Here is a 72,089-nt window from a genome sequence, read left to right on the forward strand (position 1 = left end):
TAGTTAAGATAAAACCTATGGACTTAGGTTGGTTTAATAGCCATATTGTAAATCCTTTAATAAGGTGACATTCCAAGTGAATGTTCCAAAGTCCTTTAACCAGGCCCATTCCTAACAGTTTAGTGAAATCCTCTAACAAGGTCACATTTAAGAATGTGTTGTAGCCTTTAATAGGGCAGACCATCAGAAATGGTTAAAATCAATTGTGCAATTATTTTGTGGGTATCATCCCCACCCCAGTTTTACCTTCTTATTCTTGGAGGGTTTCTGGGTTATCAAATTCTTAGTGTTATGGTGTGATGCATGTTTACTTTCCTTAGTTGTTTCAATATTTAAATTGCATGCATGATAAGTTTAGTAATGCACCATTAGGGATTTGTAGAAAAAAGAGAAAAAGTTTTATTATAGCATTTGGACCTTGAATAACTGATTCACCCCCCCTCTCAGTTATTCTAAAAAATTATAACACATTCTTGCTAAAACCAAACCATGTGGACCATAAAAAAAAGGAGTTGAATGCACTTAGACCTTGGGAGGACCTTGTACACTTCACATAACTTTGATAACTGTCATAAGGTCCAAGATATCACCCTCTAAAATTCTTTTTTTGGTTTGACTTAGTACATATTCGGGACATCTAGGTACATAATACAAAAAAGAATTCTTGATTCTCAATGAGAAAAAAAAGATATCCCCTAGGATTTACCAAGCTAACTATACCTAATAGAGCTAACAAATGGTTCTATGATGAATGGATTGAAAGATGCTCCATTTGGAAAATTTATGGAGTGCAAGATTGCAAAATTTTGCATCAACTAAAACATGTTCAGCAAAACCAAATCACATGGACCATTAAAAATTGGAGCTACATATAGTTAGACCATGGGAAGAACCTACTTACATACTTCACAAAACTTTGATAACTATCATGAGGTCCAAGATATCATCCTTCAAAAAATTTTATTTGGTTTGACATAGTGCATCTTAGGGACACCTATGTATAGAATGTGTGAAAGAATTCCTTATGCTCAAAAATAAAATGAGACATCCCTTAGCACTTACTCGACCAACTAGACCTATCGAAGCTGAGGGAATGTTCCCAGAATGAATGGATTGAAAGATGCTACCTTTTTTGCTACCAAATATTACAAAATTTTGTATCAATTGAGAAAACCAAACCATTTAGACCATCATAAAAAGTAGCTACACACGGTTATACTTTTGAAACACCTTAATTTCACACTTTATGGAGCTTTGATAACCATCACAAGGTCCAAGATATTGCCCTTCAAAAATTGTTGTTTGGTTTGTCTTATCTCTTAGACACCTACGTATGGAATATGAAAAATAATTCCTAATGATCAATGATAAAAATGAGATATCCCCTAGTGTTTACCCAACCAACTAAACCTAACAGAGAAGATAAAATGGTCCCACAACAAATGGATTAAAAGATGATCCATTTACCAACTTTTTGATGTATAAGAATATAAGATTTTTTCTTCTTGCAACTATTTGATCTTTAAAATATTTTAAAGGAAAATGTTTTGAAAAAAATTATAACCATTTTTAGACATTCTTCTAATAATTCCTCTTTTATTTTCCCTTATTATGCTGATTGGTTCCATTTTCTAAGGATTTTCAATACACTAGTATTGGGTTTTTTCATAATAGCTTGACCTATTCCTTGAATGGTTGTTTGAAAATCAATGAATGGAGATATTTTAATATCTATCATTATATATTCCTTCAATTAGGATGATAATACAATAATTTACAAGGTTCTGGGGCTTGGTGACAAGTTTTGCATGTACTTAATTTATATTTATGTTGTTTGTCCTAGTAGGTAAAAATTTGGAATTAATGACAAAATCAACACTTGGCTGCCTAAAACCTCTTCAATTACCTTATTTGATGCACATCTACTAAAAAAAACCATTTTTATCATTGAGTGAATATCATTAGGTATTTTTCCATATTGGAGCCATAAGGAATATCTTCCTATCAGTGCAATGAATGTGTTTCAAAAACATTCCCAATTGAATGCCTATCATAAAATCACAATAACATTCATCTCTATGTATTAATGATATGAATGTTTATTTACAGCTTATCTTTGTTTAAGGCACCAGTAGGAAAGACATAAAGAGATAAAACCTCTAGTCTTGTCAAAAATATTGTATGAAATTTATAAACATTGTTAATCACATAATTTTGTAATTACATCTAATTTAATGAACCTTCTAGATCTTCTCTTCCCTTTATTGTCTCGAGTATTTCCTCGTGGTCATATTTGATCAAGTAGAAATTTGACATGATGACAAGGATCGAATAATAAAGATTCTTATTCTCTATTTACTAATCCTTAAATAACCACAAGTTATAGTTCTTCATACCATATTATCCAAGCCATATACCAATTACCACCACTACACCTATAAGGTATTCTAAACCTTGAAAATTTGTAAATGAGTGATCCAATTTCTATTTTTCCTACACACAATGAGATAAATAATAAATTTATCCATTTTTTGTTGCCTTCAAGTGTAAGTGTGAAAAACACATGACCTAAAATTATTGAATCATGAAGTGCTAATTAAATTTATCAAATAGTTAGCTAAAAGTAACAAAGTTACAAATTAAATTTACATTAATATATATTACCTGATTGAACCAGATTAGACAAGCAGTCAAATTCAATCAATGATTCCATCTCTACGATTTCTAGTGCTCATGGTGAATGATAAGTGTCAAGTGGAATCAAAACTTGTAATTACCACTCATCCATTCATTTAGTCAACTCACATTCATCCCAATATTCATTTTTTCATGATGAAAAAAAGCTTGCCATTTTTTTATGTGTGGATATGCCATAAGCCTGTATTAGAGCTTCTAAGTGCATGTATCCACTCAATATTATTAGTGTACAATGATACTTAGATGGTTCAATTTTATTATTATCTATCAACCAAAAAAATCTTCAAACAATAGACCCACCTTCCTTACCATGACCCATTGTAGTGTTACACCAATCGATGATACATTTTGCATATGAAAATGTTTCTATGTCTTTATACTTTAATTCTTCAGAAGTTAAGGATCTTTTGATACATATGTGTCAACCATTGTTCTCTTCCTTTCCATGACCAACCTTTGTAAAATTCCATATATACAGGATACTAGTTAACCTATCCATCCTACTCAACCAATAAGATATTTATGCATTCTTGAATTGAGATTGACAATTGTTAGACCAAATGACATGTTGTTGATGTAATATGCCCATGTTAGCTAAATTTCCATAAAATAGTTGAAAGCAGCCATGTACAGACTTTTTAGAATGTAATTGATCAAAACTAATGTAAAATTGGTACTCCCTCAATATCTTCTTGTCCTCCTCTATACTTTTAAGTGAATGGATGAATTTTATATGAACAAATATGGAAACCTATTGAGAAGTGTAATAGTTTAATTGCACCTCATTTTGTAGTTGTAATGTGTTTTTCTTTGTGAAGTCCACAAATGAAACAATGGTTACCAGCGTAAATGTATCCTTGCATAACTTGAATTGTAAATCCAACCATCACACCCTATGTGTATGCCTTGTATACTCATTAATAAATATTTCACAAAATATATTCATGAACTCATAGAATAGAATATTTTCAATCAATAAATCACATCTTTTACCATATTTCCTATCTTTTAGACCATACGTCATGGTCTTATATTTTCCAAAATCTACTATTTTATTTCCAATTGCATGTGTAATATAAATATGTTAAAAATTTGATAAATGTTGCAAACAACCACAAATCAAACATATAACATTCAAGCATGACAACTTGTAAAATAATTATCTATCAATCTTTCACATATAATGGTAGAAATGAATTATCTTGAAGATATAGGTGGCTGATTTATATTAAACTCTTGCATAAAAAAGTTAGAATGCATTAAAAACATTAAAATGGTTAGAAAATTCAATATGAACCCTACAAAAACAAGTTGTGCATGTGTGATTTATCTTCACATAAAAAGGTTTACCCATTTCAAAATATCTTTGACTAATTTTAATTTGAGGATACATACCAATAAATTTTTTAAAGAATTGTGTGTTGGTTGAATCCAAAAAATGTTCCACATGTGGATCATGGTTTTTACAACCAATCCTCCTTCTTACCACATCTCTTTGATTAGGAAAAGACATGCTTTATTCTTCCAAACATCTTCAATCAATGGTTTTAAAGCTTTAGTAATTTCTCTATCTTTCCATCATAGTTTACCACTAAATCTCCATAACTCTTTTTTGTTGTCTCTTGCACTCTTTCTCTCCTTTTGATGGCTTTCATTAGAGTATCTCTATCTATTTTCATTATTTTTCTTGTGCTTCTAATAGGTCAATCTTGTTGGAGTTCTTATTGGCAAGGAACACACTAGGTTTCTTTAAACCTATTCCCACAGTGCATAAGACAAAGACCAGGCCTAAGGAATAGCTAAAACCTATATTTAGTTGGGTTTATCTTAGCTCTAGACCAACTTCAGTAGAATCACTAGGACTCCCTTCACTTTAGGCTCTCCATGGCCAAGGTGGGAAAATCTCAGGGATTGATATGAATACTTCTATGATATTCTTCTCTTCAAAACTATCCCTTATAGCAGAAAGTGGTCAATGTTCTTCTATGGTTCACCAATAACTTCCTTATCACAGTAGATAACTATAATGAAGAAGTATTGCAAACAAGCAATAGCTAGCAGATTTAGTTCCTCATTACTTAAAATGGTAAATTTATTCTCTAAATTTTGTGTGTTCAACAACTATATGAATCATCAACTTACAACTAAAAGTTAATGACTAGTGTGTTGTCCATTATTATGTAGAGTCAAAATCAACAACTCAAACCTATTTAATTAACTTGTAATTAAAGCTATCGATAGTGATATCTAAGTTAAATTCTTACCATATCTTTCTAATGAAACCTAAACCACATCACTCATAGAAAAAAATTACTTAATTCTTTGAATTAATAGCAATCAATAAGAGATACAACATTCATTCAAATTGAATTAAACTAAAAGAAACTTGTTCATTTCAATCTCAAGATCATAGATATATAAGGAAGGAGAAAAAACTCAAAAACACAAATTTATAGGATTTCCTTTTTGTATCGATTTCCCTTTGAAAAATGAATATAATACTAATAAAAACTCAAAGTATAACTCAAAACTTGAAAATTTATACTTGGTATTGACTGTATTCTTAGGTATACAAAACTAATTACATTCATATATTTACCAAGACTTGGATGGGCTATAAAAAGGCATAAAACATGAAAATTTTATAGACTACTAACCACTACTTCACATCTTGGGAATCCTTATATAGAGGATTGCAACAAACTTCAGATGGAAGGGCAAGTACTAAAAACTATCTAGTCAAAAATAAAAGGAAAAAAATCTTTGAGGGATTTCATTAATACAATCTTTGTAGTTGGAAAGTAGAGAGGAAAGTGGGTGCACAAAGTAGATGACATTTATGGCAAGAGTGTTTAACTATTTTTTCCTCCCCCAACTCATGTCTTCTTGTAGTAGCCTCTTTGTTGTCTCTATCTAATCATCCTCCGAGGATGGTAGAGCTTTAATATCTACTATTAATTCCCATATGACCATATCTGAGTCTATCTTAGGCCAAGTAGCATCTCTATCTATGTTTGAATCCTCTATTGATTTATTATACTTAGAATTAGTAGTGTCCTTTACATCTCTTGAGACTTTTTTCAATTTTGATTCTATCCTAAAGAGAAAATCAATTAGATCATAGACAACACTTATATCTATCTCATTATTACAATAGGCTGAAAACCTTGGATGTCTCAAAATATTGTCAAATGAAGAAGAGCATTCTTTCTATTCCTTAAAATTTCCATTACTATCTATAATACAAGGAATAAAATTTGGTATCTCTATAGCAATTATTTCCATTTTCCCTTTGTTCAATTGCAACTTCCTTGTGAAAAAACCCATGCAACTCCCTTACCTTATTTATCATTTTTCTAGTATTAATGATTACCATCTTGGTAAATCCTTTTTATAGGTTAGTAGAGGGACCAAATTATCAAAAAATTTAGCATAGGGCCCTCGAGTTGTGAATAGAGGGGATAAAAGGCCTAATGTCTATGAGCACTTGTATTCAACTCCTTGCAGGCTAATGTAACTACAGTGCATAATTTCTAAAAGAATTTGTAGGGTACCAATTTTGTGCATAAGGAAATTTTGAATTGTCTTTATTTCCACTTCCTTAGCACCATCCCATTCATCAATATTCATATGTTAGGCTTCTCCAACCAGTCATGTGATGAGAACAACCACTATCTATGATCCATGTATCATTTTTGCTCATATGAGAAATGAGTGCCATTTTCTCATCATTATCAGATTCATCTTTCACAGCAATGTAGAAAATTTCATCTTCTTCTTCATCATTAGAATCATCAAAATCTTTAGCCATAAAACATGTTTTCTTACTTTTATCCTTGAATGATTTGAAATCTTTTTTGCCATTCTATTTGTGATCTGTCTTTTCATCTTTATTCTGCTTGTTTGGACACCTAGCAACAATATGACCAACTTCTTCACATGAAAAATAGATTAGGGGTACTTTACCTTTGTATTTTCCTCTACCTCTAGAATATTTTCTTGCTAGAAGGGCTTCAATTACTTCAAGATCACTATCTGAACTTTGGTTTGATTCATCTTCACTTTCTGACTTTGATTTCTTTTTGCCTTTCTCCTTGAGTGAAAGTTTGGCTTCAAATGTTGATTCAATGTTTTTGGAAGCTGGAACATAGTTATCAAAGTTGTCTAGTTCAAATACAGTCAATCTTCCAACTATAGCCTCTAGATTTATCTTGTGATTTGCTTCACATCTTCTTTCTTGAATTGCAGAAACTCTGATTGCATAAATGGGAAGTAGAGTTCTGAGAACTTTACTTATAACTGTCTCTTCACTGATATCTTCTCCAAAAGATTTGATTTCACTAACACATGCTTTAACTCTTTCATCATATTTTGCAATGTTTTCATCCTCTCTCATCCTCATTTGATCAAATTGTCCTCTCAGACTTTCTGCTTTGGCTCTTCTAACATTATCATCTCCTCCATAGATCTCTTTCAGTTTTTCCCACATTTCAAAGGTAGATTTGCAGTCCTTGATATCATCAAATTCTTCATAACTCAGAGCAGATGCTATATCTATCATCATAATGTTGTGAGTCTTCTTTTTAGCAATATCATTGACAGATAGTGTAACTGTTGGTTCTGCATATTTTTCATCAAGGTATTTTAGTCATGTATCTCCAATAGAAGCTAGATGAAGTCTCATCAACCCTTGCCATGCTGAGAAGTTATTCCTGTTAAGCCTTGGAATTTCCCTTTTGTAACACATCCTGATCTTTGGCTTAGATCCTTGAAATCTTTCTTGCAAGCACCAAAGGCTCTAATACCAATTGTTGAAAATAGAGATGGAGTAACTGAGAGGGGAGGGGTGAATCAGTTACCACAAAAATAAATCCACAGATCCTTGGATGTCTTAAAATAAAGTTGTTGCTAACACTCGGTATCCACACAAATAAATGCAAAAAGTTAATAGATGTTCTATTAACTTATTAAGCATTTAAAGTGGTTAACATGCATGCATAAAGAAATTGAACACATGAAACACCAAATTTAACGTGGAAATCCAATTTGGAAAAAACCACCAAGTAACTAGTTACCAATTTTCACTCTTCTGAAGTGAGCCCTATTAGGAGCCAACCCTGTTAAAAATTACAAAACACACTATTAGGTGTGACCCTGTTAGAGGATTTAATCACCTTATTAGAAGTGGCCTTGTCAGAGGTCTTTAAAACAATTCAACTGAATTGTCACCTTATTAGAGGATTTACAAAATGGCTATCAAACCAACTCTGTTAAGAGGTTTTGAATCACTATTACAATGATTAGAAAGCAACAATGAAGTGATCTAAAATATATTTAACTTATCTTTGCTGAATATAGATATCTGTTCTACTTCACTAGATCCTCACTAATCGAACACAACTTTGCAGCTTCATAAGGATATCTAATCATTCCTCAACATTCACTCATATATCCACTCATTCATACATTCACACTCTTATGCATCCACACTCTTACATCTTATGAATTCACAACTTGACCTTTCATATATACCTTTCAGATTGTCAAGTCAGCTCAATTACAAGTTACAACAATTGAAAAACATTAAATCAGTCGGCTCCACAAGACAATTAAACTTAATTCTTTAGAAAAATAAAATTCTTTGTTGCCCAACCCAGCTCGGTGACCATTGCTCCAGAATGGTATCCCCAGTGTTAACCAAGTGAAGCTTGGTAAACATTGCAAAACTTGCAACTTTCTTTGGAGATCAAGTTAACTCGGTAAACACTAACCTTCCTTCATTTATCGAGTGAGCTCGCTAAAAGCTAACCTTCCTTCTCTTACCAAGTGAGCTCGATAAAAGCTAACTTTCTCTTTGATGATCGAGTGAACTCGGTAGACATTGAACTCGATAAACATTGACTTTCCCTTTGTTAACCTTGGGAGCTTGGTTAACATTAACTTTCTGCTACAAGATCCTTTGATGCTCGAGTGAGCTCGGTAAGAGCTAACTTACTATGTAATGTTCAGGAACGTTTGGTAAATACTGTAAATTGCTTTGCTAACACTCTGAGCTTAGTAGACTCTGTCTGATGGCTAATATGACATTTGTGTAACATCAAAGACAATACACAATTAACAATTGTATCCAACACTTATATCTATCTCATTATTACAATAGGCCAAAAACCTTCGATGTCTCAAAATATATTCAAATGAAGAGGACCATTCTTTCTATTCCTTAAAATTTCCATGACTATCTATAATACTAGGAATAAAATTCAATATCCCTATAGAAATTATTTTCATTTTCACTTTATTCCATTGCAACTCCCTTACCTTATTTATCATTTTTCTAGGATTAATGATTACCATCTTGGTAAATCCTTTTTCTAGGGTGGTAGAGGGACAAAATTATCAAAAAATTGAGCATAGGGCCCCCAAGTTGTGAATAGAGGGGATAAAAGGTCTAATGTTTCTGAGCACTTGTATTTAACTTCTTCAAGGCTAATGTAACTATAGTGCATAATTTGTGAAAGAATCTAAAGGGCACCAATTTTTTGCATAAGGAAATTCTAAATTGTCTTTATTTCCACTTCCTTAGCACAATCCAATTCATTAATATCCATATGTTAGGCTTCTCCAATAATTGCAATGTCAGCTTTAGTTTAAGTGTCATGATATTTTAACTCTATAACAGGTCTATTCACAACCCTTAGGCTCCTTATTTCTTCCTCCATGTTAGCTATCTTATTTTCTAGGACATAATTCCTCTTTAAATCCTCTTCATATCTTTGTCTAGCATCAATGGATATGCTATAATTTGTATATAGTTGTTCTTGCAATGTATTGATCTTGTTCTTCCCCATTAATGATGTTGTATTCATCAAATTGTGGATTTGGTCACTAGATATAGTGGAAACATTCCAAAAATTTACATTTCCCTAGGTGGAATCCTTTATCTTCATGAGATTTGGTTTATCATCATCTAGAGCCATTCTCCATACTCACATTTTCTTACTATATTAAAACTAGCCCTCTATAGCTCACTAGTGATATTAGTCTCTTTAAAAGAGACTAATTTTTCTTATTCCCAACTAGGAAAAAGTAGCATTCTACTTCTCATTACTAATGTTATTTCTTCCTCAATTGTGAGATTCTCACTATTTGGATCATAATCCTATAACCTTTGAACTAATTTTTTAATTTTCTTAGGTGAATCTCCATGTTGAAACTATAAGGCAAGTTTCTTCTATTTCACTTTATTAAGGAATGACTTAAATTCATCAAAATTTACAAACTTGTCATCCTTTGTGAATTACTCTACCTAAATTATTCTCTCATCCAACATTTGAATCTACAATTCAGTCATGTTGGGGATCCTTTCATGATCACTTACTTTTTTTGTTAGAAAATTGTGTATAATTGTATCAAAGAACTTTGATCCTCGAGGAATAATTTGCAATGCCTTTCCTCTAACCTTATAAGGGATATGAATCATCTTTAGCTTCTTCTTTCCCTTGGCCTATGAAGATCTCTCTAGTTTATCATCCTTGATCTCCACCATTATAACATTCTCCTACTAAGGATATGGGGTCTCTTCTCTATCTCTAAACTCTACAGGTACTTGTGTCGTCAATTCATCAAAATTGCCTAGGCACCTATTGTGATGCAAGAGCATCGAGCTTGGATTTTGATGGAGTTATTATTTTCATAGTTATGGATATGTTTGAGATACATTGGGGAATATTTCCTCATTATTACATAGAAATTGGATGGATTGAGTTGAAGTTTGAGCTATTTTTACCTTGGTACTGGAACTATGTTTATTTGGTTTTTTTGGTACCTATTTCAAGCCTTGTAACTAATTTTCCACAATGATTTAGAGGTTTAAAAATTCAATGATTAAATATCACATAGGTTACCATCTATGATCCAAGGCAAAAATTCTAATTCATTATTAGTTGGGAGATATGACAATTCTCCTATAGTAATGATTTTTGGTAGTTTGCAAAATAGGTTGTTGTACATGACTTCCAAGATGGATGCATAGATATTCTTAAGGAATTAGCTTTTGAAAATTTAAGGGGTTGTAGAGGACCTAAATTAATAACTATGGTTCAAAGCACAAGTTATAATTAATTAGAGCTAGGATATATCACAATTTTTCTCTGATATCAATTTTTGGGCATTTAATTGCTATTGTAGGCTGACTTGTGGCATTTAATTTATGTATGGTTATTTAATTTGTGTTCTAGGCCCACTTGTGGCTTATATCAGTATAATTAGTGGTTGTGGTAAAGTATTGTATTCATTCATTCATGGGAGTGAATCATTCTTTAAAGGAGGAGTAAGTGTGGAGTGTAGCTGAAGGCTGAGTTTTCCTAAGTCTATGGATAGAGCACTGAATGTGAGGTAATTTACAATAGGATTGTGATGGAGTTATGAATGAGTGGATAGATTAATAAATGTGAGGTAGTCTACACTTGGATCTTGGATCAATTTTGAAAAGAGCTAGTAGTTGTGGCTTGGAAAAAAAAGGAGATTGCTTTGAGGGATTGTGAGCACAAGTTTAGATTTCATTGGTGGTTTCTTTTAGATTGTTGTTATGTTATAGTTTTGGGCTAGCTAGAATACTATTTAGGTTGGATATTGAGAGGTCTTTTAGAACTATTATTGCAATTTCTTTGTATTTTTCCATAACCAAGAAGGCCTTATAGCCTAGCATATTACATGTAATAGTTATTTTATGAATAAATTATTTTAATTTGGTATCAAACCTTGCATTCTTGTTGCATTGTTGATTCTTTCTATTATGTTTCCATTATTTTTTTATTTACTAGGGGCTAGTACATCTCCTTTGTGGATTTTCCTACCTTTTACTACATCAGATCATATCAAAGTGAAGGTTGTTCCTAAGTGTGTAGAAAGATTGCTGAAGTTTTGGTAGTTTGCACCAAGACTTGGGTTGGAGAAGTAGATCTTACTTAATCTTGATATGATTTCAATTTTCTTTATAGATTCCTAGATCTCTTGGTTGTGAGGTGGTATATCATGGATTTTACTTGTAATTATAGAGGGATTTTAGATGGATCAATGGATGCGAAGATAGAAGACTAATCTTGTTGAGACATGATCATAGAGATTTTGTGGATTGCAGATCCATGATCCTAGACTTGTGATGTGGGTCCTGATTATTCATGTGAGGTGGTAGGTTGTGATCTAACTTACAAATAATTCACTTGTCAAAAGGAGTGTAGGAAGGATTTTTTACAGAGGGTTTACAAAGATCTTGGGAGATGGCTCCAAGAGGATTGGACCCTAAGATGATTACAAATATCCATGATATAATGGAAAGGAGGATTAATGAGACAATAGCTTAGGTGGATGTTATTATGGATGCTACCTTTTCTAAAAGAGTTGATAAAAAGAAGAAAGAAGTTTTATACTACTAGAGTTGTAGTCTACCAATCTAGAAGAGAGTTATTTGGCTAGTTAAGAGACTTTTTTATGAGAGAAGATGGCATAGCAAGATTGAGGTGGAAGAGGTTGGTTCCATTGATCAGTTTATGGAGTCTAATATAGAGCATGTAGAGTAGCTATAGTTTGTTCATAAATATATTCCTAACCTTGTTAATGCTAGGATAAAGGCTGATTTTGATAATTAGTTGGTTGGGTTTGACATAGAAATTGCAAATCACTTGGTCATGGATGATTCAATTATTGTTGGTGATGAGTTGTGTATTGCTAAGAATCTTGTTGTGAGTTTTACATATGTTGATGGAGATCTACATAGTGCTACCAATGTGGATTTTGTTACTACTAGTGTGGATTTTGTTTCTATTGGTGGGGATTCACTAGTTTTTGATGTGGATAAGGGTTTGCTACTAAAGCATTATATTTAGTTTGTTCTTGGATGTGAGCATGTTGATTGGGTAACTGATATGTTTTTGATTTTGATGTTTTAATGGATGAATCATAGATGGTTGATTTTCAAATTTTTTCTATTCGCTTTGATGAAGTGGAAGCCTTTGGTAAAAATGAAGTTGGTTGTAGATCTTTCTTTGGGCATCAAAGTATGGGACATACTTTTCTATTTACCTAGGGAGTTTGATGCAGGAGCATTGAGATTTAATTTACGTGGAGTTATTATTTTCATAGTAGGGATGTGTTGGAGATACATTTGGAAACCTTTCCTCATGATTGCATAGAGATTGGATGGATTGAGTTGAAGTTTGAGTTGTTTTCACCTTGTTGGTGGAATTGTATTTTTCTAGTTTTTGGATGCCTATTGTGAGCTATGTAATTAATTTTTCACAATGAGTTAGAGATTATCCACTTTATGGATTGAAGAGGGCCCAGATTACTATCCAAAATCCAATTCACAAGTTCTAATTCATTATAAGTTGGGAGATATGGAAATTCTCCTACAATATCAATTTTTGGCAGTTTGCATGATAGGTTGTTGTACATGACTTTCAGGATGGATAAATAGATATTCTTAAGGAATCAAGCTTTATGAATTTTAGGGGATATAGAGGACCTAAATTAATACCTATTATTAAAAATTAAAGTTCTAATTAAATTATAGATAGGATATGTCATGATTTTTCTTGGATATCAATTTTTGGGCATTTAATTGCTATTGCAGGCCAACTTGTGACATTTAATTTATGTATGCGTATTTAATTTGTGTTCTAGACCAACTTATAGCTTAGATTGGTATAAATAGGGGTTTTGGTGGAGTATTTTATTCATTCATTCATTGGAGTGAATTATTCTTCAGAGGAGGAGTAAGTGTGGAGAGCATTTGCGGCTTGGAAAACAAGGAGATTTCTTAGAGGGCTTGTGAACACAAGTTTAGATTTCCTTGGTGGTTTCTTCTAGATTGCTATTATGTTAGAAATCTAGGCTAGCTAGGATAGTGTTTTGGTTGGGTCTTGAGAGATCTTGTAGAGCTAGTATTGTGTTTTCTTTGTATTTCTCTATAATTGAGAAGGCCTTTCAGCCCAACATATTGCATGTAACAGTTATTTTATGAATTAATTATTTTAATTTGGTATCAAACCTTGCATTCTTGTTGCATTTTTTCTTCTTGCTATTGTGTTTCTACTATTTAGTTATTTTTTGGGGGCTAGGACATATCTTTTGGGGATTCTCCTAACTTGTATTGCATCAAATGGTATCAGAGTGAAGGTTGCTCCTAAGTGTGTAGAAAAATTACTAAAGTTGTGGCAGTTTGCATAAGGACTTGGGTTGGAGAAGTAGATCTGAGGTGATCTTGATTTGGTGGTGGATTTTATTTCTAGAGTCCTAGATCTCTTGGTTGTGAGGTGGCAGATCATGGTTCTAACTTGTAATTTTAGAGGGCTTGCAAATGGATCAATGGATGTGAAGATGGAAGACTAATCTTGTTGAGACATGATCATAGAGAGTTTGTGGATTGTAGATCCATGGTCCTAGACTTGTGATGTGGTTCTTGATTTTTCATGCAAGGTAGAAAGTTGTGATCTAACTTGAAAAATATTCACTTTTAACAAGGAGCATAGGAAGGATTTTTTGTAGAGGGTTTACAAAGATACTAGGAGATTACTCCAAGAGGATTGTACCCTAAAATGATTGTGAATATCCATGATATAATGGAAAGGAGGATTGATGAGACAATGGCCTAGGTGGATGCTATTGTGGATGCTACCTTTTCTAAAAGAGTTGAGAAACCAAAGAAAGAACTTTTTTTCTATTGGATTTGGACTCTATCAATTTGGAAGAGAGCTATTTGGCTAGTTATGAAACTTCTTCATGAGAGAAGATGGCATAGCAAGGTTGAGGTGGAAGAGGTTGGTTTTGTTGATTAGTTTGTGGAGTCTGATAGAAAACCTAGAAAGTAGCTAGAGGTTTTTTTTGAAGATATTCATAACCTTGTTGATTCTATGATAGAGGTTTATTTTCATGATTGGTTGGTTGGGTTTGACATGGAAATTGTAGAGCACTTGGTCATGGTTGATCCAGTTGTTGTTAGTGATGAGTTATGTTTTGCAGAGAATCTTGTTGTGAGCAATGATATTTTTGGGGTTGTGAGTTTTGAATGTGTTGATGGATATCTACATAGTGCTACTAATGTGGATTTTGTTACTATTTATGTGGATTTTTTTGCTACTAGTTGGGATTCACTAGTTGCTGATGTGGATGAGGGCTTGTTGTTGAAGTATTATGTTCAATTTCTTCTGAGGTGTGAGCATTTCTATTGGGTAGCTGATATGTATTTTATTTTTATGTTTTAGAGGATGAAGTATATATGGTTGATTTTTACATTTTTTCTATTGGCTTTGATGAAAAGGAAGACTTTGGTAAAAATGAAGTTGGTTGTAGATCTTTCTTTGGGCATCAAAGTATGGGACAAACATTTCTATTTACTTGGGGAGTCTAATGTAGGAGAATCAAGCTTGGATTTTGGTTTAGTTATTATTTTAATAGTTATTTATGTGTTGGATATACATTGGGGAACCTTTCCTCATGATTGAATAGAGATTGGATGGATTGAGTTGAAGTTTGAGCTATTTTTACCTTACTAGTGGAACTATATTTTTCTAGTTTTTGGGTTCCTATTGTGAGCCATGTAACTAATTTTCCATAATTAGTTAGAGGATTAAAACTTCATGGATTGAAGAGGGGCTAGATTAATATCTATGATCCAAGATAAAAGTTATAATTCATTACTAGTTGGGAGATATGACAATTCTCATGCAATATCAATTTTTGGCAGTTTGCATGACAAGATGTGCTACGTGACTTTTATGATGGACGAATAGTTCTTAAGGAATAAAACTTTTTGTATTTAAGGGGTTGTAAAGGACCATATTTAATACCTATTGTTCAAATTTCTAGTTTTAATTCAACTGAAGCTAGGAGATATCTCAATTTTTCTTGGATATCAATTTTTGGGCATTTAATTATTGTTGTAGGCTGACTTGTGGCATTTAATTTATGTATGGGTATTTAATTTTTGTTCTAGGCTGACTTGTAGCTTATATTGGTATAAGTAGTGGTTTTGGTGGAGTCTTTTATTCATTAATTCATGGGATTTAATTATTCTTCAAAGGAGGAGTAAGTGTGGAGAGCAGTTGAAGGGCAAGTTTTCCTAGGTCTATGGAAAGAGCACCAAATGTGAGGTGGTTTATAGTAGGATTGTGATGGAGTTATGAATGAATGGATAGAGCACCAAATGTGAGGTATTCTACACTTAGATCTTGGATCTAGTTTGAGAAGAAGTAGTAGCTATAACTTGGAAAACAAGGAAATTGCTTTGAGGGTTTGTGAGCACAAGTTTAGATTTCCTTGGTGGTTTCTTCTAGATTGCTATTATATTACAGATTTGGGCTAGCTAGGATAGTGTTTGGGTTGGATCTTAAGAGATATTGTAGAAATATTATTGTAATTGCTTTGTATTTGGTTGTAACAAGGAAGGCTTTACAACTTGGCACATTGCATGTAATAGTTATTTTATGAATAAATTATTGTAATTTGGTATCAGATCTTTCATTATTACTTCTTGTTGTTGTGTTTCCACTATGTGATTATATAGCTAGGGGATAGGAAATCTTCTTTAGGGATCCTCTTGCCTTGTGCTACATCATATTATACCTATCAAGGTATGGCACATCATGGTGGAAACCCTTGAATGATGGGTCTACATCCCTCATGGATTTTTCTATCTTCATTATCTTACTCTAACTCTGAGTCCTCTCCCTACATACCTCTATTTGTAGAAAATCATGATGTAATCTTCTTCTAAAATTGGTTTTCTACAAGGAAGAGCATACTTCCATCATTTTTTTGAGAGCATTCCTCACCAAATCATTTGGATCATAGGTTCTAGCTAGGGCAGAGGGAAGTTTAAATTTAGATAAACACTGATCTATCTCTTCTATTTCATCCTTCCCTATAAGAAAATCATCTATCTTTGTGTTTTTGGCTACAAAAGAGCCTTTCCTAATAGTAGAGCCTAGATACTCTCTATTCATCATTAGAAATTTCTTGAAGAATTCTAACTGGTCTAATCTTTGAGGAACATGTCCTCCTTTGGGCAAGTAGATGGTCTAATTAACATCCTTACCCTCTTTGGTACTCTCTCATTTATATCCATTAACATATTCATGATTAGAAATACAAAATCATTATAGAAAGCAATAGTATTAGCATAAGGATAAAACCTTTGCTAGAAGTGAGTTCATAATTGCATAGGTAGGGTTTCTCCATTATCCTCAGTGGCCTTGATAAAATTTGGATTGATATGCTCTATATTCTTGAAAAGGATAACCTGCATCAATAGTGAATAATGGAAAAACCTAAAAAAATTTATCTCTCCCTTTTAAGCTACCTCAATTTCTTCATGCATCCTATCAATGATGTATTCCATAAAGTCATAATAGACATTATGATTTGGATCTTGGATATCCAATGCCATGATATGTTCATAACCTAGGGTATTCATAGTGTCATCAAATCCTAGTACCTTTACAATCCTAAAAATGGTATATCTAAAATATTCTTCTTGGGTAACTCCCCCTTTGCCTTCTTTGATTTGGGAATGTGCATCCTCATGAAAGTTCTAGTATAGAAACTCTTGGAAGTCTTGAAGGTCTTGTTCATTTTTCTTTGTGAGTGGTCATCCTAGGTCAAAAATTAACCAAAGTTTTCCCTATCCAATCTGCAAAGAATGCTCATATCCTTTTTGTAGAAGACCTTGGTTGTCGGATTGCAAGACTTGATTAGTGCCTTCACTAAATCAACATCAATTATCACTCTGGAACTATCAATTTTTCCATATTTCTAATCCATGTGTTACAAATTGGTGATTTTTCATATCTATTTTCATAAAAATGCTAGAACAATTCATTTCTATTGGTGTTAGGTATAATGGCATCCCTAAAAAAGGAGTATACTTCTCTAAAGACATGGGCATTCAAAGTTTGAGCACGAGAGGACCCTGAGAGAAAATGCACCTACTCTACATACAAAGTTGCTAACTTGCATACAAAGTTTCCAACTTTGGTTTTTCCTATTCTATGGCCTATTAAGATTATTCCACATAAACCTAAGATATTATCTTTCCCTCTTCCTATGCCATGTTCACTACAACTCAAGATCTTAGAAAAATTTGTCAATACTAGCTCTAAGAAAACTATAAATTCTTGGTGCTCAAACTCTTATTTCTAAGCTTATGAAAACTACTATAACTCAAGAATCTATTGTGCCAGCTTATTGTTGGAGGGAATGCAATAGAGAAAAATTTATGTCTCTTAATGCCATAGTGTGTAAGAAATCTCCAAATCTACAAAAGTGTTGAGAAACAAAATGTATAGCCATCCCTTTAATTCTTTTATGAACTTTTGATAGGACATAACCTCTAAAGCCATAATGAGGCTTCCAACAGTCATGTCTCACTTAACATTTCTTGCTCATGACCCAACAACCAAAACATTTTACTTCTTCCTACTTCTTTATGGTCTATCCTTTATTGCTAGCGACTGACCATGCAACCAAACAATTAAATTTTCTTATCATCCTTTTAACTTTGATCGCATGGTTTCCACATTATGTCAACATCTAAACTTAACATTAGTGACCTTGCAATCACAACAATTTTATGAAGTTGCGACCACACACACAGTTGTCCATTTTAAGTCATCACTCTCACAATTGGGTGATCAACATATTCATATTTTAATTCAATGGTATCACATGGTTGCTATCAAATTCTATTTCATACTTACTAACTATACGACCAAGGAATCAAGCCTTTCAAACTATCCTCACTAGGTCACTACCTACTTTTCTTATTAGTTAGCTAACATCGTGATTATGCACTTTAGCATCTCTTTAACCATTTCATGTAGTCATTGTTAAAAACTTTTACTCTTTACCTTACCTTGCAACCATGCAAACAATAATAATCCTTTTGAATAGTGGGCCATCACCACATCTCACCCTATTTTTACCTTTCTAATATTAAAACAACTTCAAAATTTTATAATGACAAAGAGACAACCCTTGATTATCTTTAATTTGATGGCCCTAGAAAAATTTAGCTTGTAGTCCATGCTGTTACCTTTTACCAATCATAAACTATCTTTATGCCACATTATTTTAACACCAAACTGCCACATCACCAGGCTCAATCCATATGGTGGCATTTCGCACCCCTACAACCTAAACCCATGGTCTTGATCTAACTCTGGTAACTCTGCGATCCATAACAATTTTCCATTTCATGATTCAAACCTAAGGTTAGAAAAAACCTCATGCAAACTAGTGATTAAAGAATGTTTAAAAGCCTTTAAACCTCATCATGTAGTCATGAACAATTATAAAATTTTGTTATCCTTGTGCCTGACCATGCTACCGAAGGAATCTCCTAGTCATTTCCAAAGTTTGACATATTATATTACTGAAATGATTGCAAGATCAAAGCAATCTCAACTGCTTCTCTCAGTTGTAGTCAGGGAAAAACTAAACCACCAACCCACTATAACTCATCGATCAAAGGGAAAAATTTGCTTCACTGGGTTGCACCTTTTATTGTTGTAGTTTGATAACGAGCCTCAACCCTATGACTAATTGTAGTTGCATGGTCACAAAATTAAAATACATGAGCCCCTATTAGAAACAAGAAATTTTATCATAAAGTTCTATTCTTAGAGGTATTTGAAATTTTAAAATTTGAAAGGCATGGGACTAGAAACAAGGGTTTTCCTAGGGTAAAGCATTTTCATGAAAATCTCAAAGGAACCCTAGGGTTCTAGCATAGATAATAAATTCCAAAATAAGGATTTTGCCGAGGGATAAAAACATTCAATAACTAATCTAAAATGCACAATGGTTTAGAACAATTTAATAATATAATTTGGATAAAAGGCCTCTTTGAAAATGAAGGCTAATAGTAGCTCTATCTAGGCATGATGGATAACTTGTATCCATGCAAGAATGCATAATTTTTGGTAGAAGCAAACCACACATAATAGCCTGAGACAAAATCTTCAATACTATATAGAAATATAGACACATACAAAGGTGAAAGTCATATGCATAGGAATTTCACAAATTTACAAGGATATGCAGACCTAAGTATCATTCATGGAAAATAAAATACCTTCAACAGAAGTATTTCTTCAAGAAGTTTTCGTGAACTAGAAATTCAAGAAAGATTCCTAGCAATTTATTAGTGAAGTATGAGTCATCGCCCCAAGTTGAATCAACCAGATATGGACGAAGCCATATAGGATCAAATTTTCCATGTTTTTCCTTATCTTCCATCTATGCATTCCACATTAGGATAAGATCATCTAGTTCAAACTTTCTTTCCATTTCCTTTCTATTATACAAATGATTTATCTTTAATTACAACTTTTTGTTTCTTATAGAGGCTTCTTTTCTTGATTCAGTCAACCCAAATAACTCATCTATCCTTTCCTTCATATCATCAATGATATCTTCATCATACATTTGGATGTAATTATACAAGCCTATGAGGTTTTTCTAAGGTATTCTAGCCTAGATTCCATAAACAAAGTCAAAAGGTGAAACACTTGTTGCCTTCTCCATTGCCACTTTATCAATGTAGAATGAAAAGTGCAATTTTGAATCCCATTCTTTCTTGTTGTCTTCCAAAATTCTCTTTATGACCTTCAACAAGCTCTTTTTTTTGGACTAAACTTGTCCATTTCCTTGTGGGTGATAGGATGATGAAGTTAACCTAGTAATACCATACTTGTCACTGAATTTAATAAATTCTTCAAATCTAAAACACATGACATTGTCAGTCACAATCTATTTAGGACACCCAAAACTTGAAATGATATTATTTAGTATAAAATTATTTACCACTTTACTAGTGGAATTTCTTGTGGGAATGGCCTCCACCCATTTTTTAAAGTAATCAAGTGCCACCAAAATTCAAGAGTAGCCTGTACTAGACTTGTTTGATATTTCACCTATAAAATCCATCTCCCATTGATGAATTAAGGGTTCCTAGACTTCTACTAATTTCAATGGAGTGTTCCCAAAGAACTTTAGCTTTCTTGGAAATCTTTGACAAGGATCACATTTTCTAACTAGGACTTGGGCATCTTTAAACAAACTATGCCACCAAAATCCTACTCTCATAATCTTGTGGATAGTAGTCTTTTCCATATAATTCCCATGGGGGCCACATACTCTAGAATGCATCTCATTTAGCACTCTTTCAAATTCTATTTTATCAATGCATTTCAATAGTATCCCTTCAATGTTTCTCCAACATAGATTACCATTGATAATAATGTACCTAACTAAATGTAACTTTATTTTCCTCCTTTGATTATCTGTCAAGTGAAGTGGAGCCTACATATGTTGTAAGTAGTATATTACATATTTATATCAGTCACATTGATCCATATTACATGTATCAGAACTGAACTCCTTGTCTATAGTATTTATTTGATTAGTATCTAGATTTGATTGGGCCATTAATTTAGCTAATCCTTGACCTCTTACCAATTTGGTAATCTAGATATCTATATTGAATTCTTGCATTTTTTGATCCATCCAAACCTTCTACCAAATACCTCTTGCTGAGAAAAAGTATCATTTACTACGACACTAGGTGTAAAGGCAATAACAATAATGCCCACTAGGTAACACCTAAAAGCCTTGACAACTTTAACAATTTTATATGCTTGTTTCTCATTAATTTCATACTTAAGTTATGTTGGCTAAAGAGACTTGCTAAAAAATTCTATAGGTTGTTCATGTCCATCTTGATTTTTTTGTAATAGGACAATAACAATAGTATGTAAAGATGCAAAGGAGAAAATATGCATGGGATTTCCATAGTTTGGGGTTATAAGGACTAGTGCATTCATAATAGTAGTCTTAATTTATTGGAAAGAAATAGTAGGTTCACCTTCCCAATTGATAGTTGCTCCCATTTTGAGCATTTTGGAAATTCTTTTGCTGATTTTAGCAAAGTTTGTCACAAATATCCTTAAGAAATTTACTTTTCCAAAGAACTATTGTATACCCTTGACATTCTTGGACTTTGGTTTTGTTACTCTCTTAGGGTGAATCTTTACCCCATCTTTAGACACTATATGAACCAACAACTTTTGCATCGGTTACCCAAAAGGTACATTTCTTAAGGAAACATCATATTCTAATGTCTTGATAAAAATATTTTCCAAATGTTTGCAATGGTCTTTAGCTTTTTTGAATATGTAGATAGATCCATCCATGGCCCCCTAAAATGTTGCCCCTGCATTGATTAAAGAAAAGGGAATTCTTACATACACGTAGGTCCCCCAAGGAGTGGTGAAAGCTATCTTGGACTATTCCTTCTCATCAACAAGGACTTGCTTGTATCCTTCAAAACCATCCATCATTGACATCAATTCTGAACCAGTGACTTGCTACAACATGGCTTCCACGTTGGGAATCCCACAATTGTCTTTTAATGAGGCAATGTTCAAGTTTCTAAAATTCAGCCAAAGCCTAATGTCACCATCCTTCTTTCTAACTAGTACCAAGTTAGACACCCATGAAGAATGCGTAGTTGGCTTTATTATCCCCCCATGCCAAATTAGAATATAATTTTCCTCTTTAGTCACAATATACATTTAAAAAGTAGTCCACTAACCTCAAATATGTTACAATGTTGATTAAAATTTGAAATAGTATAAAAAATAGTTGATTATAGTACTTCCAACACCTTGAAATCTATGTTTCTATCATAAAAAAAGAGTAGAATAGTGTCCAAAATAGAGAATGTGGGCCTATCATAATAGTCACATTGTCACATTGCTTTAATTTTTTTGTATTCACATAGTGTGATCAAACTATAGTGCATATGCACTATGTGAATAGACATTTTCCTTTCTTCCTCTCTATCATATCCCCTATAGATCTTCATACCCACTTCTCTTTCCATCCTATCACATTCTCTCTCACTCTCTCTCTCCATCCTATCTTGTACTCTCACTCTTCCTATCTTGTACTCTCTTCCTCTCCATCCTACCCCTGAGTGAGCTTCCTACCCCTTTTATGCATCTTTTTCCCTATCAATCACTCTCTCCATCATATCCTCTCTCCCTCTCTTCTTTTCCATCATATCATCTCTCTCTTGGTACCTCTCTCTCTCTCTCACTTACTCTCTCTCATATCCACTCTTCCTCTTGTTATCCTCAACTCTCTCTCTCTCTACATCTTTTTATACTATTAATTTGTTGCCTCTCTCTTCCTATCACCTTCACTACCTCCTTCCCTCTCTTTTAGCTAATCAAACTATTGTTTACATAGTTTGCATGTGCATTAGCATGTATGCACTATAGCATATACACATTTCATAATGAATTTAAATTCACTAAGCCTTAGGATTGGATTTGAATTGGATATCCAACCCAAATGTTTGGTTATTTCAAACTAGTCTCAGATGTGATTTGTAGCAAGCATATAAAAAAAGCATGATTTTTCTTTTGTGCTCTCCAATAGGTTTCTTCGTGCTTGAATATCGATAAAATCATGTTATATGATGTTGTAGATCTTTGTGTCATCTATGTAACAATATTATTTATTTTGAGTTTAGACTATTTTAATCATTTAAACAATAATTTATTTTCAAGGTCTATTTATTTTCTCTCTAAAACTAATGTCTAGTATTTCAGGTTTAGATTTTAGCTCCATTTGATTTTGCAACAAGTTATTTTTTTATAAACTAGACTCTATTCCACACACTTTCAAAAAAGTTTTGATTTTTTATTAGTTCACAATGAATTTTATGGGGAGCAGACAGATATTTCACATTTTTGAGATGTGTTCGCTAACAAAATTTGTTTAAAATAATATACATTTGAAAATTACCTTTAAAATATGGGATAAACTACATGGTGCTTGCTAACTTCTTACTAGAGCATTTAAAGAATTCCCCCAAAAAATAGAATTTTAGGGGGACCACACTTCGCACTATGTTATGTTTTGATTTTAAAAAGTAGTATGAATTTCTATGGTCCCCTTTTTTAGGGCCTTAAAATCCACATTTAGAAAAAAAAAAAAAAAAGTTTAGAAACTAGATTCAGAGGACTACAACTTTTGTTTTAGTCCTATCTAGATATTCTTTGTGTAACTATCATCAAATTCTCATTCAAGTTTATAAATTGTTGATTTCAACATAAAAGAGGCATCTTATACCCTCTTTTAGTACCAAAACTTTGTGCACTTACCCTCTGGGTGATAGTTTATAGAATATTCTTACAAATCATTGTAATGAAGGCATCCATGTGGGTTTTCATATTGTAATTCTTAATTTTTGTAATTTTGTACATAAGATAATAATAAGAAGCCCATATTTTTTTCTCAAAGTTGTTGTTGTTTCTCTATTTTTGTTTATGTGTTTGTAGTATTAAGGGGAGAACCTTTGAGCAAGTGGTATAAGATTAGGAGTTCATAAATTTGTACACATATAACTAACTATGAGGTAGTTTGTATTGGAAATGTAATCACAATCAAGTGACTGGGGGAATTAGGAACTAATGAAAATTTTCTTTGTTAGAATACTTCATCTCTACTTCTTTAGATTATCTAATCTAAATACATGCATGAACATAAATCAATAAATGAATCAACACCATAACACTTTGACACAAGATATGGTAACCCAAAAACCCTCCAAGTAGAAGGTAAAACTAGGGTGGCGATAAAATCCACAATGTGTCACTACTACAGCAATAAAGTTTGTCTATTAGGGCTTCCAATCGATCACTTCTAGTGATCTACTCTGTTAGGAGTATGAAGAACTATTAGGTCTACCTTGTTAAAGAATTTTAGAATACAATGAAGTATCTATCCAATTAAGAGATTTAGTAGAAGACTGTTAGATCCACCTAGCTAAAGGATTTGACTAATACACCTATTAGGATGAATAAAAAAGATGATCTCTACTTTGGGACTTGATTTTTTGAATTAGATCCTTTAACTAATATGATCACTTGACTATGATGGATGCATCTCTTCTCTATATTTTATACTACCTTGTAGCCTGATGACATAATCTACTCCATATTTTCTCCTTGTCTTCATATATGTCTCATATTACTCTTCTTTCATATTCTATACTTTTTCTTCATATCTCACACTTCAAAAAAATAATTTTCCTTCCTTATATATCCCTCAATCAATAAACTCACATCAAGTCAACTTCCATAATAGATATCTTCATAAAAATCACTATACCTTTAAGTTGTCTCAAGTACTAATGCTAAAGAAATACAATGCATTTGATCATATGCTAATGCTCAAGCAATATACTGAGCTTGGGTGATACTATTTCTCAACTAGGGCTAGATCATCAAATAGCATTATGAAACTCAGGTGATGTAGGAGCTCGGTTCACATAGTGGACTTGACTAACATTATGAACTAGGTTCACACATAAATCTTGTTTCCCACTAATAATACTGAATGAATAAGTTTATACTATGATCTTGATTAGTATAGTATACCTTCAGCTACTTGGTCTATGCTAAGATATTCTCTATGATGGAAAGGACAATTGCAGTATTAAATGACCTTCTTGGATAGCTTAAATAGTGTGTCACTAATTGAGAATATGTGTTTTCATAGGGTCAATAATCTCCCCCTTTGGCATTAGTGGCAAAAACATTTATCTTGAGTAGTTTTATTTATAAAAAAATTCTCTTAATCAAAACATTTCTATCAAACTCCCCCTTTGTATGTGCTTGGTTCTATAACTCAATTTGAATTCAAAACCATAGCTTAGTTAGAACTTATCTAAATTTGTAATTTTTGAAATTATTTTTGTTTGGCTAATCATCTGATCTATATCATATACATATTTCTTTATACATTTCCTCACATACATATTTCTCTATACATTTCCTCATATACATTTCCTCATATACACTTCCCAATATGATGATGAAATAAGACTCACAACCTCCTATATATACTTAATTATGATTAGGTTGAATAGACACAACCCTTCATAACACCTAGGCTGACCTACCTACCTAAATAATAATATAATAATGATAACATGACTTAATTAAGGATTAAAATAGCCAAAAGTTGACTATTCATAACCCTATATATAGTAATATTAAGGGCATAGCATGCCCCCTCTCTTGAAAGAGGCATTTTCCTCAATGCTAACCAAGTGTGGATTCTTTTGATTGAACTCCTCATCCTCCCATGTGACCTCTTCAACTAGTAAATTCTTACATTAGATGAGATATTAAGTTAGGGTTTTTTTCTTCATCTTCTTCATGCATATTTGAATAATGCACTCTGGTTCCAAAATTATTCTTCCTTCTTCATCAAGTTTTGGTAGTACTATTTGAGTAGGAATATTCTACCCAATTACCTTCTTCAAACAAGAAACATGAAAAATTGGATGTATCTTTGTTATTGGTGGTAGCTTGAGCTTCTAGGAAACACTACCAATCTTTTTCATGATTTGGTATGGTACATAATATCTTGGAGACAACTTATTATTATTATTTTGTTGCTTCATTGAGATTTTTTTATAAGGATTCAATCTCAAGAAGACCCACTCCCCAACTTCAAAATTTCTTTCACTATGATGTTGATCCACTTGTTGTTTCATTCAATTTTATGCCATAGCTAAATTCTCCTTGAGTCTTGAAAGTACCTATTGTTGATGAAGCAAGTGATCCTCTACTACTTGAACTCTTGGTGACACCTTTAATGATGATGTGATGGAAGGAGGATGATGTCCATAAAGTGCCAAAAATGGAGACATTTTTGATGAGCTATGAAAAGAAGTATTGTACCACCATTCTATTAGAGGTAGCCAATCTACCCATTGAGATTATTTTTCTAAAGTAAAACAACATAGATATCCTTCCAATTTATTTAACCACCTCAATTTTTCCATTTGATTGTGGATGGTATGAAGAACTATGAGCCAATTGAGTACCCAAACACAAGAACAAATCTTTCCAAAAGTGACTAATAAAGATAGGATCATGATCACTAACAATAACCTTAGGTGAACCATGTAGCTTTTGGATATTCTCCAAGAAAATTTTTTCCACTATACTTGTCATAAAAGGATGTGATAATGCAATAAAAAGTGCATATTTAGTGAGGTGATCAACTACTACCATGATGACATTATGACCTTTAGATTTTGGGAGCCCTGTGATGAAGTCCATAGATACCTCTTACCAATGTTGGCTAGGAATAGATAAAGGCTACAAGAGACCTATTTCTTAATTATTTTCCCCTTATTTCTTTGACAGACCAAACATTTAGCCACAAATTTTTGAACATCACCTTTTAGCCCTTCCCAAAAAAAATCTTGCTTGACCCGATGATATGTCTTCAAAAATCCTAAATGACCACCAATTTGGAACTCATGTAGTTCTTTCAGAATCTTGTGTTTAAGAGTTGTAGAGATACAAGTGCTCCTTATACCAAAGAATATCCCCCTTTAAAAAAAACTTATCTAAGCTAGTAGGATCACTTTTTATTTGCTAGATGAGATTACTTGTTGCAACATAATTTTTCCACTCTTATTTGCCTTATACCAACCAATTTTCTTGTAATATTGAAAGGGTACACAATAAGGCTTCATCTTTTTCATCCTTCCTACAAAGTGCATTGACCACAATATTTTTCTTCCCTTTCTTGTATACAATTTCAAAGTCATATCACAAAATCTTTGTGACCCATTTTTGTTGCTCTTTTGATGATAGTCTTTATTTCAAAAAATATTTTAGGCTGTCATGATCTATCTTAACCTTGAAGTGTCAACCCATTAAATGAGGCCTCCATTTTTTAACTTCATGAAGGATTGCTAACATTTCCTTCTCATAAATAGGTTTGAGTTGATTTTTACCTTTTAATTGATGACTCTCAAAAGAAATTAGTCGACCTTCTTGCATGATAAATACTCCTATCCCATTTCTAGAAGCATCACACTCCATAATTAATTCCTTGAAGTCTAGAGTGGCAAGCACTAGAGTTGTACACATAGCCTTCTTCAATTTCTCAAATGATACATTAGCAGATTTATTATAATGAAAAGAATCCTTCTCTAATAGTGTTGTAAGGGGTGCTACTATATGACCATAATTCTTCACAAATCTTCTATAGTATCCTATCAATCCCAAGAAACCCCTCAACTTCTTAATATTTTTTCGAATAGGTCATTCCATGATAGCCTTAATTTTGTTAGGGTCCACCTTTACTCCTTCATGTGAAACTATGTGTCCCAAATACTCCACCTTCTTAAGACCAAAAGAACACTTGGATGGCTTAGCATAGAGTTGATGATATTTGAGTAATTTTAATGCATGATCTACATCCTAAAAAATTTCTTCCCAAGTCTTGCTATAAATTAATATATCATTAAAAAAACTAACACAAACTTTCTCAAGAACTTCTTAAAAATGGAATTCGTCAAACTTTGGAATGTGGATTGTGAATTGGTAAGACCAAATGGCATCACCAAAAATTTATAATGACCTTCATGAGTTCAAAATGTTGTCTTACAAATATCTTCCTTCTTAATCCAAATTTGGTGATAACTCAATCTAAGATCTAACTTGGTAAAATACATAGCTCCATTTAATTCATCTAGAAGATCATAGATGACTAGAATAGGAAAGTTATCTTTAATGGTTTACTTTTTGAGCACTCTATAATCTAGACACATGCACCAAGTTTCATCCTTCTTATGCACCAACACAACAGGTGAGGAGTAAGCACTTTGGCTATGCTTGAAATTTTTTCTATCTCACTTTTTTGTATGTGTGGGTACCTATAAGGCCTAATATTTGTTTGTTGACTCCCTAGAACTAGTTGTATGGAATGGTCATGATTTCTCTTAGGAGGAAGTCCTTTAGTCATATCTCCAAGAATCACTAAGTGAGGATCAATTATTGCTTGTAAATTTGGATGAGTAAGAGCATTAGATTGAGAGACTTCTAATGAACATAGCTAGGCCACAAATCCATCCACACCTTTGTTAATAATCTTTTACATTTGATGAGAGCTTACCATCTATGGGGATTTTTCCTTCAATCCCCTTTGCTCCACTACCTTTCCTTTTGATTAAAATGGCATAAATAGTTCTTGGAAGTTCATCTCAGTTGTTCCCAATGTAGTAAGCCATCCTACTCCCAAAAGAAGATCTGATATACCCATGGATATCGCATACATTGGGATATCAAGTTGATAATATCCTATGGATAATTTGATGTTACGACACTTTCCTAAACAACTAACTATGCCCCCATCTGCAATCAAAACCTAAAACTCTAGGGCTAGATATATAAAACAATTTATAAGAGTTTCCAATTTTTTGTTGATGAAATTATGAGTACTACCTAAGTCAATCAACACTATTACTTTCTACTTCTTTAAGAAACCCACTACCTTGAGAGTTTGTGTTGCACTAAAACCTAAAAGTGCATGACAAGAAATGATTGTTTGAGAATCATGTGATTCCTCACCTAATTCCCTATCCTCCTCTAATATGGGTTCATCCTCTTCTTCCTCACTTAGACCTTCAATATAGAAAAATTTCCTTTCACTACATTTATGTCCTTGACTATATTTGCTATCACAATTGAAACACAACCCTTTTGCTCTTTTCTCCTCGATTTTTTGTGGAGTTAACCTAGTAGGTTAAGGAAGAGAAGGTGTTGAATATATTTTTTCTCTTGTCACATTAACCGCTTACTTTCTAGGAATCAAGAACTTCTCCTCTACCTTGCATGCCAATATAAAGGACTCATTTATTGAGTTGGAACAATGCATTTGTACCTCATGTTGAATTTGATCCTTGAGACCACCCGAGAATAAATCATTCAAGTTCTCCTCTATAATTGTAACCACTCTTAAGGATAGATTTTGGAATTTTTGAATATAATCCTTAACTGATCCTATTTATTAAAGCTTAGCAAGTTGGCTAAAGAAGTTTTCTATCACACTATTGCTATATTATGCTTGGAGTTCTTTGATAAAAATTGACCATGATATAGTGAGACCCTTTCTTCTCCTATGAGTACAAACCTAATGATACAAAATGAATTGATTGGGTTAAAGATATAAGAAATCCATCATAACCTTTTTTCCATATGGGATTTGATGTACTTCAAAAACATTCTCCATTTTATTTATCCATGTTAGAGGATCCTTGCCATCAAATTTGTGCATATCCACCTCTGGAAAAAAATTTTGAGATCCTGTAGGATTAAAATTTGTGTCATTATTAGTTGACTTGAAGATTTCACCTTGATTGCTTGAGAGCTCCTTCCTTGTTTCATTCATATAGGTGCTTAACGTGCTCCATATATCTAATGTATCTCCTTGTAGTTCCAACATATCCTTCTCAACCTCTTCCTTTTACTTACCAAGTTTGTCATTGGGATTACTATCCTCTATTGCTTACCAATCTTGACCAGAGGATTTCCTCAGTGTGGTAGTTTTCTTTTTGCCTCTTGTTAGAGGCCTTGTCATGATGGAAACCAATCTCTTTGAAATAAATCACACAAATAAAATTCAAATTCTTTGTTTTATTTATTTTTATTTTAACTTACTAGGGCCAAGAAATCATTACTTTAAATAAAATCCCAAAAATTAGCAAAATTGCTTCCTTGAGAGAGAATTTCCCTAATTTTAAAATATCTTGCTTATTTTCATTTTTCAATTTCTCCAAGCTTTGAATTTAGGCTCCTCTACTATGTATTGAAAAACCCAATACAAGTTATACTCCAATTTAGTAGGATGTGAGCAATATGAAGATCTTAATAAATTGTGTAAAAATAGTAATTCTACAATAATTTTCTCAAATTTGATCCAATTCCTCTAAATTTTGGACTATATCTTCTTTAATATTGTCTTCAAAAACCCTTTAAAAATATTTTAAAATTTTGCTCGAATCTAAATGTTATGCTCTTTCCAAAATTGCCCCAATGGTGAGAAAAAAATCATGCCTCTATGGTGCCAAGATCATGCTTTGACACCACTTGTAATGAAATAACTTATACAATAGAAGAAATGATATGAAATACTCTATAAATAATTGATAATAGCTGAGAGTAAAAGACCACTTTGAGAGGGTAACCTCAAAATATCTCCAATGAGAACACATTTCACAATATGATGATGAAATAATACTGACAATCTCCTATATATACCTAATTATGCTTAGGTTGAATAGACACAACCATTCATAACACCTAAGTAGACCTACCTACCTAAATAATAATATAATAATGATAACATTACTTAATTAAGATAGCCACAAGTTGATTGTTCATAACCCTACATAAAACAATATTAAGGGTGTAGCATGTAGTTTCAAAATTAAAAATAGTTTTATCCCAATTTTTCTGAAATTCCTTCAAGATGTGTAGTTCAATCTAGATTTCAACTAATATCTCAATCATGAGTTTTGCAACTAAGAAGATGATGTCATGAACTAACGTGTGCCCAATTCTTTTGCATCACATCCATGAGAGCAATTATAATGCTTTGGGTGCCTAATATAGTTGCCCTTATTTTGGCTTCCTCTTTTAATAACCCTCCTGCAAAATCTATCAAAAATTTAGCCTTTAAAAAATGATTTGAGCTGGTACTTAGGTCAAGTGACAACTAACTAGAACTCATCTTCAAATATTCATCAATTTTGGTCAGTTTGTCTTTTATTTCCATAGTGAAAATTGAGGTATCATACAATTATGTAAATAAGGAAACAACATTCTTTACCACTCCTTCAAGATTTCTAATAATAGTAGATAGTTCCACTTGATCAATAACAATTTTTTGTTTCTACATTCTCCAAAAAATTATTCAAATTATTCTTAAACTTTATCTCTATCCTTTAGATAAGTTTTCATTGCTCATCTATAACCTTATTGAATTTATGTATAATATCTACTAATTGTTAAATAATAGGGGCCTCATTGTTTACCTTAATTTGTAATACATCCAAAAATATGTCCTTGATGTCTTGAAGAACTTTTCCTTTGTCTCTTTTTGCTCTAAATTTTCTTTATTGTTCTCTTTTTCTCAATAGATCACTAAGGATCTCCATAATATTAGTAGTGAGATTGGATTAATCCCAATTTGGAATCACAATCTCAGTATCAAAGTTTATCTCATTAGAGATCTTTTATTTTTCCTTACCTTTTGCTCTAGAAGACAAAATAAATGCTTTACCTTTTTCTTCATCTTTCTTCTCCTGTCCACTCAATTGAATCTTACTTTCTTCTTTACCTTCTTTGTCAGCCTTGTCTACCTCCTTTGGTTTTTACTCAGTTAAAGATGTCCAAAAAGTAGATTGAGTCTAAAACTTAGTTCCTACTTGGATGGATAGAAGACTTCTTCTCTAATTTTTATACACTAGATGTAGCAATGGCTTGGCTTAGAGTGGAGGGTAGAGAAGAAATTATAGTAGATATCATCATCTATGTATTAGACCTTTAATGCCCTGCCAAGGGACCCAAAATAATTAACCTAAAGTTTTACTAAGTTTTTCAAACAATTTTTTTTTTTAAACATGAAAGATAAACCATTCATATCAAACACATAGTAGCGGAAGTAATAACATACATACAACTAAAAACACTCATAACAAGTTACATTCCTTAAGGATCTTAAGACGTTGAGTCACATTTGATCTAATTAATACAATGTCTAACCACTACCACATCCACATGAAAGAATAAATAGAAAGTCCAATGTCCATATTACACATTTGTTTCGAATGCCTCATGGAAATTAAATTCAGAATGCTCTATCATCTACTATACATATCACAAGGTATGAAAGGCTTAAAAGAATATACATGTGTGAAAATGAAGTACATCATCTTATTCTAATCCATGATTCAAGTGCAATAAAGTAAATGAAACTAAATTCCATACATGATACATCATCATAGAAGATATAAACATCCATCATAAAAGATAGCCATAAATCATAAACACAACACATAATTATCTAAATGCATGGTTCCTCCCAACTATAAATAGCATCATTAGACCATCGTGGGCCCTAGCCATCCCTCCATGCATAACATCCCAAGTCACTGAAGAGATCATTGGTATTATCATAGTAGGGACATCACTCCTAAAACATACTAATCATATGCAGAAAGAAATCTAATATGCTACAACATATGCATCAGAAATCTAATCATGCAAAATAAGGCATAAGATAAGTAAAAAATATCATATATCATATGCTAATCACCAATATAAGGATACATTTCCATCATCATAATCCAATAATAGAATGAAGATAGATGCCAACAAGGAATGCATCAGCCACGGTGTCTCAGACAAATCTCAAATGGAAGAGTGGAAAAGCACTACCACTCGACCGCGTGGAACCTAAATGGTCCACTCCCACTACGCTAAAGAGATAATCTCAAGTCCCAAATAGAATATCAAATCACATAACAAAAGTACTCTCTAAGTCCAGGAATCTTATAAGTATACTAACTCAAAGGTTCCAATCACAAATCGACATCTAATCCTAGAGGCACAACAAAGACATGTAGGAAACCTACTATGAAAGCAAGAAAGTGTCATCATACGAATCATGCTAGAGTTACCCTGGTAGTCTCTCAATAGACCCTGCCCCCCTAGTGATCCCTATGCAGCCACTAGTATCCTCTCATACTAGCAAGGCATACTACAAAATGCAAGGTCGCAACCAAGTGTTCTCTCTACTCCCATCCTAGTCTATACTAGCACTCGAGGCATGGGCATGAGAAAAAAATTATCTTATTAGGTTCATTTAAGTCAGTATTAGGTGTAATATTTTTACTTATTAAAACAACTCACAATGAGTTACCCTAGCAGCCACTTAGGGCCCCGGCCCCCATTGCAAGAAACTTCTCGACACTACAAGTAGATAACCTACCCTAGGCTCATGGAATCATAAATCACCATAGTCCTATACAAGGAACTGGAAAAATACCAAAAGAAAATCAACAATAAGAACATCAAATGAGTCCATGAGCAACTGATAAGCATCCATTGATAATCATGACCACAACAGTTCTCTATTAGCAACTGTAAGTATCAATGATAGTCACAATATCTATCGGTCCTCATCGAGCAACCATATAGTATGTCAAAATAAATCTCAATATCCATATCAATGATAAATCACCATATCCATTGGTTCTCAATGAGCAACTTGTATATGAGCAATGCTAGTATGTTAATAGAAACCAAATTTAAATAAAGCTTCTACAAACTAAACAAAATTCATAAACTTCAAGATAGACTAAGATGAGATCTCAATTGAGAATATGATCCATTAATGAACTCTCTCAATAAGAAGCTCTCTTGTTGAGTGGCTTTGTCTAAATAGATAGGATGTATGCTCAAGCTTATGCTTCAAAAATGGCTTCAAATGGAGTTTGAATTTGGGTGTGAGTGTATGGTTTTGATATAAAATGGCTTCTTAAAATGGCATTCTGACTTTACTTCATGGATTGTGTTATTTTGCCAAGGGGAAGGATCCAATTTATAGGCAAGAGGCTTGAGGGATTGAGGGCTAAGATGCAAGGATGGGAAAAAGCTCATGGAGGGCTCAGATTGCATGAGAAGAGAGCACATGGATTGTGCTTCCTTACAGCCAATCAGGGAGTGACACATGTCACAGGGTGAGAGGATGGAGCAAAAGGGGAAGGATGAGTCAACAAAGGAGGCTCAAGGGATAAAATTTTCATAAAGACCCTCATAATGACTTGTAAGAGCAATAAAAGGGCTTGCAAGAGTCATTTATGGCCTAGTGGGCTTCATAAAGTTTTATGGTTGAGATATTTTGAGGGAGATGAGAGCAATTTCAACTTGGGCTTTATTAGGAGGGTTTTAAGCTTGCTTAGGATTGTGCAAATGATTAGAGGATGGATTAGGATGGTTTAGGATTACCTTAGGGATAGGCAAGTGGATGGCATTTAATGAGGGTGGGTGGAAGGAGGAGATATTTGTTAACTTTGGCTTGGGTTAGTAAGTCTTAACCCATTTTTAAGGAATGTGACAAGGTTAGGAGGGGATTAGGATTAGGTTTAAAGACATCTTCTAGAAGAGTCTAGACTTTGGATGAGGATAAAGACTTTCTAGAATAGTCTAGAATTTCCTAGGATGAGGATGAAGACTTCTTAGAAGAGTCTAGAACTTCTTAGGATGAGGATAAATTAGATTTTTAGGAAATAAATAAAGTTTTATTTATTTCAAGGGTTTGGGTTGAGGAGATATTTATTAAAAAAAATTTAATAAACATGAAGATTAATATATAATCTTAATTAAATATTTTGAGTTGGGATTAGGGGTAGGAAATGATGGGATTAGCCTTTAATTAAAATTTAAAAAGGATTAGAAGATTTTGGAAGAGGTTAGTAGTCTTAAGGAAATTGGCCAAGTTTTGGGCAAAAAATAATTTTTTTATTTATTTTGGATTTTTTGGTCAATTTATTAATTAAATAATTAATAAATAAGGAAATAATGTTTAAATAAGATTTAAACATTTTTGGGAGGGATTCCTTAATTAAATATTTTTAATTAAGATAAAGGGATTTAATGGCATAAAAATAAATAAATTAATTAATAAATGATGATGTCATCAGGAATTTTTTAGAAAATAAAAATACTTTATTTTCTAAAGGTTTTTAGGTGTCTACATTTTGCCCCTCTTTGATGTGATGTCGCAAGTGGCATGGCATCAAAGATAAGAAAATAAGATGCCCAAGGCTAGAGCAGAAGAGGAGAGAATGGACTGCAAGATGCCCCCTCAAGAAGGCGACGGGGAGAGAAAGCGAGGCTCGACGACTTCTTGAAAAGTAAAAGAATTTGAGATGAGCAAGAAGACTCAGATTGGCTTAAGAGAAGAGGTTTAGTTAGCTCAAACTCTCACTATGGGAGAATGATAAAGGGGGAATCAGAGGCACAAGAGGAAGCAAGCTTAAGTTCTCAGGGATTGTAGAGGATGAAGGAGCGGAGTGCTATAAAAGCAATCCAGGATGGGGAGATGGATGAGAGGATTAAAAAGCTGATGCAACAGGATTTCAAAGAGTCAGATTGGTGGAAGATGGGTTTTGGAGATTCCTAGGACTAGGATTGTGGATCTCGAAAGATGAGGCTTGGTGGATTGATTTGGATTGGTGGATCCCTAAGACTAGGATTTTGGATCCCTAAAGCTAAAGGTGAGGAGTGATTCAAGGAGATACTAATGCATAAGCTGGGGTAGGAGAGACGAATGATGGATATGGATGGGGGATAATGGAGATGAAAGAAAACCATTGAAGCTTTTTGAGCGGGGGGATACTTCAAAGAGAAGTACCACCATGTAGTTGAGCACTAGATTTGCTATAAGACTGTTGGTTAATTGCCAAGGGTACCAAGAACATCAAGGCCTTTTCACCAACTGTCTAGAGGACTGACGAACTAACTCAAAACAAACACGTAAGGATTGCCCTAGTATCACACATGAATCCCAAAGGAAGCAATGTGGAAATGACACTGGGTAACCCACAAGCAGAAAAGAAAACAAGCAAAAGACATGATCAAGACCTTACGCTCTGATTGCCCCATTCGCAGTATACCATGATATGGAAGATTGTGGCAACCTTGAGGAGGGAACAAGGAGATTGCTTGGAAAAGATATTTCAAGACCCAACAAAGAAGAGTCCAAATCAAAAGAAAGCAAAAATCCAAAAGAGAACCATTTTCCAACGAGATGGGTAGAACGAGGTACTAACGGACCAAGATCAGACATGAGGAAAGCTATATCCTGCAAGGACCTATCGAAGAGCACCTAAGCTGGTGGATTTGGATGAGTGATGCGTCTGGCACGCTGAACTAAGAAAGATAACACTTTGGTGATAGGAAATCTAGCTAAAGGATGCATTGGAATAGCTAACCAAGATGTGTGATTGGTGCAAGATGCTAATCAAGGATGAACTAACACGAACGCTGGATAGATACAATGGTACTAAGCTAAAGAGGATGTACAAGCTGATGGACCAAGATATGTTACAAATGTACAAGTTTGTTCATGTTTTGGTTTTTGTGAGATGGAAATGTTTGTGAAGGATGGGATGTCTATAATAGGTGATAGGTGGATAGGTAGATGGTTTGCAAAAAGCTTAAGTGAAAATGGGGTTTTGTGTGTGCATGTGATAGTATGCAAGCTAGGATACAAGATTATTTATAGGCTAGAATATGGTACAAACTTTGGACAAGATTCAGATATACAAGGTATGGTACAAGATTTATGAGGTATAATACAAGCTTTGGTACAAGATTTTACAAGCTGAGGTACAAGATTTTACAAGCTGTACAAGAGGTATTTACAAGCTCCATTAGATTTTGGATATTTGGTTGGAACACCAAGGGAACAAGCAGGTATTTTATGGGATGGTGGGTGAATGGATAAGGGATAGGATAGTGATAGATAATGGATTAGTCTTAGTACACAAGGTGCCTGAATTACTAAGTTTTCACCAAGGTACCTATCCAAGGCACTTGAATTGCCAAGTTTTCACCATTGGACGCTTATTTCTCTTTACTATATTTTTTGTATTTTTCAAAAGCTAGGTATACTAAGGATCTTCAAGCATAGAACTTCTTGAGATGAATGATTTTAGTAGGATCATTCAAGAGTTCTCCTTCCAGTGTAGATAGCTAATAGGCTCCGAAGCCAAAGGAAGCAGTGACAACATAAGGACCAAGCCATGTAGGTTCAAACTTGCCTTTCTTTTCTCGATCTACTTGGACTTTCATGTTTTCTTTGAGGACCATGTCACCTAGCTGAAAGTTTCATGGAAGAACTTTCTTGTTGAAATTCCTTTTGAGATGAGTTTGATAGACTATGAGATGATCATAGGCTTTTTGTCACTTCTCGTCTAAGAGATCTAGTTGGGTGAGCCGAGCTACTCTGTATTCTTCATCTGATATTTTCCCTTGCAAAGATATGTGCAAGGAGGCAAGTTCAACCTCTATAGGTAGTACCACTTTGGCACCATAGACTAGGCACCATAGACTAGGAAGTATGGAGTTGTGTCTGTGGATGTACAAAAGGAAGTTTGATAGGCCCATAGGGCTGGATTTATTTGTAGGTACCAATCACGGCTGGAATCATTGACAACTTTCTTAAGGATTTTGAGGAGGGTTTTGTTAGTTCCCTCTGCCTGGCCATTACCTTGTGGGAAATATGGGCTAGAAAAGCAGTGATAGATGTGGAGGGAAGTGCATAATTCTTCCATGTTGAGATTTTCAAAGTTACCTTCGTGGTTGGTGAAGATGGTGGATGGGATGGCGAAGTGGCAAACAATGTGGTACAAGATGAACTTGGAGACCTGAAATCCTGTAGCTAAGACTAGGGGGACTACTTTCACCCATTTAGTGAAATAGTCTATAGCTATTATTATCCATTTATGTCCATCAGATGAGAGGGGTGTGATAGTTCCAACTAGATCAAGGCCCCAACAAGCGAAAGGCCAAGGTAGTGCAATAGGTTGTAGATCTTGTGCTGGAGCGTGCATAAGATTTGCATGCTGCTGACATGGGAGACACTTTCTAACAAAGTCATAGGAGTCTTCTTCAATGGTAGGCCAATAGTAGCCTACTCTAAGGATTTGTCACACTAGGACAATACCACTCATGTGGGCACCGCAAAGTCCAGAGTGTACTTCTTTTAACACCATCGCGGCCTTGTTTTGGTCTAAACATCGAGAGAGAGAGTATCATGATAACCCTGGCAATATAGGGTATTGGCTATGATAACATAGCGGGATGATTTTTGGATGAGGTTCTAGCATTGGGTACGTGTGAGGTGAGGAGATATGATACCATCATTAACGTAAGCATGAATCTCATGGTACCAAGGGGATTGGGGACCAACCAAGATACAAACACGGCTTGAATCCTCATTTGCATAGGCAGGTGTGAGGAGCTGCTCCACTAAAAACTCATACTGTATAGCTGCTTGGGGAATTTCCAAGCGCGAGCCTCTAGTAGCCATAGCATCCGCTACTTTGTTCTGTATTCGAGGTACTTGTGTAAACTGAAGCTTTGTAAAATGTTGGGTTAGCTGATCAACTAGCTCTTTGTAGGGTAATAGCTTTTCATCTTTGGTTTGATATTCATTTAGGGCTTTCTTGATGATGAGTTGAGAATTGCCAAAGATTTGTAGCTCAGCAATGTTCCATTCTGCATCTATCTTTAATCCTGCTATGAGGGCTTCATATTCAGCTATATTGTTGGTGCTAGGGAATTATAGCTTGAAGGCTTTTGGAATGTAATCTCCTTGAGGTGTGACCAACAATATTCCTGCCCCTGATCCATGAGATGTGTATGAACCATCAAAATAAAGTTTCCATGGGGGTTGTTCTTCAATTAGACAGATATGCTCATTTGGAAATTCTATGATCAATGGATAAGCATCTATTAGAGGTGCATCAGCTAGGTGATCTACTATAGCTTGCCCTTTGATTGCCTTTCTTTCCACATACTGGATGTCAAATTCACTAAAGAGCATAACCCATTTGGCCAAATGGCCTATAAGTGTTGTTCTGGAGAGCATATACTTGAGAGGGTCAATCTTGGAGACTAGTTGGATGGTATGACTTAGCATGTAATGGCGAAGCTTTTGAGTTGAGAAAACAACTACCAAACAACCTTTTTCCATAGGAGTGTAATTGAGTTCATAACCAACTAGGGTTCTACTGATGTAGTAGATGGCTCTTTCTCTATTGTAGTCATCGAGCTATGCAAGAAGTGCCCCTAGAGCAGTAGATGTTGCTGATATGTACAAAATCAGGGGATGACCAGGAACTGGTGGAACCAAGATAGGAGGATTGATGAGATACTGCTTGAGATGGTTGAAGCTATGCTAACATAAAGGATCCCACTTGAAGTTCTCATCCTTCTTCAGTAAATGTGAAAATGGTGTACACTTATCTACAAGATGGGAGATGAAGCACCGAATAGATTGAAGCTTTCCCTGAAGAGAACGAAGCTGTTGCAATGTCTGGGGAGGAGGCATGTCTAAGATAGCCTTGACCTTCTTGGGGTTGATCTCTATATCTCCTTTAGAAACTATAAAGCCTAGAAGCTTTCCAAATGTGACCCCAAAGACACATTTCTTGGGATTCAGCATGAGATGATATTTCGCTAACCTATCAAAGACTTTCTCTAGGTCAGCAAGATGATCCATGAAGGTATGAGACTTGACCAAGATATCATCCACATAATCCTCCAAAATGCTATGGATGAGATCATGAAAAATGGCTGTCATAGCTCTTTGATAGGCAGCCCCAGCATTCTTTAGGCCAAAAGGCATCATGTTGTAGCAAAAGGTTCCCCAAGGGGTAGTGAATGTTGTCTTATGCTGATCCTCTTTTGCAATCTTGATTTGATTATACCCAAAAAATCCATCCATGAGGGACAAAATTTCATATCCAGCTATAAGATCTACAATCATATCTATGTTGAGCAAGAGAAAATCATCTTTTGGACAAGCTTTGTTAAGATCTCTGAAATCAGTGCAGATTCTGATGTCACCAGAAGACTTAGTGATGGGTACCATGTTGGAGATCCACTCTAAATAGTCAATAGGTCAGATAACCTTAGCAGCTAACATTCTTTCTAACTCAGCTTTGACCAGTAATGCCACCTTGGGGTGCATTTTTCTAAGCTTTTGTCTGACAGGCTTGATCTGTGGATTAACTGCAAGATGATGAACTACAAGCTTTGGATCAAGCCCTGGCATGTCGTGATATGACCATGCAAATCGGCCAATGTTCTCTCTTAAGACCTCAAAGAGGAGATCAGCTTGGTCTTGTGATAGGGATGTAGCAATGTGAACAAGCCTAGGGATCTCTGAAGAACCGATGTTGACTTCCCTAGTATCCTCAATTAGAATAGAAGATATCTCTAGTCGATTATCTTGAGGAGGTAATGCTAAATCTTCATGTTCTGCTTGTGGCTCTGGATGTTCTTGCTGAGGGGTTCTCTTCACTGCCTTAGCTAGTCTCAGATTCACCTTAGTTCCAATTTTGGGTGTATCAAAACTAGGTTGGGGATTTTCTCCAAAATACCCCTTGGGATCTAGCTTGTAGATATAGGCAGAATTTGGCTTTGTTTTCTTGTGAGCTGTTTCAGCTCCCATGAATCTTAGAAGTGCTTCCTTTGATGTGAACTCATCAATGTGTATGACACTTGGTTGGTCCCAATCTATGAATTGTGGATGGGTGAGTGGTAGGTCAATGAGGTGGATGGATAGTTCTTGGAGAACAGAGTCTTCGAGGGAGATTTGGTCTAGGATATCGTCGTAGGCTCTCTTTTCAACTTCCTCAATAATGTCTTCAATTTTGACAAGGTTATGGTGAATGTTCAAAAAAGCATGATCGTCCATATTAGTTCCCTTAGTTGTGGGTATGCCAAATCCAAGACCTGACTTTGATTCCCACTTGTGTGCGTCGATGGGGCACTACATGCCTCTTTCTTCTGGTCCTAGACCACCACCTTGATAGTTCCATTTTTCAGTGATGAGCTTATGTTCTTGGCGATACTTCTAGCTGAAGTCATCAAGGCGTGCCTGATTCGTTTGAGGTGCATCCTTATGTAACCAATTATTGATATCTAGAGTGAGCTCCTCATGAAGAGGGATTTTCGAGGATACAAAGGTTGTTGGGCCAAACTGTTTATATCGAGGAGGTGGAATCTCCTTAGCTTTGTGATATGTCAATCATCCATGGGCATGTGGATCAAGTGGGAGTGCCCCGACAACAAATGCATCTGATAGACTATACTCTCCATAGCCCTTGTTATTGATCTTCACGATAGACAGGGTAGAGCCGAGGATGGTTTCTGGGTCATTACAAGTGTGGGATGAGCTGGCGATGGATGTGTCAATATCAATTCCAGGGTAATGGTTTGTATATGAAGCTTCAACTGCATTGCAGTAAGAAAAGGGTTCTGGATTGGCATGGATGGTTACCTCAGTGCCCTGATGCAGAAATTTGATGCACTGATGGTAAGTGGATGGAACGGCTTTCATGACATGAATCCATGGGCGACCGAGGAGGATGTTGAATGGTAGGTTTAGATCAATAACATGGAAGAGTGTTTCTTGGATGATTGGCCCAACCTTGATTGGTAGCAAAATTTTTCCTTCTGTGGTTCTTTCCAAGTTGTCATAAGCTTTTATGGTGATAACCTCACTGATGATATCTGCCTCAGTATACCCAGCTTGTTTTATGAATTTTAGGGTGCAAATATTCAAGGCTGATCCATTATCTATCATTACTCTTTTCATAGAAAAATTGGATACCATGATGGGTATGTGAAGTGGAAGGGTGTGATCTGGCTCGACCACGGGTATGTCAGTGGGTTTGAATGATAGGGCACATGAGGATGAAAGGTGTCCAACAAGATTGTGAAAATTAGTAGAATTGATATCAGAAGCAACACGAGATTCAATGAGCGCACTGTCAAGGATGTTCTTGTACACAGGACTAGTGGGAAGAAAGTCTAAAATGGAGATTTGGGCTGGCATGTTTCCAAGGTGTTCCAAGATATTGTACTGGCTTTTTGATGGAGCTGATGGTGCTGGTGAAATGGGTGGGCCTGCGATGTTAAATTGGGCTCTTCGAGTGGTGACTGTACACTCATTGTTTGGTCCTTGGATATTGATAATATTGACAGAAGGCTCTTTCTTGGATATACAACCTATAAGGCTACCATAGTCTATATAGGATGAAGTGTGGTCATTGTTCTTCCCATGTTGTTGGTTTGGCCGATGGTTGTTGGTGTTGTTGTTGTTGGTTTGGATAGGTGCTTTTCCAAGATTTTGATTGTTGTGAGGAGGAAAAGCATTTTGATAGATCTGTAAGTCTGCATTGGGAGAATTTTGGGCACCAACAGTGATTTCCTTTCAATCAATGAGGTCCTGCACATAGTCTTTCAGTTTCATACATCTGAGGGTAGTGTGACCTTTTACCCTATGAAATTTGCAGTACTCATTGTCTTTGTACCATGCAGCTTTGGATTGGCTTGGGTCAATTTGCTAAGTAGAACATTGTTAGTAGCTTGTGGGGTTTGATAGCTTTGTGAAGTGAGGGTAGCAGCTTGTGTATTTGTGGCTGATGGCACTGAGCTCCCAAAACCTAATGGAAATGATGGGATTGTGCTTTGGGTTGTGGTGAACAAGCTAGGGGTGATGAAAGGTTGATTACTTGGCCCCATGGGCGACATCCCTATTGTATATTTTTGAGGTTGGCCAAAGATGCTAGCACTGATTTGGGAGATGGGTGGATTTGGAAGGCTTGGTTGGGGAGTAGCAACAGCAATAGTGAAGGGCGTGAACGGTGAGGTGTTTTGGGTAAAGGGGGTTTAGAGCGAAGAGGTATGAACCAAGCATGGAGTGGTGATGGCTGGGTTGGCTTGCAGCATGGAGATTTCAACTTGGGTGGATGATGGTATGTTTGGGTCTGTTGGATCATATGGATTGGCTAGAGGCTCTTCTTTTGGCATATATTGAGGATAATTTGGATCATAAGAGCCTATGGGTGGTGGCAGCTGCCCAAAAAATAGGTGAGATGGATCTGATAATGGAGGGTTTCTTCCAAAGTCAAAGGTTCCTACATTGTCCCTTTGAAAATTAGCCATGATTGTCTCTTTGTTCTTGTCTATAATGGCATTTACCAATACTGCATTTTTTGGTTGGTTCATGAAAGCTTCAATGTCAGTAGATGATGGCATAGCTTTCTCTGGGATGAAGGATCATTGAGTGCTCAAGGGGGGTGAGGCTGTTTGATCCAAATGATAGGGCTCCATTGTTTCTTTTTTCTTGGCTAAGCAAGTGACGGGTGGCATGAAAAATGCTCCTAGGGATGAGATGCAACAAATGCTAGTGGATGCAAAAGGGAGGAAGGCTTTTCTATGCAAATGATTTCCTAGGTTGAGGCAAAGCTATATGACAAAACCTAAGGAGGATTGGGTTGGGGATTCTAACTTTAAAGATATGTTGCCAAAGCACAAAAGGTCTGCTTTCCTATGTGCAAGCTTGGTGGTGATTGTGTCAACTTAAGGATAGACTGAGGATCCTTTAGGAAGAACACGAGATTGACCACTTGTGGATCCCAACCTTTAGCTCAAGGTGATGAGGGATAAAAATTGGTAAAGCTAGATTACCCTAGACAAAACTTTGTCAAAGGGATAACCTTGGTGAGATTGGTGGTTTTGAAAGATTTTAGGAATGGCAAACTTTTAGTAAGGTGACAATAATTTTTGAAGGCTTGGATGTGAAGATTTTGGATTGCTGGCTAGATGGTTTGGTCCTAAATGAGATGGATGAGCTAATAATGCTTAAGGGGATAACCTAAGATGGCTGACTTTTCTACAAAGATGACTCTAAGGTGAAGCTTATCCAAGAAGGTGTGGAGAAACAAGGGTGTCTAATCATAGAAATCATGCCTAGTTGGTAAGGCATAAGCAGGATTAACTCTTGGATGTTGGCTAAATTTGATGGTGCGCTCTAACCAGGCCTCTTGAAGTGCTTCGTCGACAGCTTTATCCTCTGCTTTGTGGAGTTTGGCAATTCGAGGACTTGGTGTTAGTTCTTTTCTCTTGGATGAAAGTTCTTGGTATGCTTGAGATGGTTTGAGTTTAACTTTGTGGAACTTCTATTTGGGTTTGGGTTGCTCTAACATCAATTCTTGAATCTTCTTGGCTTTGAGAGACCTCATTTATTTTGCTTCAACTTGTTCAACTTCTGGAATAAGCAATCACTATGCTAAGTGTACCCTAAGCTAGGATTGACCAAGTTTGGAAAATATTTATTTAAAAAATAAAAAAGCAAGCAATAGATAGGAACAACCAGATAGAAGTTTTTGATTCTTAGAATGTGATACTTGCACTAAGGAGTGTGTATGTTTTACAAATGTTTCGATCAGTCACTTCAAACACATTAACACTCTAGATGGTTGTATACAAGGCTGGCAGTTGGTTTAGCTAGGGAATCCTCAAAATACCCAAAGGTACGTGAGGCCCAAATTCATAGATGAAACCAACAAGATGTCACACAGTCGAGAGGAGCGGTAACCCACTTCTCCTCTTTCACTTCTCAAGGGTATAAAGTTCCTTGAGGCTTAGCCTGAGTGACAAAAATCCTTATTCCAAGAGAGGTGTCTTTCGATTCACCTCCTGATTCTTATACTCTGCCAGAACGCTAGAGTTAAGGTCATTCAAGGGGTGATGAAATCCCCAAGCAGGCCTCCTAAAAGAAACAAGGTTTTGGATCCTAATCTTATGCACCCAAGATGGCCTTGAAAGATGACAAGGGGAGAGAAGACTTGGATGACTTTGGGCTGAAAAAAAAACACGTTTGTTCTTTTACCAACTGACTCTTATGTGTGCTAATCTACACTTTGCAAGCACTTATGTTTAAGAGACAATGTTCAATTCCAACTTGAAGCGCCAAAAAAAATAAATCGATTGAAGAATGCAAAGAAGAAGAAGAGTTAGGGTCAACAAAAGCAAACTCACATGTCCAGAGGCCCTCCACATCAAGTATCGATTAATTTCCTTTAAAGCATTCAAGATTTGGTGTGATTTTGTTTTAAGCCCAAAGCAAAGATGTGTGAGACTCGATTTGTCAAGCGCACGCCCAGAGGCCCTCCACATCAATAGTTGTTCAATTTTAGTGCCCAAAATTGAAGTGTAATCAATTTAATCTATAGTTTTGGTCATTTAAAATTTTGATAAAGTTAAAGCAAACATTCAAAGACCAAGTGAGTGAGTTAGATTGTGGAACATTTAACACCTTTTTCAAGTAGACCCATCCCCATAAATGGCGTTGAGATTGCAACCAATGGTTGAATTGATGGGTGATTAGAAAAGAGGTGAGTCCAAGGAACTACTCAAATTGATTTTTGCAAATTTTTTTTTAACTTAACAAAGTTTCTTAAATGTCCAAAAATCAAACTTTACCTAAATTGCATGTGGAAAAGAGATTTGTTTTGTTCAATTTTAGAAGCTCCAAATGAAGTGTTTGATATTGCAATGGTTAATTGATCTTTGGAATTCAAGATTGGATTTGTTGTTTTAATCATGCATTCAAGGAAAATTTGATTTTAATCCATGGCATTCAAGAGTGTATTTAGCAACATGCATTCAAAGACAAGTGATTAAACATTCAAGTTTTTTACCTTTGAGCATTCAAGATTGAGATTTTGTGTGTTGTTTTAAGAACTTTGAAGTGCTTTGTTTTAACCTTAGATCATTCAAGATTGTTTTGGACTCAAAAGTGAAAATGACTCTTTGGACTTTGGTTTTTATTCAAGATTTTGTGTTCTAGTTTGCATATTTTAAGCCCAAAAATGATATTCCTAGATTGTTTTGATGCATGAAAAACCTAAGAAACATTCAAGATTTTGCAACAAGACATTTGTTTGGAACAAATAACAAAGCTTTTAGGAAAATTTTTGGCAACCATTTAGGATTCTTAGTTTTCATGAGATTTTTAAAAGAACTTCAAAATATTTGCAAATGAGGTTCATTTTATCCTTGATTGATGCTTTGAGTTTGACTTAGATTTTAGTGTGCACTTAGTGTTGATTTTGAACCTTTTGAAATGGAAACTTGAAGTTCTTTTTAAATTCCCAAAAATGAAGTGTTCCTAACTTTGCATGAATGCATCTAAAACCTTGATGTTGCAAGGATGCAAATGATTGGATTGGTTTAGTTTCACTTGTTAAAATGCTTTTTTTCTTTTTTTGCAAATTTTTAGTTTTTTAATGGATTTAAGTATGATTTAGGGGTTCATTTTAAGCACTAAAAAGAAGTGTGTATGATTTTGCTTCCTTAAAAAAAAATGGCCAAGATCTCCCACAAGAAGAAGAAGAAGAAGTAGATGGAATAAGAAGAATATAGACAAGAAGAGGAAGAAGAATTCCAAGTGCTTTGTCCACCTATAAGCTTGAAAAATCTGCAAACACTATGAGATTGACTATGAGTTCCTTTGTCTTCTTCATGCTCATGTGGACCTACAAAGCCAATTTATACAATCCTACCAATCACAAAAACAAGAAAAATTAGCCAAAACTAGCAAATGACATACAAAACTTGACTAAAAAAGCTAATGAAGATGACCCATGCGGGGTCCCATCGGGCATGCCAAAATGTATATGAGCAATGTTAGTATGTTAATAGAAACCAAATTTAAATAAAGCTTCTACAAACTAAACAAAATTCATAAACTTCAAGATAGACTAAGATGAGCTCTCAATTGAGAATATGAGCCATTAATGGACTTTCTCAATAAGAAGCTCTCTTGTTGAGTGGCTTTGTCTAAATAGATAGGATGTATGCTCAAGCTTATGCATCAAAAATGGCTTCAAATGGAGTTTGAATTTGGGTGTGAGTGTATGGTTTTGATATAAAATGGCTTCTTAAAATGGCATTATGACTTTATTTCATAGATTGTGTTATTTTGCAAAGGGGAAGAATCCAATTTATAGGCAAGAGGCTTGAGGGATTGAGGGCTAAGATGCAAGGATGGGAAAAAGCTCATGGAGGGCTCAGATTGCATGAGAAGAGAGCACATGGATTGTGCTTCCTTACAGCCAATCAGGGGTCACAGGGTGAGAGGATGGAGGAAAGGGGAAGGATGAGTCAACAAAGGAGGCTCAAGGGAAAAAATCTTCATAAAGACCCTCATAATGACTTGTAAGAGCAATAATAGGGCTTGAAAGAATCATTTATGGCCTAGTGGGCTTCATAAAGCTTTATGGTTGAGATATTTTGAGGGAGATGAGAGAAATTTAGACTTGGGCTTGATTAGGAGGGTTTTAAGCTTGCTTAGGATTGTGCAAATGATTAGAGGATGGATTAGGATGGTTTAGGATTAGCTTAGGGATAGGCAAATGGATGGCATTTAATGAGGGTGGGTGGAAGGAGGAGATGTTTGTTAACTTTGGCTTGGGTTAGTAAGTCTTAACCCATTTTTAAGGAATGTGACAAGGTTAGGAGGGGATTAGGATTAGGTTTAAAAACATCTTCTAGAAGAGTCTAGACTTTGGATGAGGATAAAGACTTTCTAGAATAGTCTAGAATTTCCTAGGATGAGGATGAAGACTTTCTAGAAGAGTCTAGAACTTCTTAGGATGAGGATAAATTAGATTTTTAGAAAATAAATAAAGCTTTATTTATTTCAATGGTTTGGATTGAGGAGATATTTATTAAAAAAAAATTTAATAAACATGAGGATTAATATATAATCTTAATTAAATATTTTGAGTTGGGATTAGGGGTAGGAAATGATGGGATTAGCCTTTAATTAAAATTAAAGAAGGATTAGAAGATTTTGGAAGAGGTTAGTGCTCTTAAGAAAATTGGCCAAGTTTTGGGCAAAAAATAAATTTTTTATTTATTTTGGGTTTTTTGGTCAATTTATTAATTAAAAAATTAATAAATAAGGAAATAATGTTTAAATAAGATTTAAACATTTTTAGGAGGGATTCCTTAATTAAATATTTTTAATTAAGATAAAGGGATTTAATGGCATAAAAATAAATTAATTAATTAAATAATTAATTAATTAATAAATGATGATGTCATCAGGAATTTTTCAGAAAATAAAAATACTTTATTTTCTAAAGGTTTTTAGGTGTCTACACAACCAAAAAGGCATCTGAAAGAAAATAATACTAATCAAAGACTCCAAAATGGTCGAGTCAAAACATGTCACAACATGACAACATCAAGAAATAAATCAACACTTTGGTCCCATCATGGCGACTAGAAAGTAATCCAAGGATAACTAATTGATGACTCAAAAATGGTTAAGTATCTCAAATACATACACCTCAACTTCATTCAAGAAGACTAGAAAGCAATACAAACATCTCATAGAGCATGCCATCACATTACCATGGTTGGGTTTAGAAAGATCGAGACCAAATAACATCAACATGTCATCACATTCGCATATCTCCCAAGCCTCTAATAGATGTCCTAACTAGTCAACACTCTAGGACCACCCTAAAACCCAAAAACATGGATAGCATAAAAAACAAGATACAAACACATATTTTAGTTTTCTTTCGCAATCACATGGTTAAGCCAAATATTAGGTTTTCATTTTCATTTTCAAGTACATTTCAAGTGTATAAGATTCTTCATTTAATCTACAACTCAACCCATTTTTTTTTTGAATAAAGCATAGAATTATCCCTCCATTATTTTAAAACAATTCTCTAAAATAATCATAAGATAATTATTTACTTATTTAAATCATTGAACTAGTTCCATTGACTTTTAGATAAAATCGTTCACATTATTCAAAACATTAGTATAATACTTATCAACTTTCAAATAATTAGTTTACAATTTCCTTTAAACACTTCAAGGACAATCATTTATTTAAAATAATCTTCATTGATTTTAAGTAAAATCAATCTCATTAATAATTCAATTATTTAGTTCCACTTATTAATATCTCCTTTCTTTTAATTTTTCCTCATTTAAAAATCCATTTACTTAAATTGACTAATAATTAATTACACTTTTTCTACTATTAACTAATCTTAATTAAATTTAATTTAATTAGATTAGTTAATAAATCATATAAAACTAATGCATAATAATAAGATTTTATTTTAATTCAAACCCAAACCTGAATCAATTTTTGAATCATGATTCTACTAAGGGAAAATTGCAATAATATTTTTAATTCCTATAACTGGATGAAACAATATGCATGCTCGAATTACAAAATTGAAGATTCATTCATAAAAAATTATTCAGACACAAATAACAGACACGATGAAGACAAGAAGGGAAAGAGCATAATAAAATATGCAAAATAATCACGAGTGCCTACCTAGACACTAATGCTAATTTGCTACACCTCAAAAAATGGTAGAGAAGCTCCTCATCTCAAAACCTTCTCCTTTTCAAAAATTTCTTCATTCTCCAACATTCACAATTCCTCCAAGAATTGAACCCCCCAAGTGACTAGGAGTTCTTGTAGAAGCATATGAGGATGTCCATACACACTAGGAGAGCCTCTATATAAAGGCCTCTAAGATGCATCTAGAATGTGTCTATAAAGAGCTAGGAGATAAGCATGACAACTAAGCACATAACTATTAGAATTCTTTAGAATAACTGAGAGGGGGGGTGTGAATCAGTTATTCAAGGTCCAAATGCCCTATTAATACCCTTTTCAAATGATCAAACTTAAATCAGTCATATAAGCAAATTACTGTAAATCAACATGCAAAGATAAAACATTCAAGATCAACACATGACACAATGATTTACGTGGAAACCCAATTTGGGAAAAACCACCAATAACATGCTACTTGATTCTCACTCTTCTGAAGTGATGCCTTGTTAAAAGCCTGCCCTATTAAAAGCTTACATCACACTGTTAAATGTGACCTTGTTAGAGGATTTCACCAAACTGTTAGGAATGGGCCTGGTTAAAGGTCTTTAGAACATCCACTTGGAATGTCACCCTATTAAAGGATTTATCTAATGGCTGTTAAGCCAACCTAAGTCCATAGGATTTATCTTACTGTTACAATTGCTAGAAAGTAACTATAATGGTGTTTTGATCTGACATAACTTACAACATACTTTGCAAATTTTAGATCACTCTTTCTGTTTAATCCTTATGCTTGGCTTTAATCACTTCAGCTCTGATTGCTTGTCTCCCTCTCAAGCTTCGTCTCTTTGAGTCTTCCTACTCATTTTGCCAATGCATTCATCCTTGTGGTCGTCTATCTAAACAGAGTTCCTATGTTATCTTCTCCTTAGCTCATTCTTTAGCATTTCATGCTTTTATGCTTGACCACGGCTTTCTCTCTCACTATCCCCTCTATTCCACTCTTTTTCTTCATTAACTTATGTCTTTATATACAAGTGTAATTCACCTTTGCTGCTCAATTCTCCCTCTCCAATTTTAGAGTTTCAAAATGGATTAGGTAGGATACAATGTATCTACCCCATATCTTGTTTTCTTCTTGAAACTTTGCCAGTTGCATCTTAAAAATGTTCTACATGGTGTTCTGTGCCACTAGTTCATCATTCTTATCTTCCTTTCACAGATTTCTAGATAACAACTTTGTTGGCTTAGATCTGGTGAATCTTCGATTTCCTAAATAATGCAGCAACTCAACATTATTGAGTTGTTGGTGCTCGGCACCTCTATGTTACTTGGCACCTATACCAGCTTGACACTTGGTTTTGCTTAGCACTTGAACTTGCTCAGCACTTAACTAGGAATTTTCTCAGCTCTTACTAGCTTGCTCGGCACCTTCTCTCTAATAAACTTAGTTTGAGCTTTACAAAAGACTTAGCTAAAACCTTAGATCTTTGATATGTTTCAGTGTGCTCATTCTTTGTATCTTTTAGTATGTCATCCAATACATTGTTTCATTAATGGCTTGACTGATCCTTGCACTTCATTACAACATCATAACTTCAACCTTTCTCTAGGTGTTCTAGTTACATCTTATTGATTGCCTCCACCTTGACAATCAACTAATTGATAGTATTTGGATCACTAAAGCAATTGTCATCCTTGCAAGTAGCAAGTTTGAAATCAATGACAAAACAATGATTGAGGACATTCTTTACCAGTTCCATATATTATTCCAACAATTGTTCTTATGATCACTTCAATCATTTCCAACAATCTCCCTCTTTGGCATTAATGGCAAACCAAACTGATCAAGTAATCAATTCAGTTACCACCAAGATTGTATTCATTTGCTGCATTTTCACTACTAATCACATATATCTCCCTCTTTCATATATATCTCCCTCTTTCTTTTCATTGATCAGTTTTCTACATATTTCTCCCTCTTTGACATAAATGCCAAAGATGTAGCATCTTTATAATGCAAAATATAAGCTTTGGCTTCTTTTTGTCTTTCTCCCTCTGTCACCATGCTTGTGATTGATTTGGAGTTTCTATTCCTACAATCATCCTTTGCATCAACCTGTTAATATTTTAATGATTTATTCCTATTGATGCAAGGCAGCTTCATTGTTGCCTTAAACTGCTTGAGTTAGGGGTATAACCCCCAGCTTGCCTCTAAGATATTCATAGGCATCCTTGGGCAATGGTTTGGTGAAGATATCTGTTGTCTATTCCTTTGTGTGAATGTATTCCAACTTCACTTATTTGTCTTCTACCAATTCTTTGACATAATGATACTTGATTGCAATGTTCTTGGTTTTTGCATGCATCACTAAATTTTTGGATATGTTTATAGCACTTGTATTATCACAATACAATATCACCGATTTTGTTAGTTTTTCTTTCATTCCATTCAATAGATGTGTGAGCCACACAATGTTTGTACAATTGACTACAGCTGCCACATATTTTGATTCTACAATGGACTGGGATATACATGTTTGTTTCTTGCTAGTCCAGGTAACCAGCCTTTTGCCTAAAAATAATGCACCTCCACTTGTGTTTTTTCTGTCATCAATGTTTCCTCCCCAGTCTGCATCTGTATATGCATTGAGTTCAAATTTTCCATTCTTTTTGTAGTATAGACAAAAATCATCAGTCCCTTTGAGATATCTCATTATTCTTTTTACTGCTATGAGATGATTTTCTTTAGGATTACCAGAGAACCTAGCCACTATTCCAACTACTAATGTTATGTCTAGTCTACTATGTACAACATATTGTAGTTTTCCAATCATGGATCTATACATTGTTTGATTGACTTCAGTTGACTCATCATTTTTGGATAGCTTATTTCCTGTCACCATTGGTGTGCTGACTGGTTTGGATTCCTCCAATCCAAATGTTTTAAGAATTTCTTTGATGTATTTTGATTGTGTAATAAATATTCCATGTTTGAGTTGATGAACTTGCAACCCAACAAAAAATTTGATTTCTCCAAACATAGACATTTCAAATTCATGTTTCATTTTGTCAGCAAAGCCTTTGCAAAGTACTTCCTTACCACCAAATACTATGCCATCCACAAAAATTTCAGATACAATAATGTCTTTACCTTCTTCAGCTTTGATGCATATATTGTTGTTATCATCAGTTCTTTCAAATCCAATTTGCACTAGATACTTGTGAAGTCTCTCATACCATGCTCTAGGTGCTTGTTTCAAACCATAGAGTTCTTTATGTAACTTACACACCATATCCCTATTGTTTTCATCAACAAATCCTTCTGTTTGTTCAATGCAGACTTCTTTGTCTAGTATACCATTTAAGAAGGTGGATTTTACATCCATTTGATAGACTTTGAAATCTTTGTAGGCAGCATATGCAAGTAAAGTTCTTACTCCTTCCATTCTAGCAACAGGAGTGAATGTTTCTCCATAATCTATTCCTTCTTCTTGAGCATAACCCTTGCATACTAATCTGGCTTTATTTCTAGTAATCTCACCATTCTCATCTAGTTTGTTTCTAAATACCCATTTGGTGCCAATCACATTCTTGTCAGTTGGTCTGGGAACCAAACTCCAGGTTTTATTTTTTATTATTTGATCAATTTCTTCTTCCATAGCTTTATACCAGTCACCATCTTGTAATGCACCGTATACTGTCTTGGGCTTAGATTTGCTGATCAGACATGATTCATGTCTTAGTATGCTCCTTGTCATTGGTCTTGCATCTTTGTCACCAATTATTTGTTTAGCAGGGTGATGTCTTTTTACATATTTGGATAATTTTGGCTCTGTCCTTGTTTTCATGTTTGATCTTTTGGATTCAAGATCACTATGCTCTTCATTGTCAGGTTGTTCTTCATCATGTATGTTGTCTTCTGAATCGGATTGTGCATTTTCTTCATTCTATAACTCGGCTTCTGAATGCAACTCGGCATTCATTGGTTGTGAATTGGCTAAAATTGACACTTGTTGTTGACTTTGAATTTGATTGACATCATCCTCATCAATAGTTATTCCTTCATAAGAGTATACAAAGGTTCGGTATTCTTCCATTTTCTTTGGTTCTTTAGCTTGAACTTCTGTGTGCTCATCAAAATTTACATTTACACTTTCCACAATTTTTTTAGTGTTAACATTCAAACACTTATATGCCTTACTTCTTGTGGAGTAACCAAGAAATATACCTTCATCACTTTTTGCATCAAATTTTCCATTTCTGACATCTTTAAGGATAAAATATTTGCAACCAAATACTTTGAAATGTTTTACATTTGGTGAGTAACCATGCCATAATTCAAAAGGTGTTGTATTTGTACCTTTCTTGACTTGTACTTGGTTCAATGTATGAACAGCTACACTTACAGCTTCTCTCCAGTAGTTTAGAGCAACATTCTTTTCCATCATTAATGTTCTGGCATAGTCAATTACAGATATATTTCTTCTTTCAACAATTCCATTCTGTGGGGGAGTTTTAGGAGTTGATGTCTGTCTTTTGATTCCATTGTCATTATAGAATATCTCAAATTCATTTGATGTAAATTCACCACCTCTAACTAATCTTAGACATTTCAAGCTTTTTCCAGTTTCCTTTTCAACTGGCCACATACCACTTAAACATTTGAAAAGCATCAAATTTTTGTTTTAAGAACATAACAATCATCATCCTAGAATAGTCATCAACAAATAACATTATGTATTTATCTCTTCTATAGCTTTGTATTTCCATTGGACCACATAAGTCGGTGTGAACTAACTCAAGTATCTCTTTAGATGTATAGTTTTCGCTTTTGAAACTTGACTTTCTCATCTTTCCTAGCTGACATTGTTTACACATGACATTATTAGGCTTCTTCAATTTTGGTAGCCCTTTGACTTTCTTCATTTTACTGATTTTGACTAGATTGTCAAAGTTGACATGACATAATCTTCTATGCCATAACCATTCATCATCAAATTTTGCAAATAGACAAGAAGCATCATCCATATCAAGGTAAAACAAATTACTCTTTGTTTGATCTCCTTTTCCTATTAGTTTACCATCATTGTCATAGATTTTTGCAGTTTTGTTTTTAAATTTCACTTTGTAACCTATATTGCCTAATTGTGAGACACTCAGTAAATTGTAGTTTAATCCTTCAACATAGTATGCATTGTCACATGAAATTTGGTCTGTGAGCTTAATGGAACCTTTTCCTCTAATTTGACATGGAGCATCATTACCAAATCTAACACTATTTCCATCATACTGAGTAAAGTTAACAAACTTACTTTTGTCTCCTGTCATGTGATATGAGCATCCACTGTCTATGATCCATCTGTCATTCTTGTTTATACATGTCACCAGTGTTGTGGCTTCTTCTTCATCAGATTGGTCCTTTATGGCTACATATACAACTTCATCATTATTGTCATCAGAATTTTCTTCAACAATATAACACTTCTTATACTTTTCTTTGTAGTCTCTCTTGTCATCATCTCTTCTATTCTTGTATTTGTTTCCTTCCTTGGAATCCTTTTTCTATGGACATCTTGCAGCAATATGACCTACTTCATTGCAATTGAAACAAATGATAGGCATATTACTTTTGAATTTTCCTTTGCCCCTGTGAAATCTTCTAGCGAGCAATGCTTCCAATTGTTCCACATCTTCCTCATCAGTGCTACTGTCACTAGATACATACTTCATTTTTCTTCCTTTCCTTGATTTCCCTTGTTCAACATCTTTTAGTGATAACTTGGCCTTAAAAGAAGATTCAACATTTTCAAGTTTGTAGTTATCAAAGTTAGATAACTCAAATGTAGTGAGTCTACCTATTATACCTTCAAAGCTTAGATTATTTCCTGGTATACATCTTAGCTCTTGTATTTTTGATACTCTAATAGCATAGATAGGAAGCAAGGTTCATAAGAACTTACTATTAACAGTATCTTCATCCAGTTGACCATTCAAGCATCTTATTGCACTTACCAATTCCTTTATTCTCGCACCATACTGAGCAGCATTCTCATTTTCTTCCATTTTCATGTCATCAAATTTTCCTCTGAGACTTTCTCTTTTTTCTCTTTGTACATTCTAATCTCCTCCATAGATATCTGATAGGGCTTTCCACATTTTGAATGCAGTGTCACATCCTTTGATATCATCAAATTCAGTATAGCTGAGTGCAGAGGCAATTTCCACCATTGACTGGTTGTGTTCTTGTTTGTTTTTCATGTCTTCGGTAGTAGGAGCACCTATTGGATCTACTTGTTCAGTGACAATTGAATTTTGAGCATAATCTCCTATGGATCCAAGATGTAGCTTCATCAAAATTTTCCATGCAACAAAGTTGTCTTTGTTGAGCTTGGGAACTTCTCTCTTTGGCATTTTGATCTTTTCTGCTAGTAGTCCCTTTAAACTGAATCAGCAATCAGGCTCTGATACCAATTGTTATAATTCTTTAGAATAACTGAGAGAGGGGGGAAATAATGATTTGCTTAAATTTTGGAATACTATGAAACTCCCCTTTCCTGGTTCATCTTTCTCTAATTCAAAATAAATATTCAACTAGAGAGAAACCAAATGGAAACCTCTAGTGCCTCCAATTTTAAACTCAATTTTGATGCTTCAATTTGAGTCAATTCTTGTGCATTTTGTATTGGATGCTTCAATTTTAGCAATGGCCTATTCTTTATTCAAAGTCTTTGATTAGTTTCTTATGAATTTTGATACATATGGTCATAGTTTATTCCTTATGGTGGGAAATAAGCCTGAGATTGTTTAGACAATAATTAATTGCATCCTCTCATTTTCTTACAAAACATGAAAGAGGTATTTAGGAAGTAGTACAGACCCATATCCAAATAGAAAAATGCCCATAGTCAAATTTTTTGACTTGGGATAGTGATTTCCTTAAATTTTGGAATACTATGAAACTCCCCTTTCCTAGTTCATCTTTCTCTAATTCAAAATAAATATTCAACTAGAGAGAAACCAAATGGAAACCTCTAGTGCCTCCAATTTTAAACTCAATTTTGATGCTTCAATTTGAGTCAATTCTTGTGCATTTGGTATTGGTTACTCAATTTGAGACTCTATGGGTAATCTCATGTATGCCTCAACAATTCCTATTCTTTATGACACAAATAACATTGTAGAGGAGCTATCTCTTCTTTATAGCTTGAGACAAGAATTTTCTATTGGCATCTCTACCCTCCATGTTAAAGGTGTTTCCTTAATAAAACTCATTGCACTCAAAGTTAGAAAATGTTATGACTAGAAGATTCAAAACCTATTGGGTAATTTTTTTGGATTAATGGATAAATTCCACTCATATTGCATCTCATGCACCTATTAGGAAGGAAATCATTTTGCAGATGGCCTTATAAATTATAGGTTGGATAGACATCATCTGTATTTGGATGGCTTCACTTCATCATGGGGGAAATTTTAGGATTTAGAATAGATTTTGATATCAAATATGCCATAGTGTGTTGAGACATGTCGGTTATTGGTTTGGCTTCAAAATTTTATAATAGGGTCAGTGCCCTCCTCAAATTGGTTCAACATCCACAAGCACTTCTTCTTTAGTTTATTGTTGTACATATGTCTATGTGCTTTAGTGGCCATCATGAATATCATGGAGAGCTATCTATTAGGTTGAAAACTCCAATAGAAGACTACTTGTGCACTGTTGTTGGCTAATCTTTAGAGGTTACATAAATTGTACATAATTAGTTCAATCTATTAGAGTTTTAGGTGACTCTAAAATACCCCTAGGATCAAATGAAGGACCAAGATAACTTCCACAAGAGATTGGCAAGACAATGGAATGAAGATGAAAGAATTCTATTATTGATAATGGACTTGATTGACATCCAATGGATTGAATTAAAATGTACATAATAGGCCTTCTTATATAGGAGAGGTGATAAGAGACAATGATAAGGAGAAGATAAGCTATCACCCACATAAAGTGGAATCACATGTCCACCAAAGGTGGATCATCCTCCATTATGCAATGAAGTATGTACAATAATGAGGATGATAATGTGATAAGTACACTAAAAGTGGATTGAGATGACAACTACAACCACCTAGAGTGGAATTCTCCTACACCATGTGTTTAATTGAGGTGCAAACTCCTAAGTGTCCCAATCAAAAACTACTATGCAATGCATTATCCTAAGTAAGATTAAGTTTAATTAGTGAATATCTAATTACACCAGCACCCCCCTTAAATTCAACTTAGGGGAATGCACTTAAACTCATAATGCAAGATGGGTCCCGAATACTAGGCAATTTTAGGTACCCATGTACAATATGCAATGTAATACATGAAATGTGATCTCTCATAAAGTGGAGAAAGAGAGAAAACCTCATAGGAAAAACCCTCCTCAAAAAAGAGAGATGAAAACAAGATGCATGGATGGATGGAGTACTCAATACCCCCCCAAAAATTGTATACATCATGTATATACAAAGAATGATCCCCACATAGGAAGGAAATAAGGAGACATGGTATCCCCCTAATAATAAAGAAGCTCCAATATAGATGAAGAGTACCTACAAGAAAAACATAATCTAATTCCTACAAGAAACATGTCTCTCCTTAGGAAGAGATAAATACATCAAATGATGAAGAAGTCACTCCATGTGAAAAGTGAGGAAGGAGGAAGTAGGTCTCCATGTATGCATCTCTGAAGACTGAATAGGTGTCTGCAAGCTCAAAGATTCTATCACACCATCAAGCTAACCTATGAGATGTGAAAAAATAAGAGAACATGAAGAGTTAGGAATTGAATCTTCTAATCAGGTGAAGAAGTATCTCAAAGAAAACCCCCCTTAGATGTATTAACCAAATCTACATTATGAGACTTATTTGAAATAGGATCCAGGAATTCATCCCAAACTGTAAGATTTGAAGCATAAAGATCATCCTACTAAATAGTAGAACTCATGTCTGAAGAAGAAAGAGGTGGAGTAGGAAGTTCAACACTTGTCTCAAGAACAAAATGATTCAAGTGTCAAATGTTCTCCTCACATGAATTATTCACTCTTGATAAAGGGTTAGATACATTATTAATATCATCATCATTATCAATAAAATGTGCAAAAGAATACAAGCATGATTTATGATCAAAAACTATCATAGCTATGACATCTCTAGTCTCCATGTCCCTAATATAGACATAATTAGGAGGGAACTTAACAATTTTACCTTGTGCCCCATGAGTAATTTGGTAAATAGAAAGGATATTAGTGGTCAAGGATGGAACTCAAACAACATCATTAAATGTACCCTCTCCCATAGGAATATAACCTTTACCATAAACCTTGTGTATGCATTATTACCCATCAATATAGGTGGAGAAGTAAAAGGCTCAATACAAGAAAACACATCCATAGAAGATTCCATATGATGTGATGCACCTAAATCAAGAAGTCATTTACCTTGCTTAGGATGTGTGAAAATAATGAATACTTTTGCTTTACCTTTGGATGATAATGTAGATTTAGAAGCTTCCTAATATTGAGAAGAAGGAGAAGACACTGATGAGGGAAACTGGATTTTTTTCTTCTAAAGAATGTGAGTGAGTTCATCGATCTTCTTATCAAAACATTATGCTCATCATGTCCTATATTTTTGCAATAAGCACATTTATCTCTCTTTATTATAGATGTTTCTCTCTTGAAGAGGACTTGGATTGAATAATATGTTGTGAAGGAGATTCATCACCTTTGTCATGTTGCTTAGGATCCTTATGTTGTTTGTTTCCCTTTCCTTTGGGAGCCTTCAGAGAGGAGCCATTTGCAACCATTGCTTGATACATGGAAGGCTTCAATTGATCCATGTGTGCTAACTTTTCTTGTTCCCTTGTGAGCTGATCTACAAATTCATCAAGAGAAGGCATTTTGTATGCACTACCAAGAGCATCCATAGTAGCATAGAATGTGGAAACAAAGATTGAATATTCAGGACCTAGTTTGGAAAGAATAGATAATATCAAATGCTCATCATCTTTAGTAATGTTACAATTAGAAAGCTCAAATCTAATGGAATTGAAATTAGAGAAAAAAATCTTGAATACTATCAAAATCACATGGACTTAGACCTATAAGCTCATTCTCCAATTTGAATTTTCTTATTTTATCAGATTTACCAAAGATCCCTTACAATATTGTCCAAGCATCATGAGGATGTGTGTAGGATGTAATATGATATAAAAAATCATTGAAGATGGTAGATCTAATAGAGCCAAGTGCTTTATCCCTTCTATCAAACCATTTCCTTCTTTTTGCAACACCTATAACTGGTTCTAGATCTTTTCCAAGAATCATTCTGAGCAATCCAATACTCATCAATTGATTAGAAATTTCTTATTTCCATTCATGATAATTATATGAAGTGAGTAATGCAAATTTTAAAAAATCCACAATGAAATCAAATGATGACTGAAATAAACTAATAACTCCTTCAAATTATTGATTCAATTAAGAAAATTGAAATCCAAGTATTCACCAAGTGCAAATATAGCAAAAAAAGGACCTATTTCTGAAAGTGACATGTCCACTCCAAATCACTAAAATTTTATTATAGATCTAGAAAGTAGAGGTAAAATCATGCACTTTCAAAAAAAGTTGCACCTGAAAATTTTACCAGATATGCCCAAACAAAGCCTTGAAAGTTGCAAAAAATGGGATTTGCAATTTTTAGAAAAATTCAGAGAGAAGGATCCAAAATCACCAATACCACTGTATACATTGTGAAATTCTACCCCAAAAAAAAAACAATAGCTCCAAAAAAAGAGTCTATATGAGGGAGATATCATTGTTAGAAAATCACCTCTGAAATTATTTTTCTGAATTGCCACTGCCACACCTTCAAAGATCAAATGGCTATATAATTGGCCTTAGATGTCTTATTTGGATGAAACAAAATTTGATTTATGGTTTTTTGGACCTTCTCTATATGATGCTAACTTCTGATTTGCACCAGCAAGCTCCAATTTTTACTTGTAATAGAAGGTCACAAAATATGAATCTTGAAATCTCCTCCAAATTGTGATGTCCAAATTGCCAATGTTGTACCAAGAATAAGCCAAGTCAAGATTACACTTCTGGAAAAGATGTCTTCACACCATGAGAGCTCTGATACCATGTTAGAGTTTTAGGTGACTTTACAAGACCCCCAAGATCAAATGAGAGACCAAGATAACTTCCACAAGAGATTGGCAAGAAAATTGCATGAAGATGAAAGAATGCTATTATTGATAAATATCTCTTATTGCCTCTCCTTATATAGGAGAGGCAATAAGAGATAATGATAAGGGGAAGATAAGCTATCACCCACAGAAGGTGGAATCACATGTCTAACAAAGGTCGATCATCCTCCATTATGCAATGAAGTATGTGCAATGATAAGGATGACAATGTGATAAGTACACTAAAGGTGGATTGAGATAACAAATATGACCACCTAGAGTGGAATTCTCCTATAACATGTGTTTAATTTAGGTGAAAACTCATAAGTGTCTCAATCACAAACTATTATGCAATGCATTATCCTAAATAAGCTTAAGGAAGTTTAATTAATGAATGCTTAATTACACCAACATAATCTATCTTCTTCTATAAACCTATTCCCTTGTTCGTCCCTACTATTGTATCTTCTTGCATTCTTCTTGGCCATTTTTTCAAGTATTTATATTAATATTAATATATATATATAAGCTCTTGCCTTTTGCCAAAAAAAACATTTCCCTAAAGGTTCAATAGTTTTAAGGTTCAAAGATTTATGTTATTTTATTAAGTTTAATAGTTTGAAGGTTTAAGTTTAAGTAGTATTTAACATACATTATATAGTTTCAAGGTTTACATTTAAGCCCCATTTTAATCTAATGTGTCATTTAGAATTACATAAATTCTTAAAATAAAAAATAAATTAACTATAAAAAATTACAAAATAAAATTATTTTCCAATAAAATATTAAAGTTTATTTGTATACATTTCATTAAAAAATATTCTTTTAATTGTATTAAACCATTAAAATAATATTTTTTAAAAGAAAAATATTAATTAAAAAAATCAAAAATCAAAAAAAGTACATAAAATAGTAAAATAGAGGGTCACTACTTTTGATGAAGGGCCACACCACCCATACCAACTCACAACCAAAAATGCAACAAGATGAAGACAAAGAGATGACAAAATGCTTCATAAAGCATCCATTAATACTTGCAATTAATTACAATATTCTTCAAATGGAAAAACTCCAAATTCCTACAATATAAGAGAGCTTCCTCACTAAGGGCTTCCAACTAGAAGAGCTTACAACAAAAGAGCTTGTTCACTACACCTTGAGAGCTTCCTTAAAAGAGATTACATTCAAAGAGCTTGATTACAAATGAACATAAAGCTTCCTTAAATAGGCACTTACCACCGAATGCATGATTTATCCACAACATTCTAGAATATCCACAACCTTCTACAATATCCACAACCTTCTAGAATTTCCACCTAAATACAACTAAGCACCACCATGTGGCCCAATTAGAAAATTACATTTCTTTTGTAGATAACAACAAATATTAAATGCATGATTTAAGGAACTTTCCACAAACTTCTTAAGATGCCACCTACACACCTCAATTAATGGAATAATAACTATTTTTATTATTTTTCTATTTACGCCACCTATGCAACTTGAAAATAAAAATTCCTCTTTTCTCAGTTTTTCCTATTTTTCTATTTTTGATTATTTTCTTTCTATTTTTGTCACTTTCTCTCTCCTCCACAATTTTATTTTATTTTTATTTTTTTATAATTTTAATTTTCCCATGCAAGATGCTCTGGCATCAGACTCCCCTAGTAGATAGAAAAGTGTGTCCCACACTTTGATGCCAAAAGAAAGATATACAACCATCTTCATCTTCACCACAAGTTTCCACCTCAACAACGATAAGAAAACCAACAAGAAAATCAACATGCAAATCTTCCACATTTTATTTTATTTTTTTGATGCATGACGCTCCTACATCCAACTCCCATGGTAGGAAATTTTTTTTGAATATGGATTCACAAAATGAAGTAGGCACTATTGAATTTTTTTATTTTTTTATTTTTTTCTTCCTCCAACACATAGCTGGAATAAGTATCCAGTGCCGATATATTTCCTTCTTTCATCTTTTCCAACACCTAGTCAGAACAAGTGTCTATTGTTGAAATTTCTCCTTTGCAATGAACTCTATCCAAGTATAAATCTCATCCTCATTCAATCTTGTTGAATTAATCACACCTGTAGTAAACCCAGCAACACCATACCAATCTTCCTTTGCATACCACACATGACTAACAAGATCCTCATACAAACCATTATCAATATCTTTCAAACTCACCTCAAAGACAACATCCCATGATTCATAAGAATTTACCTGTTTGACATCTTCATCTTTGCTTGCCTCTTTCATGTCATCAAAAATGCATGTAATTACTCCACTTGCCTGATCTCCAACTAAGGCACTATACTTTTCCTCCATTGTTGTGATCTTCAAACCATCTTGATCTATTTCAGGTTCATAAATCTTGCCATCTTTATGCTCTTCCTCTTCTCATTCATCTTCTTCAACTTTAGGTTTGCAAATGATTTCCTCTTCATCTGCTTGCTCTTCTTTTGGACCATATGTCTACTACTCCACTAGATCTTCTTTCTTTTCTTCATTCAAGGAATTATCACTATCTTGTTTCTGGTGACATGCTCTTTGTTTCCACAACTCAACCTCTAATTCATTCACTTGCTTCTACAAATCAACCAGCAATGACTATTGATTTCTTGCTCTAAATTTCTCAAGTCGAGGAATCCTTAGAATCCATCCAATCACAAAAGTCATCTTCTTCTTTCTCTTCTCTTGTGCAAACTACCTCACAGTCGGCGATCTGTCTACACAATCAAGAACTTCTTGACAAACTTCACCCAACTCAAGGTCTTGGTGCAAACTTCCTCACATTCGGCGATCTTTCCACACACTCAAGAACTCCCGCTCCAATACCACTGATGAAGGGCCACACCACCCATACCAACTCACACTTTAAACTTAGTTGAGTGCCCCTTCAGCCACCTTTATTTCTTTGCAAGCCCCTGATTGTGCAAATGAGGGGTTAAAAGGGGCATTTTGGGGGTTTTAAACTAGAGGGGGGTACTTTGTTGAGTAGTGTCATGCCCAAAAACAAGGGCAAAAACACACACAATTTTTTTTTTAACTATAATAATTAAGTTCACCAAGTTTGATAAGTTCATTTACATGAGTTAAAATACATGAATAAAGTTTATAACATGCTTTCCTAGAGCATGACATTCTTCACTTTTAGAAAAAAAATAAGATGGGCACGGTGAGAGAGAGGGATGGAGCGGGCGAGAACTGCAATTCGAATCATAGTGTTTCGAATCTGGAAAAAGGCGAGAGACAGGAGAGCACGTCTGTAGGAGGGCATGCAGCAAGGCATGCAGCAAGCGCAGGGTAGGAAATGGAGGGGAAAGATGAGGATGCCTCAAAGGATGGGGACCCACGGGTTATGATGCCCCATCCAGGTGAGAAGATTCCCCCTCCCCCCCATGTGGGCAGTGGGCCGTCTGGGGCATGGGGACGCTGATCGAATCTATTCGGGATAAAATCATCAGGTAAATCGTCTTTCCCAAAAGTCATTGACAAATCTGATAAGGAGAAAGGTATTTTTGCTCTGGAAATCCCTAGGGAAATTATTGACCACAATATCCTAAGCATGGTGAACACTCTGGTAGGAAAATTTGTAGGGCCAAGACCTAATATTGATGTAGTGAGGACATTTACCAGGAGAAAATGGGACCTTAAAGGGCATGTAGAAGTGACTGTTATGGCCAAAGGCTTCATGTCTTTCAAGTACTCTTGCTCGGAAGATTTTTCCTGTATACTATGTGCTGGGAACTGGTCTTTGGGAAGATCCAACCTAATATTGCAAAAATGGACATCCAACTTGGATTTGAACAAGGATTTCCAATCTCAGGTTCCAGTTTGGTTAAGACTTCAAGAACTTCCTTTGGAATATTGGCATGAGGATGTCTTTGATGGCATAGCCAGGACCTTTGGAGAGCTCCTCTCCATTGACCCTGTCACAGTAGCTAAGAAAAGATTGAACTACGCAAGAATCTATGTGGGAGTCATCGAAGGCCAGGACATGCCTCAAGTTTTAGAACTGCAATCTCGTCTGGGAAACAGATCTCAAAAGATTGACTATGAAAGTGTGCCTTTTGCTTGTTTCCATTGTAAGAAGGCTAGCCACAAGGCTAGATCATACCCACTTTTCAAAGGGAAGAGTACGGTGGGAAAGGCTCGTCCACAAGGGGGGATAAAAGATTCTCTAGATCCCAAAAAAGAATGGAGAAAAAAAGCATCGCAAGTCAAGGCAAATAGAGAGGAAGAAGGAAAAACAAATACTGCTCCTAATGCGCCCCAAGAGGAATCAGGGCCTCCTCGGGCGACTGGAAACGTAGGAGGGGGAGAAGAGAAAGGAGTGAAAGACGATTCAACACCTCTCCCCAATGCGAAGGAATCTGAGAAGAAACCTGAGGAGACAGGTGAAAATATGACTCTTCCCCCTCTGGATTCTCAGGAGGATGACTTGAAACTATCCTTTGTCCTGAACTCCATGGAAGAACTAAAGGAGGGGGAACCCATGTCCCAGGACCCTAACCCGGTGTGTTGTCCCCCCCCTTCAACAGTAAACAGAATGATAGAGAGGCTGTCTGCATCGACAATGGAAGATTTGGCGAGAATTGATGCTTGGCTAGACAAAGGACTAGAGGGAGAAGAGAATCCCTGGACAGAAGTTAGGAGTAGAAAGAAGAAGAATAGCAGGGACCCTTCTCCGCTATCTCCCCCTTCTACTAGAAGCATGGCCCAAGCTGATCTCGGCCACAAATCTAACCTAGTGGGAAGGAAAAACAAGAATGAAATCAGGAAAGAGGAAGCCAGAAGAAACATTAAGGATGGTACGCAGAGCACCATCCAAGAAGCATGTTCAGTAGTTAAATCATGAAGATCTTATCTTGGAATATTCGTGGACTCAATGGAATCCACAAGCAAGAAGTTATTAGAAATATGATAAGGGACCAAAGCCCTGATGTGTTTCTAATCCAGGAAACTAAAATGAAGAAGGAAAGGATGGAAAATATTAAGTTCAACAATAGCATGAAGGGCATAGCCTCTAACTCTGAAGGAGCATCTGGAGGACTGCTGTTACTTTTCAATGATAAGTATTTCAATATAGTAGCTGAGTATGATGAAGATAACATTCTTTTTTATAGAGTTCAACATTTGCACACTAATGATTCCTGGTTTTTAGTGAATATTTACGCCCTCAATAATAAGAGAGATAGAAAAAACTTCTGGACCAAAGTTGGTAATATGGTGCAAGACTGTGACATTAAGAAAGGTATAATCATGGGAGACTTTAACACACCGCTAGAAGATAAAGAGAAAAAGGGAGGTATGCCCCCGGATTGAGAAAGTAAATAGGATCTTTCTAACTTCATAAATAATCTAGCCCTTATGGACGTAGAGCTTAAGGGCGGATCCTTTACCTAGTCAAACAAGAGAAAAGGCCATGATTGCATTCAAGTTAGGCTGGATAGAGCACTTATATCTTCGGACTGGCTTCAATCCTTCAGCTGCAGACTATCTCTGCTTCCCAGAATTGGTTCGGACCACTCTTCCATTTCTCTTTTAGTTTCCCCTCTGGTACACAGGAGATACCATCCTTTCAGGTTTGAGAAAATGTGGACCTCTCACCCTGACTTCCTGGATAATATCAAGAAATGGTGGGGGATAGAGGTGGAGGGCTCAGCCATGTTCAGAGTCACCAAAAAACTTAGCAATGTGAAGAGGATGATTAAAATTTGGACCAAGTCTGATTTTGGTCATATCTTCCATGAAAAGAAAGAGTTATTTGATAATCTAACTATTATCCAAGATTGCATTCAGAAGGAAGGTTACACTGAGACCAACAGGGTTTCAGAGCTAGGGACCCTGTCTGAAATTCATAACATTATTAATAAGGAAGAAAAATTTTGGAGGCAAAGATCGAGGATCACTTGGCTAAAGGAAGGAGATCGGAACACTAAGTTTTTTCACCTAACCACCCTCAAGCACTGTGCTAGTAACAAGATCTATGGTATCAGAAAGGGGCAGGAGCTGTTAACTGAAGAATCTGCCATCTCGAAAGAAGCTATTTCCTTTTTCTCTAGCCTTCTCTCTGAGGACCCATTGCTTTCCAATTTGGACCAGGAGGATTTGTTACACTGTATCCCTCAGCTCATTCAACCTATCCATAATAAACAGCTCTGTGCTATTCCTAATGCTTCGGAAGTTAGAGAGGCTCTCTTTTCTCTGCCTGCTGACAAGGCTCCAGGCCCGAACGGTTTTCCCACTTTTTTCTTCCAAAGGTTCTGGCCAGTGATCATGGGAGAGGTTGTTCAGGCTGTCCAGGAATTCTTTGGAGCTAAATCTATTCTCAAGGAGCTAAACTCAACTTTTGTGGTTCTCACTCCTAAATCCCCTGGGGCGAACTTGTTGGACAACTTTAGACCTATTAGTCTGTGCAACTCACTCTACAAGATCATCTCTAAAGTTCTCACTTTAAGAATGCTCAAGATCTTGCCCATGATAATCTCGCAGCATCAATCGGGTTTTGTTCCAGGGAGACAAATTTTGGATTCTGTCCAGATGGTGCACGAAGTCATCCACTCTCTTGAGGCATCCAAACGGGAAGGTATGTTTCTCAAACTGGACCTTTCTAAAGCTTATGACAGGGTGGACTGGTCTCTCCTTGGGAAGGTCCTCTCGACTTTTGGCTTTGACAGTAAAGTTTGCAAAATTATCTCTCAATTGGTGCCCACCTCCTCCTTGGCTGTTCTGGTTAATGGAGTCCCTTCTAACTTTTTCAAACCTTCCAGAGGCCTCAGACAAGGAGACCCCCTTTCGCCCATTTTGTTCATCATTTTAGCTGAATGCTTACGAAGGATTATAGACTGTAGAAAGTGTGAGGCTTGTATCAAAGGGATCCTTCCCTCCTCTAATTGCGTTCCCTTCACTCATCAGCAATTTGTTGACGATACTATCTTGGGGGGGGAAGCTTCTGTCATAGAGGCCAGAGCCCTGAAGAAGATTCTTGATACTTACTCCAGTGGGATGGGTCAGCTGATTAATTGGAACAAAAGCTCGCTCTTTTTCATCAACACCTCTGAGGTTAGACAAAGAAAAATTGCCAGGATTCTGGGTTGTGGGGTAGGCTCTTTCCCCTCTACCTATCTTGGTCTCCCTTTGGGATCCTCACCCCCGGAGTCTTTTTGGAATGGTATTTTGGACAGATTCAATAGGAAGATGGCTGGTTGGAAAGGGGTCTCTCTTAGTCAAGTGGGGAAATGCCTCTTAGTCAAATCTACGCCCTGAGCCTCTTTGGAATTCTGGGGAAAATAGCTGAAAGAATGGAGAAAATCCAAAGAGACTTCCTTTGGAATGGTAATGAAGGGAAGAAAAGATACCCTCTTATTGCTTGGGAGAAGGTTTGCCTCCCTAAGAGGTACGGAGGTCTGGGCATTAGAAAGATCACCCACCTCAATAAGGCTCTCCTAGCTAAACAAATATGGCGGATCTTCAGTAGCACTGGTGAATGGAGGGACACCCTGGTAAACAAGTACCTTAGAAGACCCACTCTTCTTTTCACCCTTTTTAATGAAGATATCCCAAAAGGATCAAACATTTGGAATGGGATCATGAAAGCTAGGGACCTGGCTAAGGCCAGGATATCATGGAAATTGGGAAATGGGAAGGACATCCAGTTCTGGTCAGATAGATGGCTTTCCCAAGATCCACTTATCAATAACCCTATTTTTGAGAGATGGATGCAAGCTTGTACTGATCAAATTGGGTCCAAAGTTTGTGATTATTGGAATGGCCAGGAATGGAGTGACCTATCCCTCATCTCTGAGGACTTGACTCCTATAATGCTTATGCTCAATTCCATGATTCCTATCAATTTGGGGGATGAGCTGGTCTGGAGGGATAATCCCAATGGAAGATACTCTGTTGCCTCAGGCTATAATTCCCTTTGGAGCTTAAAAGAGAAGGCCCCTTGGGCGGAGGCTTGGATTCTGGGTCTCACTCCAAAGATCAACATTTTTTACTGGCTGGCTCTTCAGAACAAAATCCTTACTCATGACAATCTCATGAAGCGAGGACATGTTATGCCCAGTAGATGTCCCTTGTGTAAGAATCAGGCTGAGACCGGAAATCACATTTTCATCTTATGTGACTATGCCATGGAGGTGTGGAATGTCATCACACATGATAATGAAACCCTCTGGTGCAAATCGGATAATCTCATGGATTTTTTCCATCAGTGGAAAGGTCTTTGTAAGATTGTTGGTCGGCAAGATCACTCGGATTGGATTTTACCCCATTTTTGCTGGGGAATTTGGAAGGAAAGGAATAATAGAATATTTAGAGACAGAGAGGAGCCGGCTATAATCCTTGGCAGGAAGGTCTCGAAGAATATAAAGGAAAATCTCCAAGTGCTGAAGGAGGAAGAAGAAGAAGAAGGGGACAGAAAGATACCTAAAGAAAAAGACAGGAACCCCAAAAGGCAGGATGCTAGCTGGCTTCTCCCCCCAGATGGTTGGTCAAAAGCCAACTTTGATTGGGCTTCTAAGGGTAACCTAGGCCCTTCAGGTTGCGTTGGAATCATAAGAAATAGCTATGGGGAGGGAATAGCTGCCTTTGCTTCCCCGCTGGGAATCTAGACTATTCATCTGGCTGAAGCAAGAGCTGCGAGTAAGGTGGTCAAGTTGGCTTTTGAAGCCGGGATTACTAAACTCTGGCTTGAGGGGGACTCCAAAAACATTATTAATACCATTAATGGTATTTCCCCTCCCTCGTGGATGATTGCAAACATAATTGCTGAGACTTGTGCCACTCTCACAAAGTTCGATAAGGTCCACGTCACTCATGTTTACAGAGAGGCAAACCTAGTCACTGATTGGTTTGCTAATAAAGGGGTTAACGCCACCAATAATCTGACCTGGCATGCCGGAAAAGATTTTCCAGCGGAGGCAAAGTTGCTTATCGACCAAGATAAAATCTTGGGAAGGACAGCTCAAATCCAATGCAATTATGGATAATAAAGATTGCTTAATAAATGGTAAGTGCCATTATTGGCATCATGATTTTCACAAGCAAAAGGGGTTTCCTCTGACATTTCGACATGTTCGAAAGGACGATACCATTATTTTTAGAAAGGGGTATATTCACGGGTATCATAAAAGAAACATCACCATTTTTTCGAATGCAAATAACTTGCACAGTTCAGAGTTCATGAGAATTGTGGAAGTTGATCAGGTAAACATGACGGGTGAGAGGAGCAGAAAGGAGCCGGTGGGGGAAGTTCAGAAGTGGAAGAACAAGGCCAAAGTTTGGAGAGAGCTGGAAAAGGGTGGGGTTACTAATTTCTTTGAGAAACATCATGGCTCGGATCCTGAGATCACTAACAGCATGGTGAATTCGTGGAATAATGGTAAGGTTAAGGTGAACGGGGTCTACTTTCAAATTACTGAGGATGTGGTTGCTGAAGTCACGGGGATTCTGATGGAGGGGCATAAATTCTTCAGAGACAAGAAGATGTCTTCTAATGCAATCAAGGATTTTGTGAAAACAACTGAAGAGCTGAACAAGCTGGGCAAGAAAGAGACATTTTTTGTAACGGATACTATAAAGAAGCTCTGGAGGTATGTTCTCTACGCTGTCATTGAATATATAACCCTAGACCCCAGGTTTGATAGGGTTAGGACTCACCATTTTGTGATTCTGAATCATTTTCGCCATGGTAGTAAGATCTCCTTCCCGTATTATCTTTTTAACTCGATGAACAAGGCCATTTCTACTTTTAAAAAGAAAGCTACCGTCAACCCGGCCCTGCATGAGGGTCTTCTGCTTCTGATTCATGAGCATTTCCATGCTCAAACCATTAGCAAAAACCCTATCCAGGGGGCGGATGTTGACAAGAGCAGCTCCAGTTTTTCCTTAGATTCTGACGATGTCGAGAGCATTAGCTCTGATGAGGTTTTTGTGCATTCAGGTAAGAAGACTAAAAGCCATAAGAAGGATTACCCCTCTATCAAATTACCCAGCAGAAAGAGCCCTAGAGGTCATACCCCAGCTAAAACCGGCTCTGCTGAGGTGGAGGAGGAAATGGATACTGATGATTCTGACAAGGTTTCGAAGGAGGAGCTGGATGAGGAGAAACTGAGAAAAAGACAAAAGAGGGAGGGAGAGAGCATGGAGCGCTCCAGTAGTCAGGGAAAGGATTCTCTGCCCATTCCCCTCTCCCCTATACATCCTCAGCCTCCTTTGGAGGAAAATGACAACTCTGGATAGATTGAGGGGGAAGTGCAAGTTAATAACAGAAGGAAGGCTTGGAAGAACTCCAATGTGAGAATGGCCACTATGGGAATCTACAGAGAGGCGATGAACCCCCAACTCCTGGTGGACGACCTCGAGAAGCCTAGACTCAATGAGCTAATTAACCCGACTATGGTGGCTATTTCTGATAATGCAAGAGAAACGGGCATGAATCTGTTGAACAATGCTCGCAATAGCATGATCGACAACTTCAGATCAATTTGGCTTTTCCATGAGCTTGAGGATGTCAGAGATAGGGTTTCCCAAATGGAAAAAATTAAGAGCAAGACAGGTGCAGAAAGCCAAGGTGACCAGAATAGCTGGGAGACTCTGATGGAGAGGAGAGTAAAAAATATTGAGAACTACAATCACAACCTGGCAAGTCAAATGATCTCCCTCCTCGCTTCGATCAATGACAACATCCTCTCTCTCTTGGAAAATCTCAAAGACAGGAACCAGATGGAGGAAGATGATAAACAGAACAGAGACAAAGATAGGTTGGATGTGGATAAAGCCAAGGATAGCACTATGGAGCAGGATTTGACGAGCGCCCAGGATCATAAGGCAAAAGAGCAACAAGAGTGCACCGAAGCTGCCCAGACCATGCTCGAGATGGAGAAGTAGTCTGCTAGGTTGGGTCTCTGTCCTTTGGTTTTTGTTTCTCCTGGCTTTGGCTTTTTGTTTGGTCTCTGTTTTTCTGGTTGGTTCTCTGGCCTTTTTAGTGGGCAGTTGTTTCGGGCTGGGCCTTTGGGCTTATTTTCAGCCGTAAGGCTTATGTTTTGGCTGGGCATTTTTTCACTTATTTTCAGCCTTTCTTGTTGTTAAACTTATGGGTTTCAGGACCCCTTAAAACCTGTTTACCTTATCAAAAACATGCTCTCCTATGGATAACTTTACATTCCATTACAAGTTCAAAGTCAATGTGTAAGAGTAGACCGATCAATTTGAACATTTATTATTAGATTGATTTC

This window comes from Cupressus sempervirens, chromosome 11 (genome assembly GCF_028749045.1).
Source record: "Cupressus sempervirens isolate cs-2001-9-10 chromosome 11, ASM2874904v1, whole genome shotgun sequence".
Taxonomy (NCBI): Eukaryota; Viridiplantae; Streptophyta; class Pinopsida; order Cupressales; family Cupressaceae; genus Cupressus; species Cupressus sempervirens.